At 52.8% G+C, this 67,764-nt stretch overlaps 5 protein-coding genes and 1 pseudogene across 8 annotated transcripts; 4 read left to right on the plus strand and 2 right to left on the minus strand.

Moving 5' to 3' along the window:
• Positions 1-1,831: 1,831 nt before the first annotated feature.
• On the plus strand, positions 1,832-2,643 carry LOC116478361 (ubiquitin-ribosomal protein eS31 fusion protein-like; annotated as a pseudogene).
• Positions 2,644-5,045: 2,402 nt separating this feature from the next.
• On the plus strand, positions 5,046-6,406 carry RETN (resistin). Its single transcript, XM_032169483.2, has 4 exons — positions 5,046-5,132; positions 5,305-5,432; positions 5,815-5,892; positions 6,174-6,406. The coding sequence occupies exons 2-4, from the start codon at positions 5,315-5,317 to the stop codon at positions 6,302-6,304; spliced, it is 327 nt and encodes a 108-aa protein (XP_032025374.1). The 5' UTR covers positions 5,046-5,132; positions 5,305-5,314; the 3' UTR covers positions 6,305-6,406.
• Positions 6,407-13,308: 6,902 nt separating this feature from the next.
• On the plus strand, positions 13,309-16,058 carry MCEMP1 (mast cell expressed membrane protein 1). Its single transcript, XM_032169484.2, has 7 exons — positions 13,309-13,402; positions 13,881-13,970; positions 14,348-14,485; positions 14,594-14,644; positions 14,735-14,848; positions 15,168-15,227; positions 15,342-16,058. The coding sequence occupies exons 1-7, from the start codon at positions 13,309-13,311 to the stop codon at positions 15,356-15,358; spliced, it is 564 nt and encodes a 187-aa protein (XP_032025375.1). The 3' UTR covers positions 15,359-16,058.
• A 971-nt stretch (positions 16,059-17,029) lies between these two features.
• TRAPPC5 (trafficking protein particle complex subunit 5) lies at positions 17,030-19,048 on the plus strand. Of its 2 annotated transcripts, none has more exons than XM_032169486.2 (2): positions 17,030-17,126; positions 18,436-19,048. In XM_032169486.2, the coding sequence occupies exon 2, from the start codon at positions 18,448-18,450 to the stop codon at positions 19,012-19,014; it is 567 nt and encodes a 188-aa protein (XP_032025377.1). In that variant the 5' UTR covers positions 17,030-17,126; positions 18,436-18,447; the 3' UTR covers positions 19,015-19,048. The 2 variants fall into 2 exon arrangements, with proteins under 2 accessions (XP_032025377.1, XP_032025376.1); XM_032169485.2 differs by lacking the exon at positions 17,030-17,126 and adding an exon at positions 17,133-17,275.
• Positions 19,049-23,727: 4,679 nt separating this feature from the next.
• Positions 23,728-36,536, minus strand: FCER2 (Fc epsilon receptor II). 2 transcript variants are annotated; one of them, XM_032169488.2, is made up of 11 exons: positions 36,414-36,536; positions 34,174-34,285; positions 33,188-33,301; positions 32,825-32,878; positions 31,998-32,060; positions 31,707-31,769; positions 31,484-31,546; positions 31,296-31,385; positions 25,326-25,477; positions 25,078-25,184; positions 23,728-24,345 (listed from the first exon to the last, which is right to left on the minus strand). In XM_032169488.2, exons 2-11 carry the CDS (start codon positions 34,193-34,195, stop codon positions 24,108-24,110), a joined length of 966 nt encoding a protein of 321 aa, XP_032025379.1. In that variant the 5' UTR covers positions 34,196-34,285; positions 36,414-36,536; the 3' UTR covers positions 23,728-24,107. The 2 variants fall into 2 exon arrangements, with proteins under 2 accessions (XP_032025379.1, XP_032025378.1); XM_032169487.2 differs by having other exon boundaries at positions 36,410-36,525.
• An 18,017-nt stretch (positions 36,537-54,553) lies between these two features.
• CLEC4G (C-type lectin domain family 4 member G) lies at positions 54,554-57,711 on the minus strand. Of its 2 annotated transcripts, none has more exons than XM_032171525.2 (9): positions 57,685-57,711; positions 57,264-57,374; positions 56,870-56,923; positions 56,616-56,678; positions 56,347-56,451; positions 55,943-56,032; positions 55,614-55,762; positions 55,416-55,531; positions 54,554-55,101 (listed from the first exon to the last, which is right to left on the minus strand). In XM_032171525.2, the coding sequence occupies exons 1-9, from the start codon at positions 57,701-57,703 to the stop codon at positions 54,963-54,965; spliced, it is 846 nt and encodes a 281-aa protein (XP_032027416.1). In that variant the 5' UTR covers positions 57,704-57,711; the 3' UTR covers positions 54,554-54,962. The 2 variants fall into 2 exon arrangements, with proteins under 2 accessions (XP_032027416.1, XP_032027415.1); XM_032171524.2 differs by having other exon boundaries at positions 57,649-57,711.
• Positions 57,712-67,764: the final 10,053 nt, after the last annotated feature.

Raw genomic sequence — 67,764 nt, forward strand, 5'->3', positions numbered from 1 at the left:
CATACCCGGGGTACAAAAAAATGTTTTCTGTAAAGAGTCAGAGAGTAAACGTTCTCAGCTTTGGGGGCCCTACTGTCCATCCACTCTACAGCTACTGAGCTCTGCCATGGACATGTGATAGCAGTCATTGATGATATATTAAAAAGTGGGGCCAGGCACAGTGGCTCATGCCTATAATCTCAGCACTTTGGGAGGCCAAGGCGGGCGGATCACTTGAGATCAGGAGATCGAAACCAGTCTGGCCAACATGGCGAAATCCCATCTCTACTAAAAATACAAAAATTAGCCGGGCACGGTGGCGCACGTGCCTGTAATCCCAGCTACTTGGGAGGCTGAGGCAGGAGAATCGCTTTAACCCAGGAGGCAGAGGTTGCAGTGGCCAAGGTCGCGCCACTGCACTCCAGCCTGGGTGACAAGAGCGAGTCCCCCTCTCAAAAAAAAAGGGGGGCAGCAAACTGTGTATGTGTGTGTGTTTGTAGAGACGGGATCTCACTATGTTGCCCAGGCTGCCCTCAAACTCCTGGGCTCAAACAATCCTCCTGCTTTGGTCTCTCAAGTAGCTAGGATGACAGGTGCCTGCCACTGAGCTTGGCAATATATTTTTTTTTTTTTTTTGAGACAGAGTTTCGCTCTTGTTGCCCAGGCTGGAGTGCAATGGCACCATCTTGACTCTCTGCAACCTCCACCTCCCAGGTTCAAGCAATTCTCCTGCCTCAGCCTCTCAAGTAGCTGGGATTACAGCCGCGTGCCACCACACCCAGCTAATTTTGTATTGTAAGTAGTGATGGGGTTTCACCATGTTGGCCAGGCTGGTCTTGAACTCCTGACCTCCAGTGATCCACACGCCTCGGCCTCCCAAAGTGTTGTGATTACAGACATGAGCCACCGCACCCAGCTGACAATGTTTTAAGAAAATTTTCTTTATGAACTCTTTATGAAAATTATATGAATTTGAATTTTATATGATTTTTATTTTCACTAAACATTACAAATATTTTTTGGCTAGGCACAGTGTCTCATGCCTGTAATCTCAGTGCTTTGGGAGGCTAAAGTGGCAGGATCTCTTGAGGCCGGGAGTTTGAGACCAGCCTGGGCAATATAGTGAGACCCCACCTCTACAAAAAAATTTAAAAAATTAGGTGTGGTGACACATGCCTGTAGTCCCACCTACTCAAGAGGCCAATGAAGGGGGGATTGCTTGAGCCCAGGAGTTTGAGGCTGCAGTGAGCTATGATTGCACCATTGCACTCCAGCCTGGAAAACAGAGCCAGACTTCGTCTTTTAAAAAAAAAAACAACTTTTTTTCCCTATAGTTTAAAAATGTGAAAATTGGCAATGCCTCAAAAAGTTAAACATAGAATTACCATATGATCAGGCAGTGCTACTCCTGCGCATATGCCCAGAAGAATTGAAAGCAGGAACTGCAAACAGATATTTGCATATCTATGTTCATAGCAGCATTATTCACAATAGCCAAAAGGCAGAAGCAGGCCAGGCACAGTGGCTCACACCTGTAATCCCAGGACTTTGGGAGGCCGAGGCGGGCGGGTCACTTGAGATCAGGAGTTTGAGACCAGCCTGGCCAACATGGCGAAACCCCGTCTCTACTAAAAATACAAAAAAAAAAAAAAAAATTACCTGGGTGTGGTGGTGGCACATGCCTGTAATCCCGGCTACTCGGAGGCTGAGGCAGGATAATCGCTGAAACCCAGGAGTTGGAGGTTGCAGTGAGCCAAGATTGTGCCACTTGCGCTCCAGCCTGGGTGACAAGAGCGAAACTCTGTCTCAAAAACACAAAAAACAAAACAAAAAACAAAAACCTTTTCGATCCGCCATCTGTGGTGGAGCCGCCACCAAAATGTCGATTTTCCTGAAAACGCTTACAGGGAAAACCATAACCCTCGAGGGAGAACCCTCGGATACCCTAGAAAATATAAAGGCCAAGATCCAGGGTAAAGAAAGAATTCCTCCTGATCAGCAAAGACTGATCTTTGTTGGCAAGCACTGGAAGATGGACGTACTCTGTCTGACTACAACATTCAAAAGGAGTCTCCTCTTCATCTTGTGTTGAGAATTCTTGGTATAGCTAAGGAAAGGAAGAAGTCTTTTTTCTTTTTCTTTTTTTTTTTCAGACGGAGTCTCACTGTGTAGCTCAGGCTGGAGTGCAGTGGTGCAATCTCGGCGCACTGCAACCTCTGCCTCCCAGGTCCCGGTTCAAGCAATTCTCCTGCCTCAGCCTCCCAAGTAGCTGGGATTACAGGCACGTGCCACCATGCCCAGCTAATTTTTGTATATTTAGTAGAGACAGGATTTCACCATGTTGGCCAGGCTGGTCTTGAACTCCTGACCTTGTGATCCACCTGCCTCGGCCTCCCAAAGTGCTGGGATTACAGGCCTGAGCCACTGAGCCTGGCCAGAAGAAGAAGTCTTACCTGCAAGAAGAATAAGCACAAGAGAAAGAAGGTGAAGCTGGCTGTCCTGAAATATTATAAGGTGGATGAGAATGGCAAAATTAGTCACCTTCGTCGAGGTTGCCCTTCTGATGAATGTGGTGCTGCAGTGTTTATGGGAAGCCACTTTGACAGACATTATTGTGGCAACTGTTGTCTGACTTACTGCTTCAACAAACCAGAAGACAAGTAACTGCATGAATTAACAAAAGATGGCCGGGCGCGGTGGCTCAAGCCTGTAATCCCAGCACTTTGGGAGGCCGAGGCAGGTGGATCATGAGGTCAGGAGATCAAGACCATCCTGGCTAACATGGTGAAACCCCGTCTCTACTAAAAATACAAAAAAATTAGCCGGGCGTGGTGGCGGGCGCCTGTAGTCCCAGCTACTCGGGAGGCTGAGGCAGGAGAATGGCGTGAACCCAGGAGGCGGAGCTTGCAGTGAACCGAGATGGCGCCACTGCACTCCAGCCTGGGGGACAGAGTGAGACTCCGTCTCAAAAAAGACAAAAAAAAAGAAAAAAAAGATGTGAACTAACAAAAACAAACAAACAAAAAACAAAACAAAAGCCGGAAGCAACCCAAGTGTCCATCGATGAAGGAATAAACACGACGTGGTCCATCCACACACGGGAATGTGATGCAGCCATGAAAAGGAAAACAGCTCTGATTCAGGCTACAGCAGGGATGAACCTTGGGGATATTATGCTTAGTGAAATAAGCAGATACAAAAGGGCAAACACTGGGTGATTCCACTCCTAGGAGGTCCCTAGAGTCGTCAGATCCATAGAGACAGGAGGTAGGAAGGAGGGTGCCAGGGGCTGGGGAGAGGGATAGAGAGTGAGTGTTTCATGGGGATGGAGTTTCAGTTTGGAAAGAGGAGAAAGTTCTGGAGATGGATGGCGGTGGTGGCTACACAACATGAATGTGCTTATTGCCACAGAATTGTGCACTGAAAAATGGTTAAAATAGGCCGGGCATGGTGGCTCACACCTGTAATCCCGGCACTTTGGGAGGCTGAGGCGGGCAGATCACTTGAGGTCAGGAGTCTGAGACCAGCCTGGCCAACATGGTGAAACCCCGTCTCTACTAAAAATACAAAAAATTAGCCGGGCGTGGTGGTGCACACCTGTAATCCCAGCTACTCGGGAGGCTGAGGCAGGAGAATTGCCTGAACCCAGGAAGTGGAGGTTGCAGTGAGCCGAGATTGAGCCACTGTACTCCAGCCTGAGCAACAGAGTGAGACTCTGAAACAAAGAAACAAACAAAAGCAATGGTTAAAATGTAACAAGATGGTGCATACCTGTAGCTTCAGCTACTGGGGAGTCCAAGGTGGGAGGATTACTTGAAGCCAGGAGTCTGAGACCAGCTTGGGCAACATAGCAAGATCTCATCTCAAAAAAAAAAAAATAGCTGGGCATGGTGGCAGGCACCTGTAGTCCCAGCTACTTGGGAGGCTGAGGCAGGAGAATGGCATGGACCCAGGAGGCGGAGCTTGCAGTAAGCCGAGTTGCGCCACTGCACTCCAGCCTGGGCGACAGAGCAAGACTCCATCTCAAAAAAGAAAAAAAAGTTATAATGGTAAATTGTATGTTATATGTATTTTACCACAAAAAAGCCCATTGTATTGGAAACAAAGAACAACTAAAAATGTAATAACCATTCCTAGCTCATGGGTGGTCCAAGAAGAAACATGAGCTGGACCTTGGCCCATGAGCAATGGCTTTCCAACTTCTGTTGTAGGTGATGCCATTGATGGAATAAACCATGATTTTTCTTTCTTTTTTTTGAGATGGAGTCTTGCTGTGGTGCCCAAGCTAGTCATCCAGGATGGAGTGCAGGGGCGCGATCTCAGCGCACTGCAACCTCCGCCTCCCGGGTTCAAGTGATTCTCCCACCTCAGCCTCCCAAGTAGCTGGGATTACAGGCACACGCCACCACGCCCAGTTAATTTTTGTATGTCTAATGGAGACAGGGTTTCATCATGTTGGCCAGGTTGGTCTCAAGCTCCTGACCTCAAGTGATCCGCCTGTCTCGGCCTCCCAAAGTGCTGGGATTACAGGCGTGAGCCGCCGGCCATAAACCATGATTTTATATACCAGTTCTATTGCTCATGGGCATTTGGGTATGAATGTGGTATGGTATGTCATTCTCACCCAGGGACATAATTATTATTACTATTTTAGAGAAGTGGTCTTGCTCTGTTGCCCAGGCTGGAGTGCAGTGGTGTGATCATAAGTCACTGTAGCTTCGAACTCCCGGGCTCAAGCAATTCTCTCACCTCAGCCTCCTTAGTAGCTGGGACTACGAGTGCTTGTCCACACCATGCCTAGCAAGAGGCATTATTTTTATCATGTTTGCATCAGCCACCCTTGCATGCAAAACTCCGCTTGTCTACCTGTTCCCCAGACCACAGCTCCTGGCATTATCCCTGGGGCACCACCTCCTGACCAGCCTCTGGACATGAAGAGGGAGGCCCTGTTGGAAGGTGGGAGGCTCCCTCCCTCCTCCAGCCCTTACTGTCTGCTCAGGGGCTTCCTCTTGGCCCCGGATGTGGGACCGGAGGGTTGGGGGCCCAGGGACTTATTAGCCAAGACAGGAAGCCCCACCCCAAGAGGCCTCAAAGAAAGAGCTGCGGTGCAGGAATTCGTGTGCCAGATTTGGTTAGCTGAGCCCACCGAGAGGGTAAGTGACAGCTGCTCCTGCCCTTGCCATGGCACCAGCGGGGAGGCTGGGGTCAAAGCCGAGCCTCCATCCCTGTCCCCCACACGGGGGGACAGGGGTCTAGGTCCAGGCCGGATCTTCCCCATATGGGCAGGGCTGACCCAGCTGTGGGTCTCTTGGTTCCCTCTTTCAGCGCCTGCAGGATGAAAGCTCTCTGTCTCCTCCTCCTCCCTGTCCTGGGGCTGCTGGTGTCTAGCGAGACCCTGTGCTCCATGGAAGAAGCCATCAATGAGAAGATCCAGGAGGGCGCCAGCTCCCTAAGTGAGGACCCCCCACTTGGGCAAGCTCCCCAAGGGTCTCAGAGACCTCACTGATCCCTGGCACAGACCTGACTCCAACCCAGCCCCAGCGCTCACCAAATCTCATCCTCAAATCCAACCAGATCATAAATTCAACCCCAACTCCATTCCCAACCCCTCCGACTGTCCCCACCTTATCCACAGCTCCAAACCCAATCCCCGCTCTCACTCCAAACCTTCCCTTACTCCAAAACACCCAACTCAAGACAGTGTTCTGGAGGCCAGTGAGCTCCTGTGTCCACAAGGAGCTAGCTCCAAACCAACAGGGCGAACGTAGGGGGAGGATGGGGGAGGGACCGTTTGGTCTCACAGCTTCCCCTGTCTTCTTCCCTCCTGCCCCCCAGTATTTAGGGCAATAAGGAGCATTGACCTGGAGTGCCAGAGCGTCACCTCCAGGGGGGACCTGGCTACTTGCCCCCGAGGTGAGTGCAGAAAACTGTTGTCCAGGCGCCCATCTGGGTTCCAAGTCCCCTGGGAATGCCCCCTCCCCGCCACGTTCCCCATGTCCAGCCTCTACTCCCCTAGGATCTTGGTCCTGACTCCCAGCCTTCTCCGTCCACCATCTGGACACTGGTATCTACCCTCACTCCCTGCCTCTAGTGCCTATTCCGTGGTTGGAACCTCCAGTCGTCCCCGTCCCCACCCCCCCGCTCCCACCCTCAGCCTCCCAGCTGAGTCCACGCTCCTCTGTTCCGGGCTGCAGGCTTCGCCGTCACCGGCTGCACTTGTGGCTCTGCCTGTGGCTCGTGGGATGTGCGCGCCGAGACCACATGTCACTGCCAGTGCGCGGGCATGGACTGGACCGGAGCGCGCTGCTGTCGTGTGCAGCCCTGAGGTCGCGCGCAGCGCGTGCACAGCGCGGGCGGAGGAGGCTCCAGGTCCGGAGGAGGTGCGGGGGAGCTGGAAATAAACCTGGAGATAATGGTGATGATGATGGAGCGGATCTGAGCCCTGCGTGGTTTCTTTAGTAGGCCGGGAGGGACTGATCTAGCGTCTCCAAGAGAGTGGGGCGCGCAGCTGCTGGAGGGGGCGGGGACACCGCGACTTTCTACTGCCCCATCCCCCTTCCTCCTATGGGGTCTCCAACTGCTTCCTCCGAAAATAGGGCCTGAACTTCCTCTAGTGACGTCCCCACCCAAGGCTCATGGCTGCCTTCAAGAGGGGACGTCTCACCTTTGAGGCTACCTTGACGCTCACCCTGGGGTCTCCGACCTCCCCAGGAAGTGGCTGGGTCATTTTCCCCCAGTCCTCATAATGAGGCTTCATCGAGGACCCGGGTCAGTCTGGGCAGTGGACGGGACCCTCCAGGGCCCCAAGACTCCAGGAGCCCCAGGTCAGGGTGGGCCCCTGAATCATGTCTCAGCCCAGAGCTGGAACCTGTACCCCTCACTTCCTACCTGCAAGGAGGAAGTCCCAAGGCACAGGCAAAGTTGGGTTATGGACAGTCAGGGATGCCTACCTGATGTCACACATCATCACAAGCTCACGTTTTTCACACAGGCAAATGCAGTTGTGAGTAGTCAGTTACAACCAGGGACACATAGGGTGCTTACCCCTTCCTGGATACTAGATTGTGAAAACACAGAGCAGGGGACTTGTCTGCTCCTAGATCCCCTCAGAGTTTTGTTTCTTCCCTTCCCTTCCCTTCCCTTCCCTCCCCTCCCCTCCTCTCCCCTCCTCTTCCCTCCCCTTCTCTCCCCTTCCCTTCTTCCCCTCTCCTCCCCCTCCCCCCCCCTCTCCCTCCTCTCCCCTCCCTCTCCCCTCCTCTCCCCTCCTCTCCCCTCCTCTCCCCTCTTCTCTTTTCTTTCTTTCTTTTTTTTTGAGACAGGGTCTCGCTCTGTCGCCCAGGCTGGATTGCAGTGGTGCGATCTCGGCTCACGGCAACCTCTGCCTCCTGGGTTCAAGCAATTCTGCCTCAGCCTCCCACGTAGCTGGGACTACAGGCGCTCGCCACCATGCCTGGCTAAATTTTGTGTTTTTAGTAGAGAAGGAGTTTCACCACGTTGGCTAGGTTGGTCTTGAACTCCTGGTCTCAAGCGATTCACCCACCTCAGCCTCCCAAAGTGCTGGGATTACAGGCATGAGCCACCGCGCCTGGCCTATTTTTTAATTTTTATTTTTGAGACAAGGTCTTCTCACTCTGGCGCCCAGGCTAGAGTGCAGTGGCACAATCTCGGCTCACTGCAACCTCTGCCTCCTGGGTTCAAGTGATTTTACTGCCTCAGCCTCCCAAGTAGCTGGGATTACAGGTGCCCACCACCATGCCCAGCTAATTTGTATTTTTAGTAGAGAGCGGGTTTCACCATGTTGGCCAGGCTGGTCTCAAACTCCTGACCTCAGGTGATCCGCCCACCTTGGCCTTCCAAAGTGCTGGGATTACAGGGGTGAGCCACCGCACCCAATCCCCGCAGGGTTTAGAATAGAGCATGGTACACAATAGATGTTCAGTAAATGTCTGTTGATCAGTAGCCACGTGTACACTTAGATACAGCACCGACGTGCACATACTGCACATGCACACACAGCTATACACAGCCACGTGCACACACAGAGTACACAACCCACTTACCACGGCCACACGGAGACACCACATCCACAGACACACCCATGTGCCCACAGACACTCAGACACAGAAAGGCACCTGCCCCCCGCCTCCCCCCCGGCCAATGCACGGAGAATCGCAGATTTGACCGTGGTGGGCAGAGATGATGCAGGAACACAAACACACACATGCTTCAGGCAGACTCTTGCGTTTCTGACTCAAGTCCCCACTGGACCCTGGATAAGTATCTAATGTCCTAGTGCAGCAATCCCCAACCTTTTTGGCACCAGAGACTGTTTTCACGGAAGACAATTGGTGTGTGTAAGTGGGGGTGGGGGGAGCGGGGATGGTTTCTGGATGATTCCAGCACATTACATTTATTTTTCACTTTATTTTTATTATTATGACATTGTAATATAGAATAAAATAATTCTACAACTCACCGTAATGTGGAATTGGTGGGAGCCCTGAGCCTGTGTTCCTGCAACTAGACGGTCCCAGCTGGGGGTGATGGGAGACAGCCACAGATTCTCAGGCATTTGATTCTCATAAGGAGTGAGAAAGCTACATCCCTCAAATGCGCAGTTCACAATGAGATTCTTGCTCCTACGAGAATTGAATGCTGCTGCTGGTCTGACGAGGTGGAGCTCAGGTGGTGATGCGAACGATGGGGAGTGGCTGTAAATACAGAAGCTTCACTTCTCTCGCTCGCCCACCACTCACCTCCTGCTGTGCAGCCCCATTCCCAACGCCCGGTGGCTGGGGACCCCTGTTCTAGAGGGCAAAAGCCTCAGCATCCCCTGCCCCAGCTCCCTGGGGGCACAAATTCAGGTGATTCAGGGTCCAGTTCTAAAGGAAGCCTGACCCAGGAGTCTTGCCATCCAGTCCCTGATTTCCCACCACAGACTTCAGAGTTCCTAGCACCTAGTCTTGAAAGGGATCCCAGACTCAAATGTCACACCTGGACAATAGATGATAGAGTGAGGTTCTGGTTTTCAGGATGTTTTGGACTCTCCTCCCACTGCCACCCACCCCCTGTGATGGTCCCAGCCCCCTGTCTGATGCTGGTGGCCATGAGCAGAGATTACAACCACTTCTGGTGCCAGGGACCCCACCCAGACTCCAGCCCAGGGATTCCCATCCCAGACCCTCTCTCCTGACTCCACAGTGGTCATGGGGGTAGGGCAGGATCACTGAGTCAGAAGCATGGCCAGGGCCAGAGAGGGTGAGTCTAGTGCCTTGTGTGTGTCCCTGCCCCGTACTGCTCTGTGTGTGTGTGTTGGGGGCGGGGATACTCCATTGTCCCCAGAACTATTTGTCTCCAACCCCCATCCATAGTCCTGTATCTGAACCCTAAGAGGGATCTCTTCAGGTTCCTCAATTCTAACATAGACATTCTCCTTCCCCAGATGATGTGGTCACATCTGCCCAGGTGATGTGGACAGGCAAACCTCCTATTACAGCCTCAATTTCCTCTGTAGCTAATGCCTAGATCCCCTGTGGTAGGCAAGATATCCTCCTCCCTCCTCCCTCCTCCCTCCCTCCTTCCTCCTCCTCCTCCTCCTTCTTCCTTTTTGAGATGCAGTCTCACTCTGTTGTCCAGGCTGGAGTGCAGTGGCACGATCTCAGCTCACTGCAACCTCCACCTCCAGGTTCAAGTGATTCTCCTGCTTCAGCCTCCTGAGTAGTTGGGACTGCAGGTGCCCGCTACCACTCCTGGCTAATTTTTGTATTTTTAGTAGACACAGGAATTTCGCCATTTTGGCCAGGCTGGTCTCAAATTCCTGACGTCAAGTGATCCACCTGCCTCGGTCTTCCAAAGTGCTGGGATTACAGGCGTGGGCCACAGAGCCCAGCCAAGGCAAGATTCTTCTGCTTGCAAGTACAACAGTCCCCACTTCAAACTAGCTTGGGCAAAACTAAAAGGAAGTTTCTTGTTTGTGTAACTGACAAGCTCAGGGTTATAACAACAGGTTCAGGTATGGCTTGGAACCAGGGTCTCAAATGATGTCTCCAGGACCCAGACTTCCTCTCAGGTCTGATTTTCTCCGCCCCGCCTTCGCTCTCAAGTAGATTCTTCCCTGTCACAGCTCCCATTACATCCTCCCATTGTGGCAGCCCTAGTGAGGGTTGGAAAAAAAAAGAGAATGCTTTTTTCCCCCTGGTTAAACCAATAAAAGTCCCAGACCAGAGTTTCATTGGCTGGGTCTTGCTCAAATACCCGCCTCTCTGCGCAATCTCAGACTCTGATTGGCTGGATCTGGATCATTTGTCCCTAGCTCACGGTTGGCTGGACCTAGGACACATTTTCTTTCTTAAAAGAAAATTGAGAATGTTACCCTATGAAAGGGAAGGGTGCTGGTCAAGCAGCTTTGCAGATGTTTCCCACGTGACATGATTGCCTGTGGGCCTTTGCAGATGTTTCCCACGTGACATGATTGCCTGTGACCTTTTTTCAAAGGAAATCCAGAGCCTGGAGCCAGGTCTCAGCCCCACCCAAGCCCGGGAAATGTGCAACGCTGTGGCTCCACCCCCTACGCCTGTCCATCAAGGCAGAGCCCACATCCAATTGGTCCGTCTGCTCCATTAGAAGGCGGTCGTATAGCTCAGTAACTGACTTCTTTCTAAGACCAAATAGAGGAGCTGGCACGAAGTCATTATCAAATTGATCTTTCTTGGAGACACAGGATTTGGCAATATTTTAGGAAACAGAACATTATCCTCACCAGATCTCGACGCTCATTTCTCAACATTCAAGTTGTCTGAAATTTAACCACATATTTTAAAACAAAACATCATCACTTTCTGCACATAAGGCAGTCTTATACTTGTTTTTTCTTTTTTCTTTTCTTCTCTCTTTCTTTCTTCCCTCCCTCCCTCCCTCCCTTCTTTCTCTCTCTCTCTTTCCTTTCCTTTCCTTTCCCTTCCCTTCCTTCCTTCCTTCCTTCCTTCCTTCCTTCCTTCCTTCCTTCCTTCCTTCCCTCCCTCCCTCCCTCCCTCTCTCCCCCTCCCTCCCTCTCTCCCTCTCCCTCTGTCTCTCTCTCTCTCTTTCTTTCTTTCCTTTCTTTCTTTCTTTCTTGACGCAGTTTTGCTCTTGTTGCCCAGGCTGGAGTGCAATGGCGCGATCTCGCCTCACTGCAACCTCCACCTCCCGAGGAGAATCAAGCGATTCTCCTGTCTCAGCCTTCCGAGTGGCTGAGATTACAGGTGCCTGCCACCACGCCCAGTTAATTTTTGCATTTTTAGTAGAGACGGGGTTTCATCATATTGGTCAGGCTGGTCTCTAACTCCTGACCTCAGGTGATCCACCCGCCTCAGATTCCCAAAGTGCTGTGATTACAGGCGTCAGCCACCACACCTGGCCAGAAAAAAATAAAAATGAAAATGTATGCCTGTAATCCCAGCACTTTGGGAGACCACGGCTGGAGAATCGGTTGAACCCAGGAGATCAAGACCAGCCTGGACAACATATTGAGACTCTCATCTCTACAAAAAATAAGAAAATTTAGACCGGGCACGGTGGCTGATGCTTGTAATCCCAGCACTTTGGGAGGCCAAGGCGGGTAGATCACGTGAAGTCAGGAGTTCGAGACCAGCCTGACCAATATGGTGAAACCCCTTCTCTACTAAAAATACAAAATTAGCCGGGTAGTGGTGCATGCCTGTAATCCCAGCTACTTGGGAAGCTGAGGCAGGAGAATGACTTGAACCTGGGATGTGGAGGTTGCAGTGAGCTGAGATAGCGTCATTGCACTCCAGCCTGGGTAACAAGAGCAAAACTCCATCTCAAAGAAGGAGAAAAATTAGCCAGGTGGAGTAGTGCCCACCTGTAATTTCAGCTACTCAGGAAGCCGAGGCCGAAGGATTACTGGAGCCAGGGAGGTCAAAGCTGTAGTGAGCCATGATCACGCTGCTGCACCCCCGCCTAGGCAACAGAGTGAAACCCTGTCTCAAAAAATTATTATTAAAAAACATTTAAAGAGACAGGGTCTTGCTATGTTGCTCATGCTGGTCTCAAACTCCTGGCCTCAAATGATCCTCCTACCTCAGCCTCCTGGGTAGCTGGGACTATAGAGCGAGCCACCATACCCAGCTACTTTGTGCCTTTTGTAACCCCAGTTTTCAAGATCAGATAAACACAAAGTGAACTAAGACACCTTCTAGACAGAGTGCGGGCATGTGAACGCATGCCTGTGTTTATTTTTCTGAGTGTCACAATGCAAATAGTATGCAAATGAGTTTGTGATGTGTGTCCGTGTGCAGACGTGTGTGTGTACGTGTGTGTGTGTGTGAGACAGAGAGAGAGAGAGAGAGAGAAATATCTGGGTAGATAAGCAGATGGATGGATGGGAATGAGAAACCTGGAGTTTCCAGGTGCAGAGAAAACTGTTCCTCCAGGGTTCTTTTTTGAGACAGAGTTTCGCTCTTGTCACCCATTCTGGAGTGCAATGGCGCGATCTCCGCTCACTGCAGCCTCCGCCTCCCAGGTTTAAGCGATTCTCCTGCCTCAGCCTCCTAAGTAGCTAGGATTACAGGCACTCGCCACCACGCCCAGCTAATTTTTGTGTTTTTAGTAGAGACGGGGTTTCACCATGTTGGCCAGGCTGGTTTCGAACTGCTGACCTCAGGTGATCCACCCACCTCAGCCTCCCAGAGTGCTGGGATTACAGGCGTGAGCCACCGCGCCCGGCTTCCTTCAGGGTTGTATGAAAGCAGGGGATTTGGGGAGGGAGGGAAGGAAGTGGGTCTGTCCTCAGTCCCAGATGTGGGTGTGGCGTTCCAGTGGTTAGTTCCCGTTGCCTCACATCTGTGCTTTTCCTCCACGGGGACTTGTAGAAGTAGAAGAACTTCTTGGGGGTGGAGCTGAGGCTGGAGGGAGGAAGGTGGGGGGAACCCAGGGGTCCTGTCTCCAAGCCTGGTTGCTCTTACCCGAAAAGTTGGAACACTGAGGTGTCACAGCTTCTCTTTTGAAACAGAGAGGAGGTAGGAGGGTGAGGTCCATCCAGGTAGACACAGACACACACAGAGACCACAGCTTCCTGTAACATTTCCGAGTGTCGAATTCCATCTCCCGGTCTAGAGGTTTTTCTTCTTGGTCCTTCCTGAGACCTCTTGGCTCCCAAGACCCTCTTGATCGGGGCAGGAATGAGGGTGCTCCAGCGTGTGAGAGTCGTGGATCCCTGAAAAGAGGAGGCTGCTCCCCCTCTTTCCTCCCCCCACCTCCAGATTTCCTCATCTGCCTTGACACCTTCCGGTGGGCGGGGACGTGTATGGACAAATTTGCGGGCTGGGGACCATGGAAGTGGAGGAAATCTACAAGCACCAGGAAGTCAAGATGCAAGCACCAGCCTTCAAGGACAAGAAACGGGGGGTCTCAGCCAAGAATCAAGGTTAGGGACCTCGAGGTGGAAGGGAGGGGTTAAGAAGGAGAGATTGGGGGGCCAGGGGCTGTTGCTCACGTCTGTAATCCCAGCACTTTGGGAGGCTGAGGCAGGAGGATTGTGTGAGCCCTGGAGGTGGAGACTGGCCTGGGCAACATAGGGAGACTCTGTCTGCAAAAAAATAAAAATAAAAAAAGAAGGAGAGTTCAGATGGGAGAGGTAAGGGGTCAAAGGCGGGGGCCGGGGGCTCCTTCCCCTCCAAGATGTGTGTATGTGTGTGTGTGGATGTGTGTGTGTGGATGTCTGTGTGGTGTGATCACTCAAACTCTCACACACCCGCTCTGCTTAACGAAAAAACAGATTTTAGCTTCTCACTCCTTATCTGTCACCCCCTACAATTTATTGAGTGCAAAGCGTTGGGTAAAGCAAGATCCCGGATCCACTCTCCATACCACAGAGCTCTGAGCAGGTCTCCGACCCCTCCCAGGTGCCCATGACCCAGACTATGAGAATATCACCTTGGCCTTCAAAAACCAGGACCCTGCGAAGGGTGGTCATTCACGACCAACGAGCCAAGGTGAGCAGACACCCACCTGCTCACATCCCATCACCTTGGGAAGGGGCAGGTGGGCGGCCAACTGCAGGGCCACCGGGCCTGCGTGGGAGGGAGGAGGCGATGGGGAAGGAAGAGGTGACAGCTGCTGATGTGCTAATGAGGTCTGTCGATGATGACAATGTTGGGGAATGCTGGAGAGGGGGTCTGTGATGGTGACGGTGTTAGATCGCTGAGGGTGGCTGGTGGCGGCAGTGTTGTTGACGACGATGGCAAGCTGCATGACCACAGCTGCTGATGGTTTTGGGAGGAGCGAGGTGTCCATGGTGTTAGAGACAGTGAGGATAGTTTGAGTGGTGGTACTGGCCCCTCAAGGTCACTTCGCTGCCTCTTTGCTCCAGTCCCAGCCCAGTGCAGGCCGCCCTCAGACTCCACCCAGGTCCCCTCCTGGTTGTACAGAGCCATCCTGAGCCTGTACATCCTCCTGGCCCTGGCCTTTGTCCTCTGCCTCATCCTGTCAGCCTTCATCATGGTGAAGAGTGAGTACTTCTTGGGAGGAGGGTGCTGGGGGGCCTAGACTTTCTCCCTTGCCCTTTTCTCTCTCTCTCGCTGGGTGCTTCAAGGATTTTCCTGCCCCTCCTGAACAGATGCTGAGATGTCCAAGGAGCTGCTGGGCTTTAAAAGGGAGCTTTGGAATGGTGAGCGGAGGGTCTGAGGGAGATCCACGGGGTCATGGTGGGGTTCTGGAGAGGGATGGATGCACAGACACCCCTGTTTCATGCCCTCAGTCTCAAACTCCATGCAAACATGCGAAGAGAGACAGCAGGGAGGCTGGGATTCCATTCAGAAGAGCATCGCCATGGTCAGGAGCAAGGTGGAGAAATTAGAGACGCTATCAGCAGGTGCCTGTGTAGCCTCGCCTTCTATGGAGGGAATTTGTCACCAATGCCCGGGGCTGAGCTGGGGGCAAGGGATTCAGGGGAGGAGAAAGCCGGGGTCCTACCCTCCCAAAGCTCAAGTTGTGGAGGGGCAATGGGTGTTACCCTCCGGGTCTCTCTGTGGGTATTTAAAGGCTCCCGGGAACCCCAAATCCATGGGCTCTGCTGTACCCCAGGGCAGGCGTGGGGCAGGGAGGGGGCTTCCAAGGAAGGTGAGGGCTTTGTTTGAGGCTCCACTGCAGCTTGACTTATCTGTTCCCACTCAACCCTCCCCGCCCCCTAGGCATAAAAAACATTGACACAAAGGTACAGAAAATCTTGGAGGTGCTGCAGAAAATGCCACGTAAGTTGGAGCCCCGAGGGGAGGTGGAGGAGGGTGGGTGGGGCTTCAGATTTAGCCCCAGCTCCTCTCCCAGGGGCGGGATCTGCCTCACTGTGGATCTCTCCCCATCCCCAGAGACCACACCTCAATAAATGAGAGGACATTGTGGCAGCCAAAGCTACAGCTTGGAAGATGGGGCTGCACCTGCCAATGAAGACGGGAAATGACCCCCCTCCAGCCTAGTGTGAACCTGCCCCTCGTCCCACATATAGAAAAACCTCCAGTCAGGGTGAATGAGTGTCTTGGAGTTGCTTGTGTGTGTGTACACCTGCATGCGTGTGTGTGCGTGTGTGCGCGTGTGTGCGCGCGTGTGTGTGTGTGCATTTTGCAAAGGGTGGACATTTCAGTGTATCTCCCAGAAAGGTGATGAATGAATAGGACTGAGAGTCACAGTGAATGTGGCATGCATGCCTGTGTCATGTGACGTATGTGAGTCTCGGCATGTCACGGTGGGTGGCTGTGTCTGAGGACCTCCAGCAGGTGTCACTCTGAGTGTGGGTGTTGGTGACATGCATTGCACGGGCCTGTCTCCCTGTTTGTGTAAACATACTAGAGTGTACTGAGGCGTGTTTTGTGTCTACCCATGTCATGGTGGGGGAGATTTATCTCTGTACATGTGTGTGTCGCCATGTGTGCCCTGTCAGTATCTGTGCCTGGGTGAACGGCTGTGTCATTATGAGTGTGCTGAGTTATGCCACCCTGTGTGCTCAGGGCACATGCACACAGACAGTCATTTATCTCTGCACTCACATTTTGTGACTTATGAAGATAAATAAAGTCAAGGGAAAACAGCGTCGCTATGGGACCCTTTATTGGGGCAAGGGGAGGGGTTTTGGGACCTGGGGAGAGGGAGAGTCTGCACGTGACAATGACCCCGGGGCACGAGGGTGGGCGAGACTGAGTGCCCTGCGTGAGTACCTGTGCGTCTGTGAATGAGTAAGTCATTCCCTGTGTCTTCCCTGTGTCCCAGAGTGGGTGCCCCTGAGTATACAACATCTCCCTGAGTGTACCTGGGACCACGGATACATACAAGCCCTAAGCATGTACCCACGTGTGTAATTGTGCCCATGAGTGTATCTATGCCACTGAGCATGAATCCATGAGTGTACACGACCCTAATGTACTATGTCCACCGCTCATGCATGCACTTGATTTGTTTTTTGTTTCTTTTGTTGTTGTTTTTGTTGTTTGTTTGTTTTGAGACAGGGTCTCGCTCTGTCACCCAGGCTGGAGGGCAGTGGTACGATCATGACTCATTGCAGCCTCGACCTCCTGGGCTCAGGCGATCCTCCTGCCTCCGCCTCCCGAGTAGATGGGATTACAGGTTCAAACCACCACACCTGGCTAATTTTTTTTTAAAGAGGTGGGGGTCTAGCTATGTTGGCCAGGCTGGTCTCAAACTCCTGGCCTCAAGTGATTCTCCCACCTCGGCCTCCGAAAATGCTGGGGTTACAGGCGGGAGCTACCGCGCCCGGCCACATGGATGCACTTGAGACAAATTGAACCCATCCCCAAGGACATAGGAGTGCCTGGAAACGCGAACAGGTGTGTCCAAGTGCAAGGGTATACGTGGGCCCATTGTCATACGTGTGCCCTGAGCAGGTGACTAGGCCTGCAAGCGTCCCCTCCAGCGTGGACCACCCAGAGCCAGCGAGACCCTGGCCACGCGCGGAGCAGCGATCACAGCCGTGGGCCACGGCCCTGGGTCTGGCTCCGCGGACTCGCGCGCCGCCCTGCGGCCACTCTCGGGCACCGCCGCGCGCGCCCCGCCCACATGCCTGGCCCGTCGCGCGCCTGCGCACGCAGCGCCTTTTACGGCGCCGTAAAGTAGCTCGGCCGAGCAGACGGCTGCGGTTCCTGGTGAGACCCTACCCGCCCCCACTGCCGGCGCTGGGCCTTGTCCGCTCTCCGGCCCCTTCCCCGCGGGCGTGTGGGTCCCGGGCTGGGGTCTCGGTGTCCGCGATCCCGGGCCCGCTCGCTTCGGCCCCTCTCAGGAGGCTGCGAGGAGGGTGGGTTTCTCCCCAGTGTAGAGGTACGGGGCGAGGGTCGCGGGGCCCTGACCCTACGGCAGTTCAGCTCACATCAGCCCCCATTGCAGCCCGGTGGTGAGGTCTCAGCGATCCCTGCCCCATCTCGCGCCCCCAGGGCCCTCGCCACGGACGGATCTGCATGCTGGGGCGGGGGCGGCCCGGAGCCCCTGAGACCCCCCTCCCCGCTGGTTCTCCCACCTCCCACGCAGACCTCGTTGGGGTCGGCTTAGCATCCATAGACCTCCCCATGCATGGTGGGGGCGGGTTCTCAGCTGCCCTTCCGATCCCGTCTCGGCGCCCGCCCCTCACCCCGTTTCTCTCCAGGAGCCCCCTACCCCATCTCCCTCTCCCCGCACCAACAGCTGATGGGAGGACCACAGTTGCTCAGCATCCAGCTTCCTTTCTGGAGAGCACCGGGGTCGGAGGCTCCCAACACCTCTGGGCCCCTCTTCCCAGCCTTCAGAACCCAGGCCCATCCGCGTCTCAAAGGACGAAGGGTTCCTGCGTGACACATCGGAGCTGCCTGAGGGCTTGCGGTTGAGGGTTCCCCGCCCCTTCTGCCTGGCCCCACAGATCTCCCCTATTCAAGCCCCCAACCCTCCCGGCCTTTGGTCTTGACACGCTCCTACCCCACTCCCACCCTCCACCCCCGTTACTCTGGCTTTCCGCAGGGGGCCGGCAGGAAAGTTCCCCAGGGTCGTCAGGGCTGGAGCGCAGGGCGGGGCAGGAGCGACTGCCCATATCCCCTCGTGGTGCCTCATCTCCCTGCCCTAGATCTGACGCCCCTCCCCCCATACACTAGTTTTCTAGTTACTCCCGTAGGTGGCGGAGCGGTCCGGAAGGCGCTTTCGCAATTGAACCGTCTGCATGCCCGAGGGTTGGGTGGTTTCGGCACCCTCTTCTGTTCCCCCTCGTTTCTCTCCTCCCACCTTGTCCCCACTCCCCTGATTTATCTGGTTACGTATAATCGAGGCGTGTTTTACGCGCATCGCTTTGCACGTGGGAAGTCGGCACTGGAGCGCACAACAGTGGTGTGGGGCAAGGGTGTCCCAGGGCCCCTTGCTGTTCTCCCTCCTTCCCTCCCAGCCTGGTCCCCTTCCCATTGCCCCTAACACCCGCTCTTCCTGGTCTCCCCCCAGGGTGGCGGCGGCATGGAGGCGCGCTTTACGCGCGGGAAGTCGGCGCTGCTGGAGCGCGCGCTGGCGCGGCCGCGCACCGAGGTGAGCCTGAGCGCCTTCGCACTGCTGTTCTCTGAGCTGGTACAGCACTGCCAGAGCCGCGTCTTCTCCGTGGCCGAGCTGCAGGCGCGCCTGGCCGCGCTGGGCCGCCAGGTGGGTGCGCGCGTGCTGGATGCGCTGGTGGCGCGCGAAAAGGGTGCCCGGCGTGAGACGAAGGTGCTGGGCGCGTTGCTCTTCGTCAAAGGCGCCGTGTGGAAGGCGCTCTTCGGCAAGGAGGCGGACAAGCTGGAGCAGGCCAACGATGACGCGCGCACCTTCTACATCATCGAGCGCGAGCCGCTCATCAACACCTACATCTCCGTACCCAAGGAGAATAGCACGCTCAACTGCGCCAGCTTCACGGCGGGCATCGTGGAGGCGGTGCTCACACACAGCGGCTTCCCTGCCAAGGTCACAGCGCACTGGCACAAGGGCACCACGCTCATGATCAAGTTCGAGGAGGCGGTCATCGCTCGAGACCGGGCCCTGGAGGGCCGCTGACCCTGCCGGAGATAAAGGATACAGAGAGCCCCTCTCCAAGTGTGTCTTGTGTCTTGTGTGGGGGCCTCAGATCCACTCAGTACTTTGAGCCACAGCCTTGCCCCAGGCTGGAGAGGGAGACCAGGTCCAAATGTGTTTACAGTAGAGTGGGGCGGTGGGGGCGGGTCTGGCCATAGGGTTGGGGGGTTGAGTGAGACCAGGAGTGATAGGGAGAAATAAACCGGACAGAAGGAGTTGGTGGAAAATGCTGGCAGGTTCTGGAATTGCGGTTGGAGGCTGTCTGCAGGCTGGAGTGGGCATGGGGTCCTGGGAGACGCATCAGGCTGAGACAGACTCCTTTAGACTGGGGGTGAGCAAACTGCAAAGTGCCAGATGGGCAATATTTTATGCCATGTGGTCTTTTTTGTTGTTGTTGTTGAGATAGAGTCTTGCTCTGTTGCCCAGGCTGGAGTGCAGTGGCACCATCTCACCTCACTGCAAACCTCCACCTCTGGGGTTCACGTGATTCTCCTGCCTCAGCCTCCCAAGTAGCTGGGATTATAGGCGCCCGCCACCACACGCGGCTAATTTTTTAATTTTTAGTAGAGATGGGGTTTCACCATGTTGGTCAAGCTGGTCTTGAACTCCTGACCTCAAGTGATCCACCCACTTCAGCCTCCCAAAGTGCTGGGATTACAGGCGTGAGCCACTGCGCTCGGCCGCCATGTGGTCTTGTCCCATTACTCTGCTGATGTATTGAAAGCAACCACAGACAACATGTAAAGGAGTGGGTGTCACCATGTGCCTAGAAAACAGGCTGAGGGGGATTGTTTGCCTTCTTCTCTCATTTATTATATTTTTCAGAGACGGTTTTGTTCTGTCGCCCAGGCTGGAGTGCAGTGACCCGATCTCGGCTTCAGCTCACTGCAAGCTCCGCCTCCCAGGTTCATGTCATTCTCCTGCCTCAGCCTCCTGAGTAGCTGCGACTACAGGCGCCCACCACCACCCCTGGCTAATTTTTTGTATTTTTAGTAGAGACGGGGTTTCATCATGTTAGCCAGGGTGGTCTTGATCTCCTGACTTCGTGATCTGCCCACCTCGGCTTCCCAAAGTGCTGGGATTACAGGCGTGAGCCACAGCTCCCAGCCACGCCCAGCTAATTTTTAAAAAATTTTTGTAGAGATGGGGGTCTTACTAGGTTGCCCAGGCTGGTCTCGAACTCTTGGCCTCAAGCGATTCTTCCACCTAAGCCTCTGTAAGTGCTAGGGTTACAGATGTGAGCCAAATCAAAGTGTGTTCTGTAGATCAGCAGTAGCAGCATCAACTGGAAGTCGGTCTATAGTGCAGTCTCAGGCCCACCCCAGAGCTGCTGAATCTGAGGCTGCATTTTAGCCAGGCCCCCAGGGGATTCCTGGGGACCTTAGATTGAGATGCAGGCTTTAGGGTATCAGAATTGCCAGGAAGGGCCGGGTGCGGTGGCTCACGCCTATAATCCCAGCGCTTTGGGAGGCTGAGGCAGGTGGATCACCTGAAGTCAGGAGTTTGAGACCAGCCTGGCTAACATGGTGAAACCCCGTCTCTACTAAAAATACAAAACATTAGCCGGGAGTGGGCTGCAAGGAAGGTCTCCCCTGGACCCTCCAGGTGGGTGGGTGAGAGGAGGAGGAGGAGGAGCTGGGCACCAGCCCTTGGTGAGCTGGGCAAGCAGCATCACCTTATTTCACAAGCAGGTTCCAAAAGAAGTCATGTGTCCATGGTCACACAGATTAATTATTGTTATTATTATTATTTTTTTTTGAGATGGAGTCTCACTCTGTCACCTAGGCTGGAGTGCAGTGGTGTGATCTCAGCTTCCTGGGTTCAAGCAATTATTCTGCTTCAGCCTCCGGAATGGTTGGGACTACAGGCGCCCGCCACCACACACAGCTAATTTTTGTATTTTTAGTGGAGACGGAGATTCACCATGTTGACCAGGCTGGTCTCAAACTCCTGAACTCAGGTCACCGCCCAACTCAGCCTCCCAAAGTGCTGGGATTACAGATGTGAGCCACCATGCCCAGCCCAGATTTATTAATTTGACAAGTATTCTATCAAGCACCTAATGTGTGCCAGGCCCCGGGGACACAGCTGGGAACAACAAAGGCAGCAACCTCCTAAGGCTCATTCTACCTGGGGTGACCAGCAACACACAAATGAGCAGATGGCGGGTTTTGTTGAAAGGAGGGCTGTGGTGAGAATGTGCAGCGAGGGGTGGGGAATGAGGGCTGGGGAATGAGGGCTGGGGAGTCAGCGTGTAATTGAAGTGTGGGCAGGGATGGGAAGGCGCTCAGGACAGGCCCCTCGGAGAGCAGAGGCTTGGAAGATGGAGCAGAGTGAATAACAGGTGCAAAGACCCAGTGGCAACAGCAAGCTGGCCTGTTCAAGAAACGGTGGCGGGGCAGGCGGGGGTGGGGGGCTCTGTGGCATCAGGGGAACCTATAGGATGTTGGCTCCTGTTTTTAATTTTTTTTTTTGAAATGGAGTCTTGCTCTGTCGCCCAGGCTGGAGTGGCAGTGGCATGATGTTGGCTTACTGCAACCTCCGCCTCCTGGGTTCAAGCAATTCTCCTGCTTCAGCCTCCCTAGTAGCTGGGATTACAGGTGTTTGCTACCACACCCGGCTAATTTTTGTATTTTTAGTAGAAATGGGGTTTCACCATGTTAGCCAGGCTGGTCTGGAACTCCTGACCTCAAGTGATCTGCCCGCCTTGGCCTCCCAAAGTGCTAAGATTACAGGCGTGAGCCGCCGCGCCCAGCTGGCTTTTTCTCTTCTTTTTTGAGGCAGGTTCTCACTGTCGCCCAGGCTGAGTGCAGGGGCACAATCCTCCCACCTCGGCCTCCCGAGCAGCTGGGATCAAGGCACCCACCACTACGCCTGGCTAATTTTTGTATTTTTTTGTAGAGACAGTGCCTCACTATGTTGCCCAGGCTGGCCTCAAACTCCTGGACTCAAGCAGTCCTCCCACCTCGGCCTCCCAAAGCACTGGGATGACAGGCACGAGCCACTGTGCCCAGCTGGCTTTGGCCTTTTATCTGAGCTGGAGGAAAGTTCTGGAAAGGGGGCAGTGAAGAGAGAGCCCCGGGTGGAGGTGACTGCTTCAGTCGAGGCAGTGGCAGGAGGGGTGAGCAGTGAGTGATTGTGAACGCCGTTTGACAGCAGAGCCCACGGGCATTTCTTATGGTCTTGGAGGTGGTGTCAGAGGAAAGGGAAGAGGCGCAATGACCCCATTGTTGGCCTGAGCCACTGGTAGAGGAGTGTGGAGAGGGGACCCTGTGCTCCTGGCCTCCCTCCCGTGGCCTTGGGCAGGGTTTGACCTTGGCCAAGCCTGAGGCTGCTGCCACCTCAGCCTCCCAGACCCTGAGTAGGGTTAACACCTCCAGAGCCGAAATGGCCTCCGGTTGACCAGGCCAACTCCCCATCAGCCTGTCCAGCCAGCCAGCACTTACTGAGCGCCTTCTGTGTACTAAGCCCTGTTCTGGGTACTTCCATGAGTCAACTCACGCCCTCCCCACCTCAGGGTGATCCACCGCCTTCCCCTACAATATTCCAAGGCGCCATTGGACCTCAGAGTCTTCATGTCCTGCACATTCTCCTTGTAATAGAGCAGGAAAAAATAAAAACGGGAGATAGCATTCTACTTCAGTTGCTCCTCAATTTGTTTCTTTTTTCTTCTTCTTCTTTTTTTTAGATCCAGTCTCACTCTGTTACCCAGGCTGGAGTGCAGTGGCGCGATCCTGGCTCACTGCAACCTCTGCCTCCCAGGTTCAAATGATTCTCCTGCCTCAGCCTCCCGAGTAGCTGGGATTATAGGCGCATGCCACCACACCTGGCTAATTTTTGTATTTTCTTTTAGTAGAGACAGGGTTTCACTATGTTGGCCAGGCTGGTCTCGAACTCCTGGTCTCAAGTGATTGGCCCACTTCAGCCTCCCAAAGTGCTGGGATTACAGGCGTGAGCCACCACGTCTGCTTGCTCCCAATTTTTTCTTTTTCTTTCTTTCCTTCTTTCTCTTTCTTTCTTTCTCTTTCTTTCTCTCTCTTTATTTTTTTAAATTTATTTAGCTGGGGTCTCACTCTGTCGCAGTGGCATGATCTTGGATCATTGCAACCTCCACCTCCCGGATTCAAACACTTCTCCTGCCTCAGCCTCCTGAGTAGCTGGGATTACAGGTGTGCGCCACCACACCCAGTGAATTTTTGTATTTTTTTTTTTTTTGAGATGGAGTCTCGCTCTGTCGCCCAGGCTGGAGTGCAGTGGCACAATCTCGGCTCACTGCAAGCTCCACCTCCCGGGTTCACGCCATTCTCCTGCCTCAGCCTCCCCAGCAGCTGGGACTACAGGTGCACGCCGCCACGCCCAGCTAATTTTTTGTATTTTTAGTAGAGATGGAGTTTCACCGTGTTAGCCAGGATGGTCTCGATCTCCTGACCTTGTGATCCGCCCGCCTCGGCCTCCCAAAGTGCTGGGATTACAGGCATGAGTCACCGCGCCTGGCTGAATTTTTGTATTTTTAATAGAGACGGGGTTTTGCCATATTGGCCAGGCTGGTCTTGAACTCCTGGCCTCAGATGATTCACCTGCCTCGACCTCCCAAAGTGCTGGAATTACAGGCATGTGCCACCACGCCCAGCCAAAGATATGATGTCCCAACTTTCAAAGATGGTCTCAGGCAGCAGACTCTGGAATTCCCAGCTCCCACGTGCCACACCCAGAGACCAGACCCAGCCAGGCCTCCAAGAAGGTGACAAATGTGGGAGGCCATCATTGCCCCATTTTATTGATGCAGGCTGGACAGGAGGACTCATCACCTGAGCTGGGGGTACTGAGGTCCTGGGGTGCTGAGGACATGGGGCTGCATCTGGAGAGGGTGAGGTTGGGGGACAATTCCCATCTGAAGAGGGTGCTGTTGGGGTGTACTCCTGGGAAGGCAGGGGCCATAGTGGAGCCAGAGATGTGTCAGCTGCTTCCATTTGGGTGGCAGAAAATGTCACAGGGAACTTTCAGCCACAAAGAGGCTTTTAGGCCGTGGTTGGGGGGTCTTCAGGGTCTCGCTCTGGGCCTGGCTGTATCCATGCTCAAGAGTGGAGAGGGGCAGAGGGGGCGGGCAGGAGGCCGTCAGGGCCCCGTCTTGAATCAGGTCCCACAGACTCTGCCGAACCTTCGCTGGCTGGCAGCATGCACGTGGCCAGCCGGTCGCACACCCAGGCGCCCAGCTTACGGTCGCAGAAGGCGTCGTTCCAGTGGCCGGAGCCCCGCATCATCACGCAGTCCTCGCCCTGGCTCCGGCTGGTGGGCTCCCCTGGAGCCCAGTTGCTGGAGAAAAAGGCTTTGGGTCAGGGGATGGGGCGGGGAGAAGGAGCCCAGTTCCCGGCAGCCTGGACACAGCCCTCTGAGTCTGCACCCTCCCTTCTCACCCCAGGTTCCCCCATCCTGAGTCTGTGCCTGGGGACCTGTACCTCATTTTGGTGCCCCATACCCTGCAGCCCAAGACTCACCCTTATTAATTAATTAATTAATTAATTTTGTTGAGACAGAATCACCCTGTCGCCCAGGCTGGAGTGCAGTGCGCAATCTCAGCTCACTGCAACCTCCGCCTCCTGGGTTCAAGTGATTCTCCCGCCTCAGCCTCCCAAATAGCTGGGATTACAGGCGCCCGCCATCATGCCTGGCTAATTTTTGTATTTTTAGTAGAGAGGGGTTTCACCATGTTGACCAGGATGGTCTTAAACTCCTGGCAGGTGATCCACCCACCTCGGCCTCTTACAGTGCTGGGATGACAGGCACGAGCCACCCTGCCCGGCCAAGACTCACCCTTCTAATCTGTGCATGGAACTTCCTCCCTGAGCCCCTTCCTCTATATCCCCTCCTCCAGGTCAGAGAAGCCTTGGCCAGGTCCCCTAGCCCCCACTGGCGTCCTCCTCCCCTGCACCCTAGAGACCCTTCTCTCTGAGCCCTCACCCGCTTCCTGGTGCAGTTTATCCAGGGAGCTCCTCCCTCCACGGTATTTCCGCCTCCTCCCCTGGATCCCAGAGGCCCCCTCCTCACCTGTAGTCCACGTGGCTCCCATCCACCCAGATAAACTCCCCCTTCAGGTCCAAGTTCCGAAGGCCAATCCAGGAGCCGGTGTGGCTGGCATGCTTGGTCAGGAAGTCCTGGGGGGCAGGACAGGGCTGGAGGACCGGAGACATGTGCCCGGGGCCTTCCAGCCCACTTCCAGAGGTTGGGTAGAGTGGGGTGGGGGTCCCCCCCACCCTCGCCATGCTGCCCACCACCTCTGCAGAGCCCGGGCCCACCTGTTCCTCCGGGCTGTGGATGCTGACCAGCTGCCCTTCCATGTCGTCACAGGCGTACCGGGCGTGGACCCACTGCTTGGTGCCTTTGCCGAAGTAGTAGCACTTCCGTTGGAAATTGATCCACTTTTCAGGGCACGTGTTGCACACAAAGCCTGGGGTGGAGGAGAGGCTCAGGGGCGGTGCCAACGGAGGTGCCTTGGGCACCCTGGACAGACTAGGTGGCGGCGCCCCTCTAGGGCCCCTCCTGGGGTCCTGGCTAAAAGCAGACCCACCCCAGGGCCTCACAGATGGCCTCATGGCTGTGTTCTCTGCTGGAGCTATGATGCTGACCAGGTCCATAGTAGAAGCACCTCAGCCACCATGGCCACAAACACCTTCATGGTTAGCAGAGCATGGTGTCAACCATCAACACCTCAACTACCGTCAGCATCTCCACAAACACCTCATGACCAGAAGCACCACAAGCACCAACACTGCCACCACACATTCATGTCCAACATGGTCAACACCATGATCACAAACACACTCATGTCCAACAACACTTCAACCACCATCATCACCACAGACACCTCACGGCTAGAGGCCCCTCAACCACCAGCACCATGACCACAAATGAATTCACGTCCAGCAACACTTCAACCACCATCATCACCACAGACACCTCACGGCTAGAGGCCCCTCAACCATCAACACCACGACCACAAACACACTCATGTCCAATAATATTTCAACCATCGTCATAACCACAGACACCCCACAGGTAGGAGCCCCTCAACCGTCAACACCATGACCAGAAACGCATTCATGTCCAGCAACACTTCAACCACCAGCACCATCGCCACAAGCACCACCATGGCCAGAAGCACTTCAGTTGTCATTATCATCACCTTGAATCCACCATGGCTTGGGAACTCTTCAGTCACCAACGCCATGACCACATCACCAGCTCCACAGCCAGCAGCACCTCAGCCACAAATCCCACCATCACAAATGCTTCACAGAGAGCAGAGCATCAATCACTAACACCATTGCCATCAACATCTCATAGTTAGAAGTGCCTCAACTGCCACCAACATCACCATAAATCCATCCATGCCTAGCAACACTTCAATCACCAACATTATCACCAGATCACCAGTTCCACAGCCAGCAGCACCTCAGCCACAAGCACCATCGCCAACAGCACTTTGACCACCCTCAACACCTCAAACACCTCATGCCAGCAGCACTTCAACCACCAACACCAGCACCACAAATACCTCAGGGCCAAAAATGCCACCAACACCGTCATCACAAATGCCTTCCAGCCAGCTGAATATCAATCACCAACATCATCTCCACAAACACCTCCTCAACCACCATTACATCACCATAAATACACCCATGCCCAGCAACACCTCAGTCACCAACACCATGACCACATTGCCAGTTCCACAGCCAGCAACACTGCAACTGCAAACACTGTCACCACAAACACCTCACAACTAGAAGCACCTCAACCACCAGCACCATTGCCACAAACACATTCACGTCCATCAACACATCAACTACCAACACCATCGCCACAAACACATTCACGTCCATCAACACATCAACCACCAACACCATCAGCATGAATACATTCACATCCAATAACACATCAACTACCAACACCAGCGCCACGAACACATTCATGTCCAACGACACGTAAACCACTAACACTGTCGCCATAAACACCTTGCAGCCAGCAGAATACCAGTCACTAATACCATCGCCATCAACACTTCATGGTTAGCAACACCTCAGCTGACGCCAATGTCACCACAAACACCTCAAGGCCAGAAGCAGCTCAACCACCAACACCATCATTATAAATACACTCTTGACCATCAATGCTTCAACTGCTGACACCATTACCATAAATACATCCGTGGCCAGCAATACTTCAATCACCAATACCATGACCAGCAGCACATCAGCGGCCATCACTGTCACCACAAACACATTCATACCCAATAACACTTCAACCACCATCATCACCACAAACACCTCATGACCAACAGTGCCTCAGCCATCAACCCCATCATGACAAGCACCTCATGGCCAGCAGCACTTCAACCACCAACAAACCCCTCCAAGGTCAGCAACACCTTCATCACCAACATCATTAACAGAGGTACCCACCACCAGCAGCGGCTTATCTCCACCACTCACACCACAGCCAACACCATCTTTACCAACCACAGCAGCCATGTCTTCCTCACTGGCACCAACGGCAAAACCAGTGCTGTGGCCAGGTCCACCAGCGATTACTTTCCCCAAGCACCACCCCCACCAACAGCCCTGGTCATCGTCACTGGCAGAACCCCCCAAACCAGCACTCCTAGCCAATGTCTGGGAAACGGAGATGATTTTCTTCCAGTGGGGGGCTTTGGTCAGGAGAGCCAATGGGATTGCGAGACTAGGTCCCACAATCCCTCAATATGGTCTCTTTCTCCCCTTCCCCTCACCCCAAGGAGACTCCCAGACATTGTTGCTATCACCTCCCAGGTGGGAGGTTAAACCCACTCTTACTGGATCAAATCTTTCTTGCTTCAAAATAGATTTTCAGCAGTGGTGTGCACCTGTAATCCCAGCTACTTGGGAGGCTGACACAGGAGGATCGCTTGAGCCCAGGAGTTTGAGACTAGCCTGGGCAACATAGCAAAAACCCGCTTTAAAAAAGTAAGTTTTCCTATAGTGATATGCAGGGAGAGTTCCACTACACGTGGTCGGATGTTTTTTGCTTTGTTTTGTTTTGTTTTGTTTTGTTTTGTGACAGAGTCTTGCTCTGTCTCCCAGGCCGGAGTGCAGTGCAGTGGTGCTATCTCGGCTCACTGCAACCTCCACCTCCCAGGTTCAAGCGATTCTCCTGCCTTAGCCTCCCGAGTAGCAGGATTACAGGCATGCATCACCATGCCCAGCTAATTTTTGTATTTTTAGTAGAGACAGGGTTTCACCATGTTGGTCAGGCTGGTCTCGAACTCCTGACCTCAGGTGATCCACCTGCCTCGGCCTCGCAAAGTGCTGGGATTACAGGCGTGAGCCACCACGCTCAGCCACAGATTTTTTTTTTTTTTTTTTTTTTTTAAAGAGGCAGGGTCTCATCATGTTGCCCAGGCCAGTCTGGAACTCCTGGGCTCAAGTGATCCTCCTGCCTCGGCCTCCCAAAATGCTGGGATTACAGGAGTGAGCCATCACGCCCACCCTCACGTGGTCAGATTTTTCTAAGGGGCTTAGGGTCTGCAGTAGCTTGAGATGGGTGTGCTTCTCACCCACGAAATGGTAACCAGTACTCAGCCCTCTGGAGGTGCAGCATTAAAACGGGAAGAGGTGGCCAGGTGCAGTGGCTCATACTTGTAATCCTAGCAATTTGGTAGGCCAAGATGAGAGGATCACTTGACCCCAGGAGTTTGACGCGTAGTGAGCCATGATTGTGGCACTGCACTCCAGTCTTGGTGACAGAACCAGGCCCCGTCTCTAAACAACAAAAACAAACAACAACAACAAAAACCCAAACCCCCAAAACCAGGAAGAGGACATTTCTGAGCCCTTAAAGAAAACTTCAGGGGAAGGTGTCTTGGTTGTTTGTTACATAGTCACCCAGAGACAACCTCAGAGCCAGGCTCAGATCCCAGGCTGTGGGGCTGGATTTCGGGGAGTCTTCAGGGACGGGGGAAGAATTAGGAGGTGACCTGTCAGAAGCAGTCATGGTCCAGAGTGCTCTTCCCCTGTGCCTCTCCCTGAGGGACCACACTGAGGTTTCTGGCTGGGATTCCCAAAGCCACCTCACATCCCAGGGGACGGGACTCCATCACACCAAGCACAGAAACTTCCTCTTCTCTGCCCCAGTTAGGGCAGCTGGGGCTTCCCAGAGGTCAAAGACCAAAAATCAAGGGTGGGGGCACTGGTTGGGGGAATGGTAGGGCTGTAAAACCCCAGTTCCTACCCTACATTAAATTTTTTTTTTTTGTTTTGAGGCAAGGTCCCACTCTGTTGCCCAGGCTGGAGTGCAGTAGCTCAATCCTAGCTCACCGCAGCCTCAAACTCCTGGGCTCAAGTGATCCTCCCACCTCAGCCTCCCAAGTAGATGAGACTACAGGTACACATCACCACATCTGGCTAATTTTTTCCTGTTTTCGTTGAGGTGGGATCTTGCTGTGTTGCCTAGGCTGGTCTCAAACTCCTGGACTCAAGTGATCTTCCTGCCTCGGCCTCCCAAAGCGCTGGGACTATAGGCGTGAGCCAGTGCACCTGGTCCCTACCCCACATTAAGGGTACGGTGACTGAATGTCTGCTCTCTCTGCAGCCTGCTAGCCTCCTGAGGTCAACACTGCCTCCATTATTGCCACCCCTGGGAAAGAGGCCACCATCTCCATTGTCCCATCACTGCAGACATTACCCCCGTCCGGCTCCCTGGCCTGGTCAGACAATCTACCAGGAGGGCTCTGTGTATGGGAATCCTACTAATAACTCCTCACTGGGCCACATTAGGCAGAGGACACCCGCAAGGAGAACCCAGCGAGGGTCAACACTGGACTGCTTTAACGCAGAAGAGGAAAGAAATTGTAGGAGCCTCCAAGTCTGTGAAAGGACGCAGTTGGAATCAGAAAGATATTGCCAGGCCAGATGGCTCATGCCTGTAATCTCAGCATTCCGGGAGGCCGAGGCGAGAGGATTGCTGGAGCCCAGGAGTTCAGGACCAGCCTGGGCAACATAGCGAGATCCTGTCACTACAAAAAATAAAAAAATTAGCTAGGGCCAGGTGCAATGACTCACGCCTGTAATCCCAGCACTTTGGGAGACTGAGGTGGAAGGATCGCTGGAGTCCAGGAGTTCAAGACCAACCTGGGTAACGAAGTGAGACCCCGTGGCTACAGGCAAATAAAAAATTAGCCTGGCGTGGTGGCACACACTCGTAGTCTCAGCTACTCTGGAAGCTGAGGTGGGAGGATCTCTTGAGCCCAGGAGTTGGAGGCTGCAGTAAGCTATGATTGCACCACTGCATTTCAGCCTGGGCAAAGGAGTAAAACTCCATCTCTCTTTTTTTTTGAGACAGAGTCTCGCTCTGTTGCCCTGGAGTGCAGTGGTGTGAAGACAGCATGATCTCGGCTCGCTGCAACCTCTGCCTCCCGGGTTCAAGCGATTCTTGTGCCTCAGCCTCCCAAGTAGCTAGGATTACGGATGCCCGCCACCACGCTAATTTTTTTTAATTTTTTTTAATTTTTTTTTTTTTTTTATTGAGACGGAGTCTCACTCTGTCGCCAGGCTGGAGTGCAGTGGCGTGATCTTGGCTCACTGCAACCTCCACCTCCTGGGTTCACGCAATTGTCCCATCTCAGCCTCCCGAGTAGCTGGGACTACAGGAATGCGCCACTACACCCAGCTAATTTTTGTAGTTTTAGTAGAGATGGGGGTTTCATCATATTGGTTAGACTGGTCTGGAACTCCTGACCTCAAATAATCTACCCGCCTCGACCTCCCTAAGTGCTGGGAATTCAAGCGTGAGCCACCGCGTCCAGCTAATTTTTGTAGTTTTAGTAAAGACGGGGTTTCACCGTGTTGGTCAGGCTGGTCTCGAACTCCTGACCTCAGGTGATCCACCTGCCTCGGCCTCTCAAAATGCTGGGATTACAGGTGTGATGCACCATGCCCGGCCAAGACCCCTCCTCTTAAAAAATAAAATAAGGGGTGTTTTATGTATGCCCCATGTGTCCTGCCCCATCAGAAACTTAGTCCTATTTCCGTCGTCACGCACACCTCTGCCTCACATCCAAGCACACTACCCGCCCTGCGCTTATATCTTTGTGTCCTCCCGATGACACTTGGGTCACACAAACGTATAAACATGCTGCCTCACGTCACACATGCGTGCCGTCACTCACATTTGCCAACACACCCGAGCCCCAGGCGCGGTCACGCGTCATCCTGAGCAGAGACTCACACACTCACCCCTGGACACCTGCAACTCCATCCTTAGCTTTGTCACCTCCTCCCGGAGTCTTTCCAGCAAATCTGAAGCTTCGTTCCTCTCGTTCAATTCTTGGGGAGTTGACAAGGGGCGGTGCTCAGAGACCGACTGGCAGGCCCCCTCCTTGCCCGTTCCCTCCCCCACTGCCCCATCCCCTCCCAAGCCTCACCCTGGGACTTGAAGCTGCTCAGATCTGCTTGAAGCCCGTTCAGGTTCCAGGACATCTCCGAGTCTGGTGTGTGTAGGAGCGCAGGGCTGGTCTCAGGGAGGACGTGTACAGGCCGAGGGTGTCCCCCAAGCCTGGCCCCCTCAGCTCGTGGTTCCCCAGGGCTCTGAGACACTCCCTCCTTCCCACCCAATCTGGCTCCATACCCCCGATCCCCGTCTCTCACCCTGAGATTTCAATCTCTGCTGTTCAGCTCTAAGTTCCTCCAGGTCCTGTGAAATCTGCGTGGCTGTTTGAAGGGGAGGGGGCTTTATGGTAAGCAGGTCATCGCTGTCTCCCCCATCTACCCCCACCCATCCCTTAGCCTCTTTGCCTGGGTTCTTAGAACCACCTGCTCAGTGTGCAGTTCCCGGGTGTCGGGGATGGGGCACAGTGAGTCTTAACGCTCTGGGTCCAGGAAGTCATCCAAGACCCCCTCGCCTTTCCCCCTGCAACCCCAGCTCCAGGAGTCACTCACACTGGGATTTCTGCGCCATCTGGTCACCGTGGTGTCTTTCCAAGTTCTGGGAAACTTGAGAGACTGGAGCGGCGGGAGACAAAGGATATCCCAGGAACCTCAGAGGCAGGTCCTTGGACCCCGCCCAGGCCCCAGGCTCAGGGACCCACTCACATAGTCACAACAGCTGCTGTTGCTGTTTGTTCATTTACTGGAGCCGGAGGAGTGTACTCAGGAAGGGATATGCAAGAATATAATGAACCTGTGTACCTTTCCCTCACCCAGGATTAACTATAAAAGCAGTAGGCAACTATCAGAGCACTTCACAAATCTTAGAGCTTGTTTCCGTCTCATGGCACTAAAATTATGCCCATTTTACAGATGAGGAAATGGAGGCACAAAGCAGTTACAAAATCCTTACGCTACAGATGCTTAAGGCTGCCGACTTACAATGGTTCAACTTACAATAGCTCAAGTTACAATGGCTCGACTTTACAATGGTCTGAAACCAATATGCATTTAGTGGAAACCTTACCTCTCTCGCAATGCTGGGCAGTGGTAGGGAGCCAAAGCCTTCAGCCACCCATGCAGTTTTGACTTAAACTATTTTCAACGTACTATGCGCTTATGGGGACATAACCCCATTGCAAGCGGAAGAGCATCTGTATAAGATGCTATCAGGCACTTTTCCAAGCTTCTCTGGCTCCCCGCCTTCCCTAGGACAGGGAGCAACTTAGGCTGACCCTCAGTTCCTTATCGAGGGGACACTGAGGCCCAGAGAAGAGCGGGATGAGAGCTGGGCGTCCTAACCCTCAACCCCACCCCCCTCCACCTCGACCCCTTCATACCGTTCCGGGCAGCCCTCTCTTCCAGCTGTTTTAGACTCTGTGTGGTGTCCCAGTCTGGGGAGGGGGAGAGAAGAGGAGTGGAGAGGGGGGATTGTGAGTGCCCCCACCTGCCTGCATCCCACCTCCTAGCTGGGGATGGAGGTCTTGGGTATAAGCCATGGAGGTGCTGAAAGGGTGGAGGACGGGGATGCTGGAGGGTGGGGGATGGGAAAGGGCTGGCAGTGGCAAGGTGGGAGGCAGGATGGGAAAATTGGGCTTTGAGGGGTGCATTGGGCTCCCCAGGCTCTGAGATGGGGATGTGGGAGGGAACACAGAAGGACCCCATGAGTTGGGGGGATCACATGGGGCTAGGGGTGTCCTCACGCCACAGGAGAAGCAGAGTCAGCAGCCCGGCCCACAGAGCAGCGGTCACCAGCCCCAGCAACATGATCTGAGTCCCGCGCCTGCAACACCGCTTCCTGGGAAGCTCCTCGATCTCTGCCGGGGGTGGAGGGACTAACTATGGGTGCAGGGTGAAGCTGGACGCTGGCTCTGTCCATCTCCCCATTACCCAGAACCCCCGACAGCCTGGGAGCCTGTCCAGAGCCCACACTGAAGCAGAGGGTCTCAGTGGACCCCCAGCTCCATTTGCACAGCTTCCTTACCTGACTTAGAGCTGGGTCACTGTCCACAGAGACAGATCTGGGACCAAGAGCTAAGACTCCCTCAGCCCCCACAACCAATGCCAGGCCCCCAGCCTCACTTCCAGAAGACTAGGTCCTGCTTTTTCCTTCCCCTCTGACCCCCAACGCCCACCCTTACACCTCTGCACCTGTCCCCAACCTGGAGTCCCTTCCCTAAACCCAGGACACTGAGTCCCACTTCTTCCCCAACATCGGAGCCACTCCCCAGCCGCTTTCCCAGGTGTCATCCAACATCCAGACCTCCAAAGCTCTCCCAGGCCCCATCCAAAGGTTTATCTGGATGTCCCACCCCAAGCCCCTGGCCCTCTGCACTCACCTTGGCTTGGAGGATTCATTATGCTAAATTCTGCTTGTTCCAAGTTCCTGTTCTACTTGGTCTCTGACTCTATTGGGCTCCCAGCTCCCTAGCTGGAGCCGATTTTTTCTTTTCCTTTTTTTGTCAGGAGGGTGTTGAGTCAGAAAAAGGGGGGGCCCTCAATTTTCCACTCCTTCCTGGCTCTGCGCCACGAAAGTCAGTCTGGCCTCACCTCCTTACACCAGTCCCTTTCTTAGAAATTCACCCTCTTTCCCAGAGAGGGAGTGGGGAGCCCCCCTTCTCTTCTGGGTGAAAGGCAGTAGCTAAGGGTCATTGCTTCTGCCAGTGTTAGAACCAGAGAGTCCTCCTACCTGAATATTGACCTTCCTCCATGGCGGTCCTACTTGGATTCTCCCGATGATGGAGCACTCACTCCCTGACAACACAGTCCACTCAGCGGGCACAATCACAGCTCTGGCTCATCTGGGATTTAATGATGGTTAGGGTGAGGCGTCAAACCCTAGTTACCAGCACCAGATAGCATCTGGGACTTGGTGGGACTCAGTGGCCATTTGCTGATTTTGTTTAGTCTACAATCTGGACTCACTAGTGTGGTTAGCGGGGAGACACAGCTGGTGTGGAGAGATAGCAGCTTGAGATCAGAAGTGGGGCACTCCAGAGCCCATCACACTTGAGCTACACAGCAGGTGCACCCATGAGATCTTGACAAATGACTTAATTAACCTGGAAACTTCTTTCCTCATTCGTAAGATGATGATACTGAGAACACCTATACTGTCTGTTGGTTGGTGATCTGTGCTGAAAATATCACCAGCTTTTATTATAATTGCCTTGCCTGTGTGACCTCAGCCAAGGATTCAACCATTCTCAGCCTCAGTTTTCCCCTCTGTAAAATGGGCTGATGACAGCACCCAACTCATGAGGCCAAGATAGGATCCAATGAGACCACAGTATACCTGAGGCTTTTGGTGCGGGGCTGCTCACAGTGGGTCTTCAGATTCTAAACATTTATGAAGCATCTACTCTGTGCCACGTCCCACTGAGAAATACTAAGAGCCCATAACCCAGGCCTCAGCCTTCTCCTCTGCCAATGTCCCCAGGGCATCTGTAAAGTGCTCTGACTTATTTATTTATTTATTTATTGAAATGGAGTCTCGCTGTGTTGCCCAGGCTGGAGTGCAGGGGCACAATCTCGGCTCACTGCAACCTCCACCTCCTGGGTTCAAGCGATTCTCCCGCCTCAGCCTCCCGAGTAGCTGGGATTATAGGCATGTGCCACCAAGACCAGATAATTTTTGTATTTTCAGTAGAGACGGGGTTTCACTATGTTGGCCAGGCTAGTCTCAAACTCCTGACCTCGTGATCCACCCACGTCGGCCTCCCGAAGTGCTGGGATTACAGACGTCAGCACTGTGCATGGCCTATTTTTTAATTTTTTGAGATGGAGTCTCACTCTGTTGCCCAGGCTGGAGTGCAGTGGCACCATCTTGGCTTACTGCAACCTCCACCTCCCAGGTTCAAGCAATTCTCCTGTCTTAGCCTCCCAGGTAGCTGGGATTACAGGCGCCCACCACCACACCTGGCTAATTTTTGTATTTTAGTAGAGACAGGGTTTCACCATATTGATCAGGCCGGTCTCGAACTCCTGACCACAGGTGATCTGCCCTCCTCAGCCTCCCAAAGTGCTAGGATTACAGGCATGAGCCACTGCGCCCAACCAAGTCCTCTGACTTTAAAGCATCTACTATGCGCTGAGGAGCATGGGACTTGGGGTCCTTCAGTCCTGGAGGTCACGGGCTACCTTCTTTCGCCGCCTGACTATAGGTAAGTCCCTTCTCTCAGAGCCTCAGGGAGGTGGGGTGTGGGGCGGCTAGGCTCTCATTAGCGGCAGCTCAAGCTGGCCCTTTTGACATTGTGAGAGGAGCCCAGAAGTGTCACCATCCTGGGACTGGGACTGTCCAGGGAGGCAGCTGGACAGACCTGAGCCCGAGTCCTGGCTTCTCGCTGGATGAGCAGCTCAGTTTGCTCATCTGTAAATTGGGAGTATTCAAAGCACCAGCACACAGTAGGTGCTCAGTAAACCTACTGGCAGGTTGCTGGGGGAGTGTCCTCATTCTGTGGGGCCTCTCTCAGTGGAACTGAGGTTCCAAGAGGGTAAGTCATTTGTCCCCATCATGCAGTGGTGGGACTGGGACTCAAACCCGGGATCCTTGACCTGGGAGCCTATTTGCTCAATCATCTGGAGACACAATCTCATGGTGGGGTGTCTACTGGTCAGTGCTGGTTGGCAGGATCCCAACTCCAGGCCGTCCTTCTAACCCAAGAGGTCCTGCCTCTGCCTAGAGCCTTCCATGGCTCCCCAGGGCCCTCTGTGATCAGCCCAGCACACTCACCAAGCTCATCTCAGACCAGATGGCCTGCTTTCATTTCCCCAAATCAGGGACCTGAATGCCTCGAGATTCTGTCCACACTGCGGCCCCCACCCCTGCCCCCTCACCACCCACCACCTCCCCCAAGGTCGTTTCTGCCAAGGGCGCTTCGATCTCCACTTCCCATGACCAACCCCCGACACACACAGATACGTACTCACTTAGTGGAGTTTGGAGCCTGTGTCTGTCCTCCTAGTGTGTTGGGGTCGACCAGAGAGATTGGCAGGGACCGTCAGGGACAGAGTTTAAGCAGGAAGAGAGACGCTTTCTTCTGAAAGTAGAGCCACTGACAGCCTCTATTTTCGTAGACCTAAATATGGGCTTGCCACCCGGATAACATTACATGCATGGCCTCTCCTGGTGCTCCCCACACCCCGGTGACATCCGTGTTATTATTATCTCCATTTCTCAGGTAAGAGAATCGGGTGAGAACCAGAGATGTTAAGCAGCAAGTTCCCACAGGGCTGAAGGAGGTGAGCGGTAGTGTCAAGATTTGAACCACTGTTACTGCACACTGAATCATTATACCACTATGGCCAATCACAGAGGGCCCTGGGGAGGCATGGAAGGCTCTAGGCAGAGGCAGGGCCTCTTGGGTTAGAAGGACGGCCTGGAGTTGGGATCCTGCCAGCCAACACTTACCAGCAGACACCCCACCATGAGATTATGTCTCTTGATGATAGAGCAAATAGGCTCCCAGGTCAAATGTCCCAGGTTTGAGTCCCAGCAAGAAAAGAGGGAAGAGGAGAGAGGCAGAGGAAGGGAAAAAAAGACGGAAGGAAAGGAAGAAGGAGCAGCAGGAGGGAAGGAGGGAAGCGGGGAAAAAGAAAGATACGTGAGATAATATTCAGGTCAAATATGGACAATTTTGACTGGGCACGGTGGCTCATGCCTGTAATCTCAGAACTTTGGGAGGCTGAGGTGGGAGGATCACTTGAATCTGGGAGTTCAAAACCAGCCTGGACAACATAGCAAGCCGTTGTCTCTACAAAAACCATAAAAATTAGCAAGGCATGCTGGTGCATGCCTGTGGTCCCAGTTATTGGGGAGGTAGAGGTGAATGGATCACTCGAGCCCAGGAGTTCAAGATCAGCCTGGGCAACATAGTGAGATGAAAGAAAGAGAGAGAGAGAGAGAAAGAGAGAGAGAGAGAAAGAAAGAGAGAGAGAGTGAGAGAGAGAAAGAAAGAGAGAGAGAGAAAGAGAGAAAGAGAGAGAGAGAGACTGGGTGCAGTGGCTCACGCCTGTAATCCCAGCACTTTGGGAGGCCAAGGCAGGTGGATCACCTGAAGTCAGGAGTTCAAGGCCGACATGATGAAACCCTGTCTCTACTGAAAATACAACAACAACAAAAAAATTAGCCGGGCATGGTGGTGGGCACCTGTAATCCTAGCTACTCGGGAGGCTGAGGCAGGAGAATCGCTTGAATCCAGGAGGCAGAGGTTGCAGTGGGCCGAGATCGCGCCATTGCACTCCAGCCTGGGCAACAAAAGCTAAACTCTGTCTCAAAAAAAAAAAAAAGAAAAGAAAAAAGAAAGAAAAACAGAAAAGAAACACCATACTCCATCCCAGCCCCATCCTGGAACTAAGACTTCATCCTCATGTCCTCACAACATGGCCCAGCTGGACTTATTCCCAAGCTTCCTCCTCCTCCTCCTCCTGTGTCCGCATTGGTGGGACAGTCCGTCCATCCACCCAGACACCCTGGCCCAGGCCCAGGCCTTGTCCAAGCATTTCCTGATCTTCCACCCCACTGCTCACCCAACACTAGGGCCTGGCTCTTCTCAAAAAAATAACCTGCTTCTCCCCATCCCCACAGCCGCTGCCTCTGGCCACTCCCTCTTCCCCCTGGACCAGGTGACATCCCCCTCTTAGGGTTCCCCTTGCCTGGTTTGCCTTGTCCCTGGGACAGCCTCCTCTATGGCCTCCCCACTCCCATCCGGCCCCCATGACAGCCTTCCTTGGGGCTCCACCTCCTGTCTTGTCCCCCAAAACAGACCCTCCAGGGTCCTCACTCCCACCTGGCCACCACGGTGGACCTCCTTAGGGTCCCCAACCCTACCTGCCCCCATGACAAATCCCCCAGTGACCCCACCCTTGCTTGGCCTCAAATGCTGTCCCTATGTCCACCCAGCAGCCCCCAGTGACCTCTCCAATGCTCAGCAGCCAACTCTTTCTCTTCCTTTTTTTTTTTTTCTTTTTTTGAGACAGAGTCTTGCTGTGTCATCCAGGCTGGAGTACAGTGGAGTACAGTGGTGCGATCTCAGCTCCCCGTAACCTCTGCCTCCCAGAGTCAAGTGATTCTCCTGCCTCAGCCTCCCAAGTACCTGGGATTACAGGTGCGTGCCACCACACCTGGCTAATGTTTTGTATTTGTAGTAGAGATGGAGTTTCACCAAGTTGACCAGGCTGGTCTTGAACTCCTGGTCTCAAGTGATCCACCCACGTCAGCTTCCCGAAGTGTTGGGATTACAGGTGTGAGCCACCGCACCCGGCCCCTCCCTCACTTCTTTACCATCTCGGTCCTTCGCCATTACCCCAGATCAAGGTGGTGGGGACATTTTGGGACCCAAAATGAACAGCCTCAGACCACCAGAGTCAGTATTCACTCAACAGGCATACACCAAGGTCCACGTGATCCAGGGTGACAGACAAGGCAGCATGGTCCCAGCTGTTCTGGAGTGCAGGGTCCAGGGGACATTTCAGCCAGGCCCCTCCCTGACATGGTGGGAACGTTCAGCCCTAGTGGATGGCCCAGCCCAGCCTCCTCCTGGTTGGGAGGTGGGTCGTAGGGGCACAGGTGGGTGTCTTCTGGAGTGAGAGACATGGGAGGTAGCCCACCCAGGAGTGGGGATTTGGAGTTCCCCAGTTGAGAGTGGGGAGGGGGTTAAGGATCAGGAGACATATTTTAGGAAGGATGAGGAGGGTGGGCCAAGTGCCAAGGGGTCTTAGTATATAGAAGTCTAGGTGGCATAGTGGCTAGGGCTGCAGATGCCTGACCCACACTACCTGTGTTCTAATTCCTGGTTCTTCCATTGAAGTGCTGTGTGACCTTTGGCAAGTCACCTAACCTCTCTGTGCTTCACATAAGGCAGCATTGATCACCAAAGCATCAAATTCCTAGGGTGGTGGTGAAAATTAGATGTATTAATATGCACACGAGACACTAAGAACTGTGTCCGGCTGGGCGTGGTGGCTCATGCCTGTCATCCCAGCACTTTGGGAGGCTGAGGCGAGTAGATCACCTGAAGTCAGGAGTTTGAGACCAGCCTGGCCAACAAGGTGAAACCTGGTCTCTACCGAAAAGTGCAAAAATTAGCCAGAAGTGGTGCCGGGTGCCTGTAATCCCAGCTACTCGGGAGGCTGAGGCAGGAGAATTGCTTGAACCTGGGAGGCAGAGGTTGCAGTGAGCTGAGATTGTGCCATTGCACTCCAGGCTGGGCAATCCCAATAAACAAGCAAACAAACAAACAAATTTCTGTGCCCAGCATCCGTTGCTACTAAATTAAACTATACAACAAAATTGTCCGTATTTTTTTTTAGAGACAGGGTCTCACTCTGTCTCCCAGGCTGGAGTGCGGCGGTGTGATCTCGGCTCACTGCAGCCTCAACCTCCTGAGGTTCAAGACATCCTCCTACTTTCTCCTCCTGAGTAGCTGGGACCACAGGCACGCACCACCACGCCTGGTTAATGTTTTAAATTTTTGGTAGTGATGGGGTCTCACTATGTTGCCCAGGTTGGTCTCAAACTCCTGGGCTCAAGTGATCCTCCTGCCTCAGCTTCCCAAAGTGCTGGGATTACAGGCATGAGTCACTGTGCCCAGCTGAAATTTGGTGTTTCTGAGTTCTACAAGCCCAGGTGCCCCAGCCCAACCCCACCGGCTCCATCATGTCCTTCCCAGGGGTGAAAGCCCCCTGCCTGCTGGGTCCCTGCCAAGACTCAGCTCAAACACTTGGATGCTTTGGGGCCCCAGGGACTCAGTCACGGGACTGCCCCACCCGCTTCCCCTCTGCGGTGTTAACACGCCTCTTGCTCACTTCGGGGGAAAAACAGAAAATTGTGCGGATGTGGGCCCCAGATCTGTGGGTGTCGGTTCTTCTTTCTGATTTGGGATCCTCTGTGTGTTGGGGGAGGCCGCGTCTCACTCCTCCTTTGACCTAGATCAGAATTCAACAGGAAGGAGCTCAGGGCGTCCAGCGACGACAACCCTAAACCACCTCCAGCTGAGCTCTCATCCTAGCCCCGGCCCTGACTGTAACCCCAGCTCAACTACAACTGGATCCCCTCACCCCATGATGCTCTGATCCCAGCCCTAACCTCTGCTCTGCACAGGACAGAGGCACATCCACGGCTCTAATCACAGAACCCCCACACCTGGGACAGGGCCTGGCGCTGTGTCCCAAAGGGATGGAGCCTGGCCACCCTGACTCTAACCCCATCCCAACACAGCCTTGGGCTCCCCTACCTGTTTAACCTCTCCTGGGGTTACGAAGGGGAGAAGGAAAGGGTGCAGGGGTGGGGAGGAAGGGCAGTAGCTGTGTCAAATCCAGAGGGGCTTCCAGGAGGAGGTATGTTCAAAGCTGGGTCTCTCCCGCACTGCACTGTTGACTTTGGGGCTGATGATTCCTCGTTGGGATGCCGTCCTGTGCATTGTTGGCTGTTTAGAAGCATCTCTGGCCACTAGTCGCCAATAGAGTCACCGTGGTTGAAAAGCGCTGCTTTGAAAACACGATTCCTAGATCACGCTTTATTTTGTTTTCACTGTGGCAAAATATACATAACATAAAATTTACCATCATGGCCATTTTTAAGTGCACCGTTCAGCAGCATGAAGCACATTCACACTGTTGTGCAACCATTACCACCATCCATCTCCGGAACTTTCTCATCTTCCCAAACTGAAACTGCGTCCCCATGAAACACTCACTCCCTATTTACCCAACTCCAGCCCCCATGACAGCTCCCCTTAGGGTCCTCAACCCCACCAGACCTTCATGACAGCCTTCTTTAGGGTCTCCCTGAAACCCCTCCTCTGTGTCTTCCCTGAACGGCAACCACCTGCCCGTATCTTCTCTCTGCCTACAACCATCCATGGCTCCCTTCTGCCCTGGGCCCAAAGCTCCAGCTCCCCGATGTCCTGGAGTTCAAGGGTCCTGCCTGCTCAGGCCTGGCAGCTGGTCTCTCCAGCCACACCTGTATCTCTTCCTCCAAGACTCCACAGAATGCCTGAACTTCACACAATTCTGAAACACCAGGCTCCCTCCAAGCCTTCGCACGGGCAGCTCCCTGCCTAAAGTGCTGAGGCAACCCACAGCACCAATTTGCATGGAAGCCTCCCTGACACCCCTCCCTGCCACCCATAGTCCTAAGGCCCCCTCTTTTCCCAGCCTTGAGCTCCTTCACTGGATGGGCCCCTCCTAGGACTGGGGGCTCCCCAGGGGCAGGACCTATGCCCCACTCCTAGAAGGGCCAGGAGGGCGGCCCTGAGTCACAGTCACATGCACCCCTTTCCCTCCGCTTCCCGACCCCCCACTCAGGCTGAGAGCCAGTCAACAGGAAGAGGAAAGGGGTGTGTGGGATGAGAAGAGCCTGGATGTGCACTTTCGTCTTCCGGGAACCTTGGGATCTGGAGCCCAAACCCAGGCTGTTTTTTTGGTGTGGATTGTGGCAGTGGGGCGGGGAGAGCTTGGGGGGACTGGTGTGTGTGGCTGGGAGTCCTCAGGCTAAGAGGGGACACAGAGATGGGCTTGTCCACACCCTTCCCTCCAGAGGGCCCCCCAGAACTCCAGGAGGGGGGTCCTGGACCACTCATTGCCTCCCTGACCCCTCCCCTCAAGGCCCCAGGATACTTCCAGGGACCAGAGAGCTGAGCCAGCAGGTCCTGAGACTTCTGAGAGCAGCCCAGGCCCAGCCTGGGAGACTTGGGGATTTCTCTCCAAGAATGCCCTCAGAGACCCTGAAATCCTGGACTCCGGGGTCCACCCTCACAGACTCAGGCCTTCACCTTCCTGGAGACCCAGGAAGCCAGGCCCTCAGACCCCACCCTCAGGGACCCAGGCTCGGGACCCAGGCTCAGCCCCCTGAGGATCCAGGAAGCCAGGGCCCCAAAGCCCATCTTCAGGAACCCAAGTCCCCAGCCTTTTAGCGACCCAGGAAACCAGGCCCCCAGACTCCCATTTAGGGACCCAGGCGCAGTCACTTAAGAACCCAGGAAGTCGGGTCTCCAGACCCCATCCTCAGAGAACTAGGCCCCCTAGTCCCTTAGGGACCCAGGAAGCCAGGCCCCCAGACTCCACCCTCAGGGACCCAGGCTTAGTCCCTTAAAGACCCAGGAAGCCAAGTCCCCAGACCCCATTCTCAGGGACTCAGGTCCCCTAGCCCCTTAGGGATTCAGGAAGCCAGGCCCTCAGACCCCACTCTCAGGGACTGAGACCCAGCTACTTAGGGACCCAGGAAACCGGATCCCCAGGCCCCACCCTCCGAGACCCAGGCCCCCTAACCCCTTAGAGATTCAGGAAACCAGGCCCCCAGACCCCACCCTCAGGGACTCAGGCTAAGCTCCCTAAGGATCAGGAAGCCAGGCCCCCAAACCCCATCTTCAGGAACTCAAATCCCCAGCCCTTCAGGGACCCAGGAGGTTAGGACTCCAGCCTCTCAATCCCTGAGAGACCCACACCTCCAGCCCCGTAGGGACCCAGGAAGCCAGGCCCCCAGACCCCATCCTCAGGGACCCAGGCTTAGCCTCTTAAAGACTCAGGATGCCTGCCTTTCTTTGAGATGGAGTCTCGCTCTGTCGCTCAGGCTGGAGTGCAGTGGCGTGATCTCAGCTCACGGCAACCTCCATCTCCCAGCTTCAGGCGAGTCTCCTGCCTTAGCCTCCCGAGTAGCTGGGATTACAGGCACCCACCACCACACCCAGCTAATTTTTGTATTTTTAGTAGACACGGGGTTTCACCAAGTTGGCCAGGCTGATCTTGAACTCCTGACCTCAGGTGATCCACCCACCTTGACCTCCCAAAGTGCTGGGATTACAGGCGTGAGTGAGGCTTAGTATCTTAAAGACCCAGGAAGCCAGGCCCCCAGACCTCATCTTCAGGGACCCAGGCCCCCAGACCCCTAGGGTCTTTTGTGTGGGATCGTGTGTTTTTCTCCTCTGTCCCTGCTGATCTCATGCCGGTTTCTGGGTCTGCCAGGACAGTGACGGGTGCTGCCTCTTTGCTGGACACACCTGGTCACTGCCACCACTGTGTAACCCTGATGTGGGTGACTAAAGGCCATGGGTTCCCAGCCCAGCTGCACCCCTTTACCTGCTGTGTGACTTAATTCTCTCTGGGCCCCAGTTTCCTCATCTGTAAAATGGGGATAACCTCATCTGTAAAATCTCTCACATAGGTTGCTGTGTGCATAAAGCCCTCAGCCCAATGCCAGATATAGGGAGGCTCTAAAAATGGGAGCATTTTTAGTTCAATTTCCTGAAAAATATCTCTCACATAATTAAGCAGCTCCCAACCCGGCAGCCAGCAATGCCCTGTGTGGCTGACACCTTCTCCTCTGTACTGCCGCCTCTGTATGCCCGTCCAGTGACAATGGCCTGCCTTTCTGTTTTATTTTTGGAGAGATGATCTCACTCTGTTGCCCAGGCTGGAGCGGAGTGCAGTGGTATGATCACGGCTCACTGCATCCTTTACCTCCTGGGCTCAGGCGATCCTCCCACCTCAGCCTCCTGGGTAGCTTGGACCACAGGCACAGGCCACCTGCCCAGCTAATTTTAAAATTATTTTGTAGGCCGGGCGTGGTGGCTCACGCCTGTAATCCCAGCACTTTGGGAGGCCGAGGTGGGCGGATCACGAGGTCAGGAGATCGAGACCATCCTGGCCAACATGGTGAAACCCCATCTCTACTAAAAATACAAAAATTAGCTGGGCGTGGTGACATATGCCTATAATCCCAGCTACTCAGGAGGCCGAGGCAGGAGAATCATTTGAACCCAGGAGGCGGAGGTTGCAGTGAGCCAAGATCGCACCACTGCACTCCAACCTGGCAACAGAGCGAGATCTCTGTCTCAAAAAAAAAAAATTGGTTTTTTGTAGAGATGAGGGTCTCGCTATGTCACCCAGGCTGGTCCCCAGCTACCGACCTTAAGCAATCCTCCTGCCTCGGCTTCCCAAAGCATTGGGATTACAGGCATGAGCCACCATGTCCTGCTCTTCCTTCATCTTCACAGCCAGAAGCACAGCCTCTTCCAGTCTCTCTCTGACTCTCATCCTCCTGCCTCCTCTTGTAAGGACTCTGTGATGACATTGGGCCACCTGGATAATCCAGAGTGATCTCCCATCTCAAGAGCCTTAACGTAATTCCATCTGCAGAGCCCCATTTGCCACATAAGGCAACCTATTGACCGGTTCCAGGGATTAGAATGTGGACATCTTTGGGGAGCTGTTATTCAGCTGACCACTATACTCTAGGAGACAGATGTTGTTATTATTATTATTATTATTTGTTTTTGAGAGGAGTCTCGCTCTATTGCCCAGGCTGGAGTGCAGTGGCGTGATCTCGGCTCACTGCAGCCTCCGTTTCCCAGGTTCAAGTGATTCTCGTGCCTCAGCCTTCCCAGTAGCTGGGACTACAGGCATGCACCACCATGCCCGGCTAATTTTTGGTAGAGACGGGGTTTCCCTATGTTGGCCAGGCTGGTCTCGAACTCCTGGCCTCAAATAATCCACCCGCCTCAGCCTCCCAAAGTGCTGGGGTTACAGGAGTGAGCCACCTCGCCCAGCCCAAACTCTGGGCTTTTTGTTGGCGTCTGCTACATTCATCTTTTTGAGCTGTGTCTGGCTCTGGGGACACAGGAAAGGTAAGAATCCTCATGAGGGTTTGGGGGACAGGCCTGACGAGGAGACCGTCTGCCCCCGCTTCTTTGGAGAGCCCCCTGGGGACTCCCCCACACTCCCCAGCCTTCCTAGGAAGAAGCCCTCGGGATCTGAGGGGGTTTCCTGGGATCGGGGGAGAGGGGTGGGAGGCTGATAAGAACAGACTACTCTGTCTCAAAGTCATGACCTTGGAAAGTGGGATCACCATGGGGCTGCCCTATCCAGGAAACCCTAGCTGGGCTCCAAAGTCACCAGCCACTTGCTGACTGAGCCCCAGAGAGAGTTGCCCTGTGGTCACTCAGGGGGCTATTGGTGGGGTCACCCCCTAAAAAGAATCAGGGAGTGGCTGAAAGGTGCTCCTCTCTGCCTCCATGCCCTGCTTTCCAGCACAAACCCCTATTGGTCTCTCCAGGGCAGACCCTACTTTCTCTCCCTGCACCCCACTCCCCAGGCCAGAAATGCAGTGGAGAGGGCATTGCTTTTCCAGAATTGTTCATGTCAAACCTCACCATGTGGGCACACCCTCTCTATCTGTCCTCACCACCCTAACCCTAACCCTAACCCTAACCCTAACCCTAACCCTAACCCTAACCCTAACCACTTCCTCTCTCTGCCAGACTGTGGGTCCCAGGAGGGCAGCAACCATGACCTGAACCCCAACATTTCACTATGACAATTTTCTTTTCCTTCCTTCCTTCCCTCCTTCCTTCCTTCTTCTTTCTTTCTTTTCTTTCTTTTTCTTTCTTTCTTTTCTTTCTCTCTTTCTCTCTTTCCTTCCCTCCCTCCCTTCTTTCTTCCTTTCTTTCCTTTCCTTCCCTTCCTTCCCTTCCCTCCCTTCCTTCTCTTCCGTTCCTTCCCTTCCTTCCTTCCCTTTCTTCCCCTTTTCTCTTCCCTTCTCTTCTCTTCTTTCTCTTCTCTTCTCTTCTCTTCTTTTTCTCTTTTCTTTTCTTTCGTCAGAGTCTCACTGTGTCACCCAGGCTGGAGTGCAATGGCGTGATCTCAGCTCACTGCAACCTCTGCCTCTCAGGTTTAAGTAATTCTCCTGCCTCAGCCTCCTGAGTAGCCGGGATTACAGGCATGCACCACCACGCCCAGCTACTTTTTGTATTTTCTCGTAGAGATGCGGTTTTGCCATGTTGGCCAGGATGGTCTTGAACTCCTGACCTCAGGTGGTCCACCCATCTTGGCCTCCCAAAGTGCTGGGATTACAAGCATGAGCCATTGCACCCGGCCAAATTTTTCTTTTTTTTTTCTAATTAAAATTTTTTTTTTTTTTTTTTAGCAAGGAAAGGTGGCTCACACCTGTAATCTCAGTGCTTTGGGAGGCCAAGGCAGGAGGATGACTTGAGGCCGGGTGTTCAAGACCAGCCTAGGCAACATAGCAAGACCCCCATCTCTACAAAAAAAAAAAAAAGCTAAGCATGGTGGTGTGTGCCTGTAGTTCCAGCTACTCGGAAGGCTGAGGTAGGAGGATCACTTGAGCCCAGGGGGTCAAGGCTGCAATGAGTTACGATTGCACCACTGCATTCCAGCCTGGATGACAGAGTGATAGTCTATCTCAGAAAAAGTTGCTTTAAAAATATTTGTATTTTTAGGACTAAGTTTCTGTCTGATCAGACAGGACAGATGGGGTACACATAAGAAGGCCTTTTCTTTTTTTTTCTTTTTCTTTTTCTTTTTTTTTTTTTTTTTTTAAAGACAGGGTTTTACTCTGTCACCCAGGCTGGAGTGCAATGGCACCATCATAGCCCACTGCAACCTCCCAAATCCTGGGCTCAAGGGATCCTCCCACCTCAGCCTCCTGAGTACCTGGGACTGTAGGCATGTGCCACAACATCCAGCTAATTTAAAAAACTTTTTTTTTTTTGAGATGGAGTCTCACTCTGTCACCAGGCTGGAGTGCAGTGGCGCTATCTCGGCTCACTGCCACCTTCACCTCCCGGGTTCAAGCGATTCTCCTGCCTCAGCCTCCCGAGTAGCTAGGATTACAGGCACGCACCATCATGCCCGGGTAATTTTTGTGTTTTTAGTAGAGACGGGGTTTTGCCGTGTTGCCTGGGCTGGTCTCAAACTCCTGACCTCCGGTGATCTGCCCGCCTCGGCCTCCCAAAATGCTGAGATTACAGGCATGAGCAACCGCACCCAGCAGACAACTTTTCCACAGACTGGGGTGGGGGATGGTTTCAGGATGATTCAACTGCGTTACATTTATTGTGCACTTTATTTCTATAATTATTACATTTTAATATGTAATGAAATAATTATGCAACTCTGCATAATGCAGAATCAGTGGGAACTCTGAGCTTGTTTTCCCGCATCTAAGACAGTCCCATCTGGGGGTGATGGGAAACAGTGACAGATCATCAGTCATTCAATTATCCTACGACCTAGATCCCTTGATGTGCAGTTCACAATAGGGTTCATGCTCCTGTGAGAATCTAATACCGCTGCTGATCTGACAGGAGGCAGGGGTCAGGTGGTAATGCAAGCAAAGGAGAGTGGCTGTAAACACAGATGAGGGTTGCTTGCTCACCTGCTGCTAACCTCCTGCTGTGTGGCCTGGTTCCTAACACAGCACAGACCAGTACCGGTCTGTGTCCTGGAGGGTGAGGACCCCTGTTCTATGGGACTGTTGGGTGGGTTTCAGGAGGACAGGTGCACACCACTGCACTCAGCCTCTCTTCCTTCTGCCTCAGCCACAGCTGGCGCTTTCTCAGCTCCATCCTCGGGGAGATGCTGAAACCTCTTGTGTCTGCCTGTGCCGTTGTTGTACATTTGTCACGACAGCCTGGCAGGGGCTTCCCATTGAGGCTGTTGGTCAGACTTGAAGTCCATCTGTTGTTCTTTTTTAAAAAAAATTTTTTTTTAGATGGAGTTTCACTCTGTTACCCAGGCTGGAGTGCAGTGGTGTGATGTCAGCTCACTGCAACCTCCACCTGCCAGGATCAAGAGATTCTCCTGCCTCAGCCTCCTGAGTAGCTGGGATTACAGGCACCCACAACCATACCTGGCTAATTTTTTTGTATTTTTAATAGAGACGGGGTTTTGCCATGTTATCCAGGTTTGTCTCGAACTCCTGACCTCAGGTGATCCACCCACCACAGCCTCCCAAAGTGCCAGGATTACAGGCGTGAGCCACCACACCCAGCCATGAAGTCTGTCTGTTGTTCTGTGTTGTTCTTCATTTGATCCGGAGTCTCCACCTCATTGTCAGTATGTTTGATTAGAATCTGTCTGCATCATCCAGACCATCACTTAACCCGGCTCATCAAGTAGTTAGACCTCTAGGTAAGTATCTCACTGCTGTCCCACCTGGGAGTCTAACTCAGCTGGCTCTGCCCTGTGCTGTGATGCTGTGATGGTTAACACCCGGTGTCAACTTGACCGGATGGAGGGAGATGCCTGGATGGCTGGTGAAGCATTGTTTCTGAGTATGTCTGTGAGGGTGTTACCAGAGAAGGTGGATATTTGAGTCCATGGACTGGGAGAGGAAGATCCATCCTCAATGTGAGTGGGCACCATCCCATCGGCCGCCAGCGTGGCTAGATCAAAGCAGGTGCAAGAAGGCGGGAGAAGCTGGCTTGCTCGCTGAGTCAGCTTCCTCTCTCTTCCCCTGCTGTGCAGTTTCCTCTCCTCCTACCCTTGGACATCAGGCTCTGGGTTCTTTGGCCTTTGAACTCTGGGACTTGCACCAGTGGCCTCCGAGGGGTTCTCGGGCCTTTGGCTGCAGACTGAAGGTTGCACTGTCTCCTTCCATGGTTTTTGAGGCTTTTGGACTTGGACTGAGCCACGCTACCACCTTCTGTCTTTCCCCGGCCTGCAGACGGCCTACTATGGGACTTTGCCTTACAATTGTGTGAGCTAATTCTCCCGAATAAACTCCCTTTAATATTCTGTTAGGCTGTTCTTTTTTTTTTTTTTTTTTTTTTTCATGATGGTGTCTCATTCTGTCACCCAGGCTAGAGTGCAGTGGTGCAATCTCGGCTCACCTCCCAGGTTCAAGTGATTCTCCTGCCTCAGCCTCTCAAGTAGCTGGGATTACAGGCGCCCATCACCACACCTGGCTAATTTTTGTATTTTTAGTAGAGCTAGGGTTTCCCCATATTGGCCAGGCTGGTCTCGAACTCCTGACCTCAAATGATCTGCCCACCTTGGCCTCCCAAAGTGCTGGGATTACAGGCGTAAGCCACTGCGCCTGGCTGTGTTAGGCCATTCTTGCATTGCTATAAAGAGATACCTGAGACTGGGTAATTTAGAAGAAAAGAGGTTTAGGCCAGGCGCAGTGGCTCACGCTTGTAATCCCAGCACTTTGGGAGGCCGAGGCGGACGGATCGTGAGGTCAGGAGATCGAGACCATGGTGAAACCCCGTCTCTACTAAAAATACAAAAAATTAGCCGGGCATGGTGGCAGGCGCCTGTAGTCCCAGCTACTCGGAGAGGCTGAGGCAGGAGAATGGCATGAACCCGGGAGGCAGAGCTTGCAGTGAGCCGAGATTGCGCCACTGCACTCCAGCCTGGGCGACAGAGCGAGACTCAGTCTCAAAAAAAAAAAAAAAAAAAAAAAAGAAAAGAGGTTTAATTGGCTCATGGTTCTGCAGGCTGTACAGGAAGCATAGCAGAGGTATCTGCTTCTGGAGGGGCCTCAGGAAGCTTCCAGTCATGGCAGAAGACAAAGGGGAAGCAGGTGTCTCACACGGCGAAAGCAGGAGCAAGAGACAGCATGGCAGAGGAGGTATCACACACTTTTGAGCAACCAGATTTTATGTGAACTTTGAGTGAGAGCTCACTTATCACCAAGGGGATGGTCCAAGCCATTAAAGAAGAATCTGCCCCTATGATCCAAAACACTTCCCACCAGCCCCCACCTCCAACACTGGGGATCACATTTCAACATGAGATTTGGGTGGGGACAAATATCCTAACTATATCACACACACACACACACACACACACACACACACACACACACACACACACACATATATCCTATCAGTTCAGTCCTTCTGGAGAACCCTGGCTTATACAGATTTGTGATGACCTGCAATATACCAGGTCCTCATCCCTGGATCCTGTGAATGTCACCTTATATGGCAAAAGACACTTTGCAGACGTGATGATGGATTTCAAGATGGGAAGAGCTTGTGTGGTAAAGAATTTGTCCCTGGTTCCTGCTAGGAAGCGTCTAAGCCCTTGGAATTTTCCAAGTTCTGTGAGTCTTTGTTATTCATCAGGGCCCTGGACCACACTTGGGTTTATATGAGGTGGTGGCATAGGATGGGGGCTGGTCATGCCAGAAACATCAATCATGAGGGTTGGAATTTGCAGCCACTTGACCGAAAGGGGGACTGCAGATAAAGTTCAATCACAAGGCCAGTGATTCAGCCAATCCTGCCTGTGTAATGAGACCCCACTAAAAACTCCCAAGGCCTTGTGATGTGGCTCCTGCCTGTAATCCCAGCACTTTGGGAGGCCAAGGCGGGAGGATCACTTGAGCTCAGGAGCTCGAGACCAACCTGGACAATATGGTGAAACTCCGTCTCTACAAAAAATACAAACATTAGCTGGACAGGGTGGTGGCATGTGCCTGTAGCTCCAGCTACTCGAGAGGCTGAGAGGTGGGAGGATCACTTGAGCCCAGAAGGTTGAGGCTGCAGTGAGCTATGATTGTGCCACTGCACTCCAGCCTGGGCAACAGGGCAAGACCTGGTCTCAAAAAAACAGACAAACAAAACTGAAACACTGAAGGAGTAATTGCATCAATCCTGCCTACATACTGAAACCCCAATAAAAACTCAGGACACCAAGCTCAGTGGAGCTTCCTGGCTGGTGAACCCATCACCCTGGGAGTGGGGAAGGCATAGAGAGAGTGATGTGTACTGATGTTATGGGGAAGGACACAGGAGCTCTGTGTTCGGGACCTTCCCAGACCTCGCCCTATGTATCTCCTCATTTGGCAGGTCCTGATTTGTATCTTGTTAAGCAAACTGAAATCAGGGCCAAGCACAGTGGCTCATGCCTGTAATCCCGGCACGTTGGGAGGCCAAGGCAGGTGGATCACCAGGTCAAGAGATTGAGACTATCCTGGCTAACATGGTGAAACCCCGTCTCTACTAAAAATATAAAAATTAGCCAGGCATGGTGGTGGCGTGTGCCTGTAGTCCCAGCTACTTGGGAGGCTGAGGCAGGAGAATTGCTTGAACCTGGGAGGCAGAGGTTGCAGTGAGCTGAGATCACACTGCTGCACTCCAGCCTGGGCAAAAGAGCGAGACACCATCTCAAAACAAAACAAAACAAAACAAAACTGAAATCATAAGTATAGCATTTTCCTAAGTTCCAGGAGTCATTCTAGTGAATTATGGAACCTGAAGGGGTCATGAGAATTTGTAGGCAGTTGATCAGAAATGTGGGTGGCTGGGGATCCCCAAACTTGTAGCTGGTATCTGAAATGAGAGCAGTCTTGATGAGGACTGTGTCCTTAACCTGTGGGTAGAGTCTGCACTATCTGGGTGAATAGTGGCAGAGCTGCATGTAGAATTACAGGAGGCCAGGAGTGGTGGCTCATGCCTGTAATCCCAGCACTTCGGGAGGCCAAGGTAGGCGAATCACTTGAGCTCAGGAGTTTGAGACCAGCCTGGGCAGCATGATGAGACCGCTTCTCTACAAAAAATAAAAAAAAATTATCCAGGCATGGTGTCATACGCCTGTAGTCCCAGCTACTCAGGAGGCTGAGGCGGGAGGATTGTTTGAGCCTGGAGGATTGCTTGAACTTGAACCTGGGAAGTCAAGGCTGCCGTGATCCATGTTCGTGCTACTGCACTCCAGCCCAGGTGACAAAGCGAGATCCCGCCTCAAAAATAAAATTAAAAAAAAAAAGCAAAAAGGAACCACAGGAGATCATCTGTATTATCAGGTCAGGCCCTAAATGCAATCCCAAGTGGTCATATAAGAAGGAGGCAAGACCAGCCTGGGTAGCATAGTGACACCCCGTCTCTACAAAAAAGCTAACAAATAGCTGGGTGTGGTGGTGCATGCCTGTAGTCCCAGCTACTTGGGAGACTGAGGTGGGAGGATTTCTTGAGCCCAGGAGGTTGAGACTGCAGTGAACTATGATCGTGCCATTGCACTCCAGCCTGGGTGACAGAACGAGATCCTGTCTCAAAAAAGAGGTGATTGTGGGGGCATGCATGGAGAGATTTGATACAGAAGAAGTAATTGTCATGGCTGAAGCTAGATGCTACCTTCCTGCCTTTGAAGATGGAAGAAGGGTCCGGGAGTCAAGAAAGATGAGGACAACAGCTCTAGAAGAGCTAAAGAAGAGGTAAAGAAACATTTTCCCTTTGATATGGTTTGGCTGTGTCCCCCTCCCCAAATCTCACCTTGAATTGTAATAATGCCCATGGATCAAGGGTGGGGCCAGGTGGAGATAATTGAATCATGGGGGCAGTTTTCCCCATACTGTTCTTGTGGTGGTGTATAAGTCTCTCAAGATCTGATGGTTTTATTTTTTAATTTTTTAATTTTTTTTTTTTTTGAGATGGAGTCTTGCTCTGTTACCCAGGCTAGAGTGCAATGGCATGAACTTCGGCTCACTGCAACCTCTGCCTCCAGGGCTCAAGCAATTCTCCTGCCTCAGCCTCCCGAGTAGCTGGGATTACAGGCACCTGCCACCATGCTCAGCTAATTTTTGTATTTTTAGTAGAGATGGGGTTTCACCATATTGGCCAGGCTGGTCTCTTGGCCAGGCTGGTCTCGAACTCCTGACCTCGTGATCCATCTGCCTTGGCCTCTGAAAGTGCTGGGATTACAAGCGTGAGCCACCATGCCCAGCCTCAAGATCTGATGGTTTTATAAATGAGAGTTCCCCTGCACAAGTTCTCCTGCCTGCTGCCATGTAAGACATGCCTTCGCTCTTCCTTTCCTTTCCACCGTGATTGTGAGGCCTCCCCAGCCATGTGGAACTCTGAGTCCATTAAACCTCTTCCCTTTATAACTTACCCAGTGTCAGGTATGTCTTTATTAGCAGCATGAAAACAGATTAATACATCCTTAGACCTTGGTTTTTGCCCAGCAAAATCCATTACAGTAGTGGTGGGAAACTCAAACCCTCCTCCAAGCCAACTGTGTCTGGAAGTCCAGCAGCCTGGCCCTCAGTCCAGTAGGCAAGTCAATAGGCAAGTCCTGGACTTGCCCAGTGCCTGCTCCAGACTGCAGGTTTAGAGGGATCAGAGGATGGGGGTTGACAGGTTACAGCAGTGGAAGATTTCCACCTGGCCAGGGAATGTGATGGTGTTCCTTCTATTTCCCGCTCAGCTGATGCTGTTATACAGTCCAGCAGCCTGGGGCCTCCCAGCAGCCTGTAGTTCTACACTCAGTTCTGCACAGAACTAAAAGCTGCCAACCTGTGACTCCCCTGTTGAACTTGTCTCCATGGGAAATTCTTGGAGAGCCCCTAACTCTCCGAGATGGAAGCAAGAAACTGGGAGTGTAGGGTGAATTCAGATCAAAAGTCCCTGGTTGAGAAACCCAGGTTCTATGTAACATACACCCCTGTGTGAATTCAGCTATCTGTATACCTTCCAACCTCCCAGACTTTTTTTTTTTTTTTTTTTTTTTGAGATATGATCTCACTGCATTGCCCAGAAAGGAGTACAGTGACTATATCAACAGGCATGATCATAGCTCACTGCAGTCTCAAACTCCCAGGCTTCAGCGATTCTCCCACCTCAGCCTCCTGAGTGGCTGGGACTACCAACATGCACCACTACACCCACTCTCCAAGCCTTTTTCTTCCTGGGCCTTCTGCCTCCAAAGTCCTACCTTCCCAGCTTCATCTACTCAAAATTCCATTGTCCCTTGGAAAATCCACCTTCTCTGGAATGTATTTCCTGACAGACCCATCCAATAGTCACAGACCCTAGATGCATGGAGCAGAAGGGACCTGCTCGTTCCATCAAGGTACCTGTCCCCCACCTGCCTCAAGGGCTTGTCTCAGGATGCCCATAATCTCCACGATGAGGTGACAATCTTCTCAAAGATGGGTGCCACCACTGCAGTATCTCAGGACAGTCCCTCTCCCCAAAGACAAAGGTGGCCCCTCCAAATGCATCAGGTGTCCTCTCCACGCATTCCTCCATTAAATTACTGATCACTTTGTTCCTGTGCCCAGCTAGACCAGAATGCAGAGGTCCCAGGGGAAAGGAATGCGTCTGACCCATTTCTGTGTCCCCAGCACCCTCTGAGCCAAGCCCTGTGCCAGGGACTGAGGAACTAATGGTGTAGAGCGGGAAACTGCCCCTACCTTCAAGCCCTCCTGGCCCAGTGCAAGTTACTCACCAAAGGCCAAGAGGTCACTGAGAGAGTCCAGGGGTCACTCGTAGGGATTAAACTAGAACATCTGGGAAAAAGCATAGAAGATCTCGCCAGAGCCAGGATCCTGGATTCATTTCTCAAATATTTATTGATGCTTCCTCAGGCTACAAAAACAGCTTCCAGTTTGGTGGAAAATGAGAGAAAACCAAACAGCTCCAGTCCTCAGTCACCTAACCTTGGTTAGGGAGAGAAGTGGAGGCATATCACGGGGACCCAGGAGCAGGGATTTTGGAGCTAGTGGAAGTTAGGTTGGGCCTGCGTGAGTGGAGTTGGGATGAGGTTGCCATGGAGGTCCCAGAGCCCAGGCACTGGGCTGGACAGGGCTATGTTGGGCGGAATGTTTCTGAGACTCAGCAGCGGTGGATGAGGAAGAAAAAACGCTTTGGCAATCAGCTCCAGGAGCCAGGGAGGTGAGCAGCCCCCAGGATACCACGTGCTGCAATGGGCGTGGCTCCGGGGCACTGGGCGGTGTCAGCAGTTGCGCCTTTTCTCACAGATCCAGCCGTCCTTCTCGCTGTCACACGGTGCGTCGTTCCACAGCCCCGTGTGCAGCATCATGACACAGTTCTCGCGCCGCCGAGCGTCATTGGGCTCTCCCTGGTTCCAGTGGCTACAGTGGTTGAGTGGGGGTGTTGCCGGGAATCTAGATGGAGGATGAACTCGGGGTCCCGCCTTCCTCTCCAGGCTGTAGCCTGTTTATTGCTTGGGTCTACTCTAGATACCCCAACTGTCTAACCTGAGTATACACCTGGTATATAACTTTTTAACGCCCAGAATTTAACCTGAGGACAGTTCCTGGGGTCCAGCCTGCCCATCCCTAAGCATGGAGCCCTAGCCGAGGGGTCCCTGAGATCTAGCCAGAGCATGTCCTCTAGAGCCTAACCTGTCTCCCTCCCCAGGTCTCCCCAGGAGCCTTTCCCTCACCTGAAGCTGAGAGAGACTCCGTCCACCCACTGGTAGCCCTGAACCTTGCCCAGATGGCGCACAGCCCTCAGGCCCAGCCAGTAACCACGGCCACGCGCGTTCCGAGTGAGGAAGCCCTAGAAAAGAGGGGACATCTGAGCCTGCAGGGTCCGCCCCGCCCCGCCTCACCGCCTGACCACGCCCCCTCCCCCTGCGCACCTGCTCATCCAGGCCCCCGACGATCACCAGGTGCGCGCTGGCATCCGCGCAGTGACCCTGCGCCGCCGCCCACGTCGTCTTTGGCACAGAGAAAAAGTAGCAGGAGCCCTCGAAGGACAGCCACGACGTGGGGCACGGCTCGCAGGAGTCTGCGGGGTGGCGAGGGTCAGAGAGGTATGCTTCCAGGGGGAAAGCACCGAGAGGATGCAGTGGGCAGGGGTTGGGCCCCGCGGGCTCAGGGGTGGAGACACAGAACCAGGCCAAGGTCCAAGAGGGACAGGGTCCACTTACACCCTCACAGCCCGCCCCCCACCCCCCGTCTCGCTCACTGTTCTGGAGCCTCACGGCCTCCAGCGCCCGGAACAGCTCAGTGCGGACGTCCTCACGGTCCCTGCCGGCTGCAGCCAAGCCCTGGGTCACTGCGGGGTCAAGGGAGCGGGGATTATGGCTGGGGTCAGGGCCAGGACCAGGGTCATGACTAGCTAAAGGTCAGGACCCCTGTCTGTGGTCATTGTACCCTCGGTGCCAGGGTCCAGGATGGCACAGGGTCAAGGGCGGTTACAACTGGGCAGGGTCCGGATGTGGCTGGCGCTAGGAGTAGCAGTCAAGGTCAGAATGCAGCGTCAGGCTCAGGACGGGGTGAATGATCGGGGTCGGGGGTCAGCACTCAGGACGGGGTCGGGGTCGGGGGACGCGGCCAGGGCTCAGGACTGGGGTCGCTTCGGGCCCTCACCGCGCTCACGCAGTTCCTGCAGGGCGCTCTCCTGCTCCATCAGCTTCGCTCGCGCCTCCCCAACCTCCGCGCGCGTGGTCTGCAGCTGCGCCTGCGTCCCCGAGCCTGGGAGCCGCGGGGTGAGAGGGGCGAGGGCGGCGAGGATGGGGCGGGACTTCGGAGACCAGCCCGCCCCGCACCACCCGTCGCAGGCCTCGGCCCCGGCCCCCCTCCCATCGCGGCCGCAAGACCCCGTCCCTGCGCCCACAGCCTCGGCCGCGCCCCCTCACAGCAGCTGTGGCAGGCTCCGACCTCCTCCTTCAGGGCACCCAGCGCCGCCCTCTGCTTCGAGGCTGGAACGACCCCCGACCGAAAATGCGTGCCCCTCAGGTCACTTGGGAGGACTCAGGAGACCCCCTTCCCCACCCCGGGGCCAGCCTCAGGGACCATAGGGCCCCCACGCACCCGAGACTCCATCTCCGGGGTCTCAGACGCTCCCGCCCAGCACGCCCCGGGGGGCCCAGGCTCCCCGCTCTGCACGCACCGTTTGTCCTCAGCAGGTCTTGGCCGTCAAGCAGCGCCGCGCGCTCCGTGGAGGCTGCGGAGAGAGGCTCCTGCAGGCGAGGCCGGAGACTCGGGAATCCTCCCCTCGCCCGGGGGGTGCAGGGTCCCCCAGCTCGGGACCACGGAGCGGGCGGGCAGGCATACAGCTCACACGATGTGCACACACGCCGATGGGAGACAAACGCGCGGGGACTCGCACACATAGTGCACGCCATGTGCACACGCGTGAGTGCACACGGCCCAAAGATGTACACACACTCTGCTCACACTCAGACGCGAACAAGACGCCACGGTGCAGCTGGTGCACCATGCAGTGGGGGTTTTGTGTCCCCCGGGGGGCTGGACGCAACACCTCCCCATCGAGAGTCACTCACCCTTGGACAATAGGATACTCAGAATCACAGCCCAAAGGACTGTGGTGACCAGGACAGCCAGGGCCAAGAAGAGGGGTCTCCTGCTCCAGTGCACCCAGCGTCCCCAGGGCCCTGGCATAACAAGGACGGCATGCTGGGTCCCCCAGGACTGAGCCCTGGAGGCCAGAGTTCCTCCCAGGAAACAGATTCAGAGAAGTTAAGTAACTTGCCTATGGTCACACAGCTTCTAAGTGGCGGACTTGGAATTGGACCCTGGTCCAGCTGGCTCTATGGCCTGTGGTGTCTCTCCTACACCCACAACCCTGGCTTGTCTCGACTCTTCCCTCCCCTCCCCCATTAAACCCCAGACACCGGGGCAGGGATGGGGCAGTCTCCTTGCTCATACCTCCGGGGACCTCCTCGGAGCTGCGGCCCCACTTGCTGTACCTGGTGGTGTCCATGGCGGTGCAGGCACCCAATTCTGGGCAGAGATATAAATTTCACCCCTGCTCTCACTGGACCTACGCACTGCCTTCCTTCCTTCCCATTTTCTTGGCCTTAATTCCTGGCAACGGGAACCCACGGACCAACCACAGGATTGGGCCCTTTCAAGGCTGGGCTGGGCTGGGCTGGGCTGGAGTGAGGCGGGGCGGTTCCAGCCTCCTGGTTCTGCCACTGCAGCTCCATCCCCAGGCTGGTCCTGGAGGCTTCTCTTTGGAGCTTAGTCCCCATCTCTTATGGACCTGGGGCTGGATTTTATCCCAAGAGGGACACACTGAACCCAACCAAATTGTGACCCCTGCTGGCTCCTGAGAAAGCCCCCTCAGGCATAGCCCCCCAGGCCAGTTCAGGTCCCTTCTCAACTCCCCTGCAGGTGTCTGCAGAGGCTGGGTTTGAACCTGACCTTGATCCAGTCCCTCTGGACCAGAAGGGAAAAAACAGGTTTGTTAGGGAGGTAGCCGGCTGAGCTGCAGGACTCTACCACTGTGTGGGTTCTAGATGGTTTCTAGAAGCCTTAGTTTTCCCCACTGTAAAGGAGATAGAGATGGGCCTCTCTCACAAAGATGCTATGATAAAGAAACAAGACAGTCTCGCCGGCTCACGCCTGTAATCCCAGCACTTTGAGAGGCCGACGTGGAAGGATCACTGAGCCCAGGAGTTCCAGACCAGACCGGCCTGGGCAACATAACAAGACCCTCATTTCTGGCCAGGCGCGGTGGCTCACGCTTGTAATCCTAGCACTTTGGGAGACAAAGGCGGGCAGATCACGAGGTCAGGAGATCGAGACCATGGTGAAACCCTGTCTCTACTAAAAATACAAAAAAATTAGCTGGGCGTGGTGGCGGGCGCCTGTAGTCCCAGCTACTTGGAGAGGCTGAGGCAGGAGAATGGCGTGAACCCGGGAGGCGGAGCTTGCAGTGAGCTGAGATCGCGCCACTGCACTCCAGCCTGGGCGACAGAGCAAGACTCCGTCTCAAAAAAAAAAAAAAAAAAAAAAAAAAAAAAGACCCTCATTTCTACAAAAAAAAAAAATATGAAAAAGAAAACAAAAATTGAAAAAATAAAAAAAAGAAAGAAAATGAGGTTATACATGTCTACCTAGCACCATTTCAGGCACATCAAAAACTCTCAGTGTTCATGCATTCTTTCAACAAACATTGAGCACCTGCCGTATGCCAGGCATTGATCTTGGAACTGGGGCCACATCAGAGAATAAAATAAGCAAAATCCTCTCTTCTTGGAGCTAATATTCTAGAAGTGTGGGGAGACAGACTCCATACTCAACGTAATAAACATAATTGAAAACATTAAGTTGTATAGCATAGTAGTTCTCAGCTGGGGGCAATTATGCCCACCAGGGGACATTTGGCTATGTCTGGAGACACTTTTGGTTGTCACAGAATGTGTGTGTGTATGTGTATGTGTGTGTGTATGTGTGTGTGCGTTTATGTGTGTGTATGTGTGTGTATGTGTGTGTATGTGTGTGCGTATGTGTGTGTGTATGTGTGTGTATGTGTATGTGTGTGGGTGTGTATGTGTGTGTGTATGTGTGTATGTGTGTGTGTGTGTGTGTGTGTGTGTGTGCACTCCAGGCATCTGGTGGGTAGAGGCCAGGGATGCTGCTCAAAACCCTATAATGCATAAGACATCCCCCATAGCAAAGAATGATCTGACTCCTAATGTCCATAGTGCAAAAGGTGGGAACCGTAGTATACTCTATTCAAAAGTCATAAATGCTATGAAAAAATATTAAGGGAAGAAAAAATCCAGTAGGATAAGTGCTTGGCAGGACTGGGATGGGCACTAGGCAGTGGGCATGGCTAGGGTGGCCAGGGCCAGCCTCATTGACAGGATGAAATGTTGAGCACTTAATAGAATGTTCCAGCCCCTCTTGTAGATATGTAAACACACTCCATCTTCTTGAGCCTCTCAGAAACCCTTATCCATTTTTTCATTTGAAAATTTTATTTGAGCCGAGGCACGGTGGCTCCGCTCTGCAATTTCAACGCCTTGGGAAGCCAAGGCAGGGGGATCGCGAGACCAGCCTGGGCAATGTAGCAAGACCCCATCTTTACAAAATTAAAAAAAAATTTTAATTACCTGGGCACGATGGTGTGTATCAGTAGTCCCAGCTGCTCAGGAGGCTGAGGCTGGAGGATCGCTTGAGCCCAGGAGTTTGAGGCTGCAGTGAGCTGTGATTGTGCCCACTCCAGCCTGGGTGACAGAGTGAGACCCTGTCTCAAAAATAAATAAATAAATAAATAAATAAATAAATAAATAAATAAATTGTACTTGATGCCTATTTCCCCCCTCTTCTTCCAGGAATGAGAGGCATTCACAATAAAATGAAATAAAAAAAAACAAGAGGATTTTGTAAAAGAAAATGGAAGGGAAAGGAAGGTGAAGAAGAAAACACACATCTAAAAAGACAAGCCTTGTACACAAAACACAGATCAGGGTGTCAGGCTTCATACCAGCATCTCCTGGTTTTGTTGAGGCAGGGAATAGGGTCAGACACCCGGCAATGTGCACCTGACTCTTCCAGAGTAATGTTTTGGGGTGGGGTGGGAGAGGGGGATGTGCAGAATTAAGTCCTCATGAAAGTTTCCATAAATGGAATAGCAATTGGCTGTCACTGAGCGGAGAGTAGATGGCTTCCTGGCTCAGGGAGTGGAAATGAAACCCCACAAGAATTGCACAATCTCTGTCCAAGGCAACCATCGGAATGTGTTCTGGGGAAAGGATTTACATGGAAGTGTTTGATCAGCCCTTATGGAGGAGATAGAATTAGTTCATTTGGGAAATCGGAGGAGGTTTTCTGGAAGAGATAGCATGAGACGTGTGGCTTCGAGGACATATGTATTGTGGACAGAGAAAGGAAGGACACACCAGGCACAGGGCACAGCCAAGGCGAAGGCAAGGGGGCAGGAAAGTGGGGCTCAGCTGGATACACCTGTGGCTGAAGCTGCCTTGGCGAGCCAGGGCGGAGCTGTCCAGCTTAGTGAGGAAGCCAGAAGGCTACCCATCAATGTCCCGTGCCCAGACCTCGCTGCGGGGCAACTGAGAGGGGAAGAGAGGTTCTAGAAGGAGGCAGCAGACCTCCACTTTCTACCCCTGGCCTAGGACAGGGAAGGGAGGCCTGATTCTCGGGTGGGCAGGGAACATGTAACCAGTGAATTTGAAGGCAATATGATGAGTCTGGGAAGTATAGGAGACTGTGAGGACCACTGGAGACACTGGCTGAGCCGGGAGGGCTTCCTGGAGGAGGTGATGCCTGGGGAAGGAGTCAGAATTATTCCAGAGGAGATGGATACATTAAAGAATGGCCCCAACATGGTATCAGCACATGCAAAGATTGGGAGAGTAAGGGAACAGGACTTGTTGGAGAAGCTGAGACTAATTCAGGGGCAGTCATCTGAGGCTAGGGTGTCAGCTGGGGTCACATCACACAAGGACCTGAAGAGCAGGGAGAAGAGGTTTGGGCGAATGTGGGAAGAAGGTGAAAGTCACAGGATTCAGCTCCAAGGCCATGACCACTCTGATTTCCACTCTCTGCAGAGATGAGAGGGTTGCTGTAACCAGCGAAGCCAGCCTACTGCGAAGGGCATATGGTGCATTGGTTGTTGCTCTGAATTTTGGCTTTGCTTTTATTTTTCATTATAAAGTATGCAAAGAGGTATGCAGGAAAAAATGAAAACGCTTATGCCTTCCACTCAGCTTTATCAAGTTTTGATATCTTCACATATTTCAGATCTTCTTAAAAATCATCACGTGGCCGGGTGCGGTGGCTCACGCTTGTAATCCCAGCACTTTGGGAGGCCGAGGTGGGCGGATCATGAGGTCAGGAGATCGAGACCACGGTGAAACCCCGTCTCTACTAAAAATACAAAAAAAAAAAATTAGCCGGGCGTGGTGGCGGGCGCCTGTAGTCCCAGCTACTGGGAGAGGCTGAGGCGGGAGAATGGCGTGAACCCGGGAGGCGGAGCTTGCAGTGAGCTGAGACTGCACCGCTGCACTCCAGCCTGGGTGACAGAGCAAGACTCCGTCTCAAAAAAAAAAAAAAAAAAAAAAAAATCATCACGTAACATAACATAATGTAACAACATCACATAACAAACATAATAAGATAACAAATAACATCACATAACAAATAACATCATCACATAACAAATCATAGCAAATAGAGTGGAGGTCTCTTGTACCCCACCCTCCTCTTATTCCCCTCCCCAAGGCCACTGCCCTCCCAAACTTGGTGTTTATCCTATCTTAAAATGCTTTAATTACACATCTTTCAATGGTGGATATATTGGGCTGTTTTGCACATCTGGGAGCTTTATTAAAATGTCATCACATGGTCTATATCCTTCCGGAACTTGTTTTTGTCCTCTCCACATTACAATTATGACATATGTCTATTCAACACTCAGTCTTCATTTAAAATGAAGATAAGCACAAAAAATAAATGCTTAGTAAACACAGAACAGGATAAAGCTTCCTTAATTTGAGAAGTGGCAATTTCCAGGATCTTACAGAAATGTCTTCCTTAATAGTGCAACATGACAACCATTTTTGGTAAGATCCAGAACAAATTCAAAATGTCCACGGTGTAGTGGATTGAACAGTGTCCCCCAAAAGCAATGCTGGGGCTAACTGTGGTGGCTTACACCTGTAATCCAAGCACTAGGCTGGAGAAGTGCTTAAGGCCAGGAGTTGGAGACCAACGTGGACAACACAAGAAGATCCCATCTCTAAAAAAAAAATTTAGCTGGGTGTGGTGGCACATGTTTGTAGTACCAGCTACTCAGGAGGCTGAGGCAGCACAATCTCATGTCACTACACTCCAGCCTGGGCAACAGAGCGAGATCCTCTTTTTTTTTTTTTTTTTTTTTTTTTTGAGACAGGGTCTCACTCTGTTTGCTCAGTGGCAGAATCACAGCTCACTGCAGCTTTGACCTCTGGGGCTCAAGTGATCCTCTTGCCTGAGCCTTCCAAGTAGCTGTGACTGCAGGGGAGCACCACCATGCCCAACTTTCTTTTTCTTTCTTTCTTTCTTTCTTTCTTTCTTTCTTTCTTTCTTTCTTTCTTTCTTTCTTTCTTTCTTTCCTTCTTTCTTTCCTTCCTTCCTTCCTTCCTTCTCTTTCTTTCTTTCTTTCTTTCTTTCTTTCCTTCTTTCTTTCCTTCCTTCCTTCCTTCTTTCTTTCTCTTTCTTTCTTTCTCTTTCTTTCTTTCCTTCTTTCTTTTTCTTTATTTCTCTCTTTCTTTTTCTTTCCTTTTCTTTCTCTCTTTCATCTTTCTTTCTCTTTCTTTCTTTCTTTCTCCTTCCTTCCTTCCTTCTCTCTCTCTCTCTTTCTTTTTTTTTTTGACAGAGTTTTGTTTTTGTTGCCCAGGCTGGAGTGCACTGGTGCAATCTTGGCTTACTGCAACCTCTGCCTCCTGGGTTCAAGCAATTCTCCTGCCTCAGCCTCCCGAGTAGCTGGGGTTACAGGCGCATGCCACCACTCCTGTCTAATTTTTTGAATTTAGTACATGTGGGGTTTCACCATGTTGGCCAGGCTAGTCTTGAACTCCTCATCTCAGGTGATCCCCCCACCTCGGCCTCCCAAAGTGCTGGAATTACAGATGTGAGCCATGGCACCCAGCCAGTTTTTCTATTTTTTTGTAAAGAGTCGATCTCACTTTGCTGCCCAGCCTGGTCTCGAACTCCTGGCCTCAAATAGATCCTCCTACCTCTGCCTCCCAATGTGCTGGAATTATAGGCGTGAGCTTCCTCACCCAGCCCCTATCTCTTAAAAACAAAACAAAGCAAAATGAGAGGAGAGAGACACAGAGGGAAGATGATGTGAAGAGGTAGGAAGGGAGAAAATCACGACAACAGAAGCAGAGATTCCAGCAATGGGTGTACAAGCCAAGGAATGCCAAAGGTTGTCTGCAACCACCAGAATCTAGAGACACGCAGGGAAGGATTCTCCCGTACGCGATTCAGAGTGAACACGGCCCTGCTGACACCTTGAGTTCAGACTTCTGGCCTTCAGGACTGTGAGAGAATAAATTTCTGTTGTTCAAAGTCCCCGCTTTGTGCTACTTTGTCATGGCAGCCCTAGCTCACTGAGTCTGGCTGGATAAGGGGTAATTTCTGTGAGCCTGCCGAAACGCCTTACTCAATAGTGAAATGTGAGAAGCATATTTAGTAAAATCAAGAACACGATAAAGATGCCCCTCTTGCTATTTTGTCGATGCAATAAGGAAATATAAAGAATTAAGACCTGTAAATATTGGAAAGGATGAGTCAAAGCTGACAATTTTTGGAAGCCGCGATCTTGTATCTAGGAAGTTCTAGGGACTTCTGGACTAATTAAAGATCTTGGCCGGGCGCAGTGGCTCACGCCTGTAATCCCAGCACTTTGGGAGGCCGAGGCGGGCAGATCATGAGGTCAGGAGATCAAGACCATCCTGGCTAACACGGTGAAACCCCGTCTCTACTAAAAATACAAAAAAAAAAAAAAAGTAGCCAGGCGTGGTGGCGGGCGCCTGTAGTCCCAGCTGCTCGGGAGGCTGAGGCAGGAGAATGGAGTGAACCTGGGAGGCGGAGCTTGCAGTGAGCGGAGATCACGCCACTGCAATCCAGCCTGGGCGACAAAAAAAAAAAAAAAAAAAAAAAAAAGACACTTTTACATTGCACATGATATTGCAAAACAGGAGGAAAAAAACCCTTGGTCTTCTATGTAATTATAGGAAAAGTATAGATTAAGCCCTTACATGTAGCTAAGATCTAAATAACTAAAGACACAAGGCTGGGAGCTATGGCTCACACCTGTAATCCCAGCACTTTGGGAGCCAAGGCAGGTGGATTGCTTGAGGTCAGGAGTTCGAGACCAGCCTGGCCAACCTGGTGAAACCCCATCTCTACTAAAAATACAAAAATTAGCTGGGCGTGGTAGCAGGCGCCTGTAATCGCAGCTACTAGGGAGGCTGAGGCAGGAGAATTGCTTGAACCCGGGAGGCGGAGGTTGCAGTGAGCTGAGATTGCGCCATTGCACTCCAGCCTGGGCAACAGAATGAGACTCTGTCTCAAAAAAAAAAAGACACAAAATGAGTTCCCCAAAAGAACACTCAGTATTTTAAAGAGGTTAATTCTTCCAAAATTAAGTTATAAATGTAATGCTGTAGTGAATTCCTATAATTCGTGTTGGACCCACGCCCATTTTGAATATGTCTCCCATGTCTCATACTGGAAGCAGGGCTTAGTCCCTCTGGAAACCACTTCTAGCTCACCTCCTCCCGGTTACTCAATGGGACTGATCCAGATATCTGCTTTATCCAACCTCCCCATGGTGACCACCTGCCTGTGGGACAGCTGGACATGCCCTACTGAACTAGCCCTGCAGATGACTCCCCTGACCCTGCAGTTTCTGCAGACTGCCACAGTGAGATCTCAGCCACAGTGAGATCTCCTAGAACACATGCCTGTTTGCATTAAACCCACCAAATAAATCTCCTCACCAGAAATCTGTTTGGATAAAGTCATGGACCTCAATGAGGGCGTTGGCCCATGGATCTCTCTCTCTTCCCTCTCCCATCCCCCAAGCACTCTCTGACCACCATGCTGTATGTGGCCACCGGATATGCCATGTACCCTCCAGGTCCTGTAAGTAATAAAATCTTTATTTCAATTTTCTTTCTCTCTTGATAACTGAAGAGGTGCCTTCCATCCAAAAGATCCTAAATTAAAACAAATGCCACCCTATAAAAATCCTAAAAAATTTTCTTTTTTCCTTGACACAGAGTCTCGCCCTGTTATCCAGGCTGGAGTGCAGTGGCGTAATCTCGGCTCACTGCAACCTCTGCCTCCTGGGTTCAACTGATTCTCCTGCCTCAGCCTCCCGAGTAGCTGGGATTATAGGCGCATGCCACCACACCTGGCTAGTTTTTGTATTTTTAGTAGAGATGAGGTTTCACCATGTTGGCCAGGCTGGTCTTAAACCTGGCCTCAAGTGATCCACCTGCCTCAGCCTCTCAAAGTGTTGGGATTACAGGCGTGAGCCACCATGCTCGGCCTAAATAGATTTTTTGATAGAGTTTTCTTATTATGGTAAAATATGCATAACATGAAATCTATCATTGCAACCTCTTTTTTTTTTTTTTGAGATGGAGTCTCACTCTGTCACCCAGGCTGGAGTGCAGTGGTGTAATCTAGGCCCACTGCAACCCCCACATCCCGGGTTCAAGCGATTCTCCTGCCTCAGCCTCCCAAGTAGCTGGGATTACAGGTGTGCACCACCACGCCCGGCTAATTTTTGTATTTTTAGTAGAGACAGGATTTCACCATGTTGGCCAGGCTGGTCTCGAACTCCTGACCTCAAGTGATCCGCCTGCCTCAGCCTCCCAACATTGTAACCATTTTTAAGTATATGATTCAGTGACTTCAGTACATTCACATTATTGGGCAACCATCACCACCAAATTTCTCCACCTTTTTTCACCTTCCCAAACTAAATCTCTGACTGCATTAAACATTAATTCCCTATTCCATTCCCTTCCTAGCCCCTGGTAATCATCATTCTGCTTTCTTTCGCTATGAATTTATCTGGATACCTCATATAAGAAGAATCCTAAAGAGTGGAATCCTAAATAGGCTTTTGAGTCTTTTTCAAAATAAAAAAAATTTTTTTGAGATAGAGTCTTGCTCTGTTGCCCAGGCTGGAGTGCAGTGGCGCCATCTCAGCTCACTGCAACCTCCACCTCCCAGGTTCAAGTGATTCTCGTGCCTCAGCCTCCCGAGTAACTGGGATTACAGGCACCCACCACCATGCCCAGCTAATTTTTGTATTTTTAGTAGAGACGGGGTTTCACCGTGTTAGCCAGAATGGTCTCGATCTCCTGACCTCATGATCCGCCAGCCTTGGCCTCCCAAAGTGCTGGGATAGCAGACGTGAGCCACCGCACCCGGCCCAAATTTTTTACTTTGCAATAGTTTTAGATTTACAGATGAGTTGGGAGGCCGAGGCGGGCGGATCATGAGGTCAGGAGATCGAGACCATCCTGGCTAACATGGTGAAACCCCGTCTCTACTAAAAATACAAAAAATTAGCTGGGCGTGGTGGCAGGCGCCTGTAGTACCAGCTACGCGGGAGGCTGAGGCAGGAGAATGGCGCGAACCCCGGGGGGCGGAGCCTGCAGTGAGCCGAGATCACGCCACTGCACTCCAGCCTGGGCGACAGCGAGACTCTGTCTCAAAATAAATAAATAAATAAATAAATAAACAAAGATTTACAGATGAGTTGCAAAGATAGCACAGAGCCTTCTCTATATTCTTTGCCCAGCTTCCTTTAATGTGAACATCTTGCATTACCGTCGAACATTTGTCAAAATGAAGAAATTAATATTGGAACTGTGAACCTGGGAAATCTGAGACAGGTCTCAGTTAATTTAGGAAGTTTGTTTTGCCAAGGTTGAGGACGCATGCCCGTGGCACAGCCTCGGGAGGTCCTGAAGACAGGTGCCCAAGGTGGTCAGAGCACAGTTTGGTTTTATACATTTTAGGGAGATATGAGACATCAGTCAACGTATAAGATGAACATTGGTTCAGTCTGGAAAGGCGGGATAACTCGAAGCAGGGAGGGAGCCACCTTTTTTTTTTTGGGACAGAGTCTCGCTCTGTCGCCCAGACTGGAGTGCAGCGGCGCAATGTCTGCTCACCGCAACCTCCGCCTCCCAAGTTCAAGCAGTTCTCCTGCCTCAGCCTCCTAAGTAGCTGGGATTATAGGCATGCGCCACTAGGCCCGGCTAATTTTGTATTTTTAGTAGAGACAGGGTTTCTCCTTGTTGGTCAGGCTGGTCTTGAACACCTGACCTCAGGTGATTCGCCTGCCTTGGCTTCCCAAAGTGCTGGGATTACAGGCGTGAGCCATTGCGCCCAGCCTATGCTGCACTTCTTTTGCTGTGTGTTCCTTGTTTAAATTCTTTTAAACCAAGAAGGCAAGAACCGAAGTCTCACAACGGCCATCAACAATATCAGCCGTCA

The sequence above is a fragment of the Hylobates moloch genome, unplaced genomic scaffold (assembly GCF_009828535.3).
Source record: "Hylobates moloch isolate HMO894 unplaced genomic scaffold, HMol_V3 SCAFFOLD_12, whole genome shotgun sequence".
Taxonomy (NCBI): domain Eukaryota; kingdom Metazoa; phylum Chordata; class Mammalia; order Primates; family Hylobatidae; genus Hylobates; species Hylobates moloch.

Coding starts and splice junctions, on each gene's coding strand:
- CLEC4G (XM_032171524.2), bottom strand. CDS start 57,703: ATGGACACCACCAGGTACAGCAAGTGGGGCCGCAGCTCCGAGGAGGTC. Junction 56,924..57,263: donor GAGTATCCTATTGTCCAAGG/GTGAGTGACTCT, acceptor CTCTCTCCGCAG/CCTCCACGGAGCGCGCGGCG. Junction 55,102..55,415: donor GGAGTCTCTCTCAGCTTCAG/GTGAGGGAAAGG, acceptor CAACCACTGTAG/CCACTGGAACCAGGGAGAGC.
- RETN (XM_032169483.2), top strand. CDS start 5,315: ATGAAAGCTCTCTGTCTCCTCCTCCTCCCTGTCCTGGGGCTGCTGGTG. Junction 5,433..5,814: donor GGAGGGCGCCAGCTCCCTAA/GTGAGGACCCCC, acceptor CCTGCCCCCCAG/TATTTAGGGCAATAAGGAGC. Junction 5,893..6,173: donor CCTGGCTACTTGCCCCCGAG/GTGAGTGCAGAA, acceptor TCCGGGCTGCAG/GCTTCGCCGTCACCGGCTGC.
- MCEMP1 (XM_032169484.2), top strand. CDS start 13,309: ATGGAAGTGGAGGAAATCTACAAGCACCAGGAAGTCAAGATGCAAGCA. Junction 14,486..14,593: donor AGCCTTCATCATGGTGAAGA/GTGAGTACTTCT, acceptor CCTCCTGAACAG/ATGCTGAGATGTCCAAGGAG. Junction 14,645..14,734: donor TAAAAGGGAGCTTTGGAATG/GTGAGCGGAGGG, acceptor TCATGCCCTCAG/TCTCAAACTCCATGCAAACA.
- TRAPPC5 (XM_032169486.2), top strand. CDS start 18,448: ATGGAGGCGCGCTTTACGCGCGGGAAGTCGGCGCTGCTGGAGCGCGCG.
- FCER2 (XM_032169488.2), bottom strand. CDS start 34,195: ATGGAGGAAGGTCAATATTCAG. Junction 32,061..32,824: donor AGAGAGGGCTGCCCGGAACG/GTATGAAGGGGT, acceptor CCGCCGCTCCAG/TCTCTCAAGTTTCCCAGAAC. Junction 25,185..25,325: donor TCCACAGCCCGGAGGAACAG/GTGGGCCCGGGC, acceptor CCTGCCCCCCAG/GACTTCCTGACCAAGCATGC.